General features: G+C 36.6%; 2 protein-coding genes across 8 annotated transcripts in view; both read right to left on the bottom strand.

Annotated features, from left to right (window-relative positions):
- LOC145672860 (uncharacterized) overlaps positions 1–392 on the bottom strand; it is a 21,338-nt gene extending 20,946 nt beyond the window's left edge. Inside the window, exon 1 of the mRNA XM_081742023.1 lies at positions 251–392. The gene's annotated coding sequence lies outside the window, so the exon portion shown is untranslated. The remainder of the gene's footprint in view (positions 1–250) is intronic.
- Positions 393–24,869: 24,477 nt separating this feature from the next.
- LOC145672858 (uncharacterized) lies at positions 24,870–48,687 on the bottom strand. Of its 7 annotated transcripts, none has more exons than XM_081742015.1 (4): positions 48,666–48,687; positions 39,690–39,809; positions 37,604–38,042; positions 24,870–28,333 (listed from the first exon to the last, which is right to left on the bottom strand). In XM_081742015.1, the coding sequence occupies exons 1-4, from the start codon at positions 48,670–48,672 to the stop codon at positions 27,763–27,765; spliced, it is 1,137 nt and encodes a 378-aa protein (XP_081598141.1). In that variant the 5' UTR covers positions 48,673–48,687; the 3' UTR covers positions 24,870–27,762. The 7 variants fall into 7 exon arrangements, with proteins under 7 accessions (XP_081598141.1, XP_081598142.1, XP_081598144.1 ...); XM_081742018.1 differs by lacking the exon at positions 48,666–48,687 and adding an exon at positions 47,763–48,476 and having other exon boundaries at positions 24,872–28,333; XM_081742021.1 differs by lacking the exons at positions 39,690–39,809; positions 48,666–48,687 and adding exons at positions 43,052–43,268; positions 47,798–48,476 and having other exon boundaries at positions 24,872–28,333.
- Between the last annotated feature and the right edge of the window lie 23,402 nt (positions 48,688–72,089).

Genomic DNA, 72,089 nt, shown 5'->3' with positions numbered 1-72,089 from the left:
ACACTTTTACAATATGCCAGCACCGGGATGACCGCAGCGAAGCGGGGCGGGTTAACATAAATGACAGGCGATATAATGTTAAGATTTACTGCAATCTTCTATGGTTTTTATCATATCACTTGAAAGCGAAAAAGTAAAAATTATCTAAGTAACAAAGTTTATTGCGTTCCGGGGTGACCGCAGCGAAGCGGGGTGAACGCTGCTAGTTTCTAATAATAATAAAATCATTTCTAAATACTTAGGGAGTTACCTCTAATTTCATCGTATATACAGTTCTACAATATTTGATTTTGACTAAAATCGAGACATTATGTTACACAAGAAAATGTGTTTTTTCTCTCGGATTCACATTTACTGTCAATTTTAACTTTACAGAATGTATTAGTTACAAGTCACTCGTTCATTCAGTTCATTGTTTAATTGTTCATTGATTAATAGAAGATTTTAAGCTTTAATCTTGGGACCGCTTTGTTTAAAAGTTTGTGTCAACGAATAACATTGTCTGCGTTTTAGTTTGCGATAGTAGAAATAGCTGTTATTATTATTATTATTATTTTTTTTAGTTTTGTGTTATGATATATTGGGTATGTTTTAAGGAGATTGTTGTGAAATAGTTTCTTTGATAAGATAATAATAATAAAACACGTTCGATATAACAATATTAGCAAAGCACAAAACAATTATAATAGGAAGTAAGAAAAATATATTTATGTTATGTTACATAAATTGAAATATTAAAATAGCGTGAATCATGGACTCTTACATGAGCTTTTCCAACGGGGCAAAACACACACACACACACACACACACACACACACACACACACACACACACACACACACACACACACATACATACATATATATATACACACGAAACACGTCATAATCATTTTAAACTGGCCTATTGGAACTGTTGATTGGAACTGAACCATTGAAATACAGTAAACAAATGAAAGATGCTATACGAGGATCACTACGAAAGTTTTGAGATACGCATTGTTGTGTCACAGAATTTGAATTCCAACAATTGCGTTCGGTAGTGGTGTCCAGAGCGAAAAAGCGAAGCAAGTTTCAACTCGCCTCGCTTATCGGCGTGGCCGTATTGCCTTCACTTGTTTGTTGATGTGATCAGTATTCGGCTGTCAAGAATGGAGCTCGAAAGGGAACATTTTAGGGCAATGATCCTTTACGAATTCAAAAGTGGTTTGAGGGGCCGCGGTGGCTCAGTGGTAGAGCGTTCACCTCTGGTGCTTGGGGTCCCGGGTTCGATCCCAGCCCCGCCAAGTGAACTTTGTGGTGGACAAACACCGTGTGCGTGGGTTTTCTCGGGGTTCTCCCGTTTCCTCCCACTTTCTTCATTCCACCATTTCATTCATTACTCATCATCACCATCTCCTTTAGCCTCACCGGCATAACCGTGGGACGTAAAATTCAAAGATTTCATTTCATTTTTCAAAAGTGGTTTGAACGAGACACAGAGCGTTGATCGTTTGCAGAAGGCATTTGGGGACTTTGCTCCTTCCCGTGCTACAATTTGTCGGTGGTTTGGTTTATTCAGAAGAGACTGGACATCGCTTAAAGATGAAGAGAGAGCTGGCCGTCCGGCAACAGCTGTATGAGATGAAAACTTTGCCGCTGTGGAACAAATGATTCGAGAAAATCCTCGAACAACTTTCAAGGACACTGAATCTACAGTGAACATTGGATCGCCAGCAGTAACAAAAATTCTTCATGATCATCTTCGGCTCAGGAAGGTTTCATCTCGTTGAGTGCCTCACACTTTGACTGAACAGCAGAAGCGCATGCGTGTGGAATTGTGTGAAGAAATGCTTGCAAGATTTGATGGAGGCAATTCTCGACGCGTCTCTGACATTGATACTGGTGATGAGACTTGGATATCTAAATTTGACCCTGAAAATAAACGCCAGTCTACAATTTGGATCTTTCCAGACGAAAATCCACCCACGAAAGTGAAGCGAGCGCGAAGTGTGGGGAAGAAGATGGTAGCAACTTTCTTCTCCAAATCTGGCCATGTTGCAACTGCTCCACTTGAAGAACAAAGAACTGTTACTACTGAGTGGTACACCACTGTTTGCCTAACAAAAGTGTTCGAGAAGCTTCGGGAACGGCGTCCAAGAACTGGATTGCATGGGATCCTGCTTCATCATTACAACGCGTCCGCACACACACCCAACATCACAATTCAGTTTTTAGAATCTGCGGACGTCAAGCTGGGCGGCGGTAATTTCGTCACCGGAAAGTTCGTCACGGTAATTTCGTCACCGGTAATTTCGTCACCAAAATATTGCCATATAGGTAATTTCGTCACCGAAGCTTTTGTCACGATAATACAAGTAAAAAGAATGAACTCGAAAAAGTTTTTGAAGTTGTTTTCTTTAATCTTCAACTGAAGCAAAACTATGCAGCATAATCAAAATAGATTATTATTATTAAATAAAGAGTTACATATTTTAGATATCGTATTTGAGACAAGAGATAAAAGTTTCCAGTAATTCTATCACAGAAATATTATCATATAGGAAATTTTGTAACGGTTATTTTTTCACCTTTCTTGAAGTAAATAGAGGCAAACAAATGATCAAAACAGTTTACGTTATCTTAATCAAACTTGGAAAACAATTCAGTTCGTGTTGAACTCTACAAAATTGAAGTTTCGGGTACTCGACGCAGGAGCAAGCACCAGTAGAAGAAAATAATGCCAGCTTCAGCAAATGTTGAAAGCACAGGCAACATGGGAACTAATGGGTTTATATATCACTATTTACAAATATTAAGTTTCACCAATATCAAAATTTTAGAACAGAAAATAGCAAACAAATATAGAAAGATATGTCAATCCGTTCATTTTCCCGCAAACTGGACGAAAATTTGCATCGTACTTGTACCATTCTCTGAGACCAAACTCTTGGACTTTCCTCCACGTGAACTATCATGTGAAACGAGTGATCGTTTTTAGGAGCTATTGAAAGAAGAATACTATATTTCAACTCTGAGTAAACATTGGCAAATTGTTATTGCATATATGTGGAGAAAACAAATTTATTTAAAGGAAGAAAAACGTAAGAATATGTCTGGAAGTTTCCTTTAAATACCTTATGGAGCTATTGAGAAGTGAAACATGGATGGTGGACTGAAACTTTGCAATGGCTCCTAAAAAAAGGCCTATATGTTACGGTATTTGAGCAGTACGGTACGCCCTAATGCAGAGTTAGACACAAAATTCATATGAAGAACTGTTTCGTGCGGTGATATATCAATGTAGTGAATTTAGTGAATATGCGGACCCTGTAACTGTGGTTATGGATTTCGAGAAAGCGGAAATGCAGGCTGTAAAAGCAACTTTTGAAAACAACTCGTGTCCACCATCCATGTTTCATTTCTCAATAGTTGAAATATTTCACTCAGAGTTAAAATATAATATTCTTCTTTCAATAGTTCCTTGAGTAAACATTGGCAAATTGTTATTGGATATATATGTAAAGAAAACACATTTATATAAAGGAAGAAAAACGTATATATTTCTGGAAGTTTCCTTTAAATATAGCCTTATGGAGCTATTGAGAAGTAAAACATAGATGATGGAAGGGAACTTTTCAATGGCTCCTTAAAAAAAAACAAAAAAAAGTATATATTATTTGAGGTGAGACTTCCTTTACTAGGTGTACGTCCTAATACAGAGCAAGACATAAAATTCATATAAAGAACTGTTTCGTGAGGTGGTACATCAGTGAAGTGAATTTAGTGAATATCCGGACCCTGTAACTGTGATTATTGGATTTCGAGATAGCGGAAATGCAGGCTGTAAAAGCAACTTTTGGAAATTCAACTCGTGTACACCGTTGCTTTTTTTCACCTGACTCAGTCAACATGAAGGAAGGTCGAAAAGCTTGGGTTCACAGAACGGTAGAAGAGCAATGAAAATTTTCGTCTATTTTGCGAGAAAATGAACTGATTGGCATTTCTTCCCATAGCACATGTGCATCGATTAATACAAGAGTCTTTGGAGGAAGAGCGGGAACTTCTGGACTGTTCTTATAGTACTTACGTGTCCGGCACATATCGCCGTGTTAAAGCTCGATCTGGAAATATTCGTTTACACAATGTGCCCCTCTATATCCTCCAGACACCTGGAATGTTCACTAAGCCACCCTGAACAACAATCCTAGGACAAATAATATTTGTGAATCGTGGAACCAGAAGTTTCATCAACTGGTAGGAATATCCCACCCAACTATTTTGAGGTTTATTCGTGGAATTCAACAAGATGAAGCAACGGTTTCAACTGTGCTTCATCAAGATGCTGTGGGCCAACCACCAAAAAAAAAAAAAAAAAAAAAAGTTTCAGACTTTGCAGAAACGGCTCCAGTCTTTGTGTTTAGCGTACAATGCTGGAACTAAAAGTTTGACAGATTTTTTGCTTGGTGTTTCATTTAATGTGATGCACAGTAGAAAATGAACATGTAAAACGCTTATGGTATTATAACGACTTACATTTTCTTTACTATTTTCTGTTTGGAAATTTTGATATTGGCAAAACATAAAATGTGTAAATAGTAATATACAAACTCATTAGGGGCCATTTTGCCTGTGCTTTTAACATTTACTGAAGCTGGCATTATGATCTTCTACTGGTGTTTGTTCTTGCGTCGAGTATCCGAAACTTCGATTTTGCAGAGTACAATACCAACTGAATTGCTTTCCAAGTTTGATTAAGATCAGGTAAGCTTTTTGGTCACTTAGTTTGTCTCTACTTAGTTTAAGAAATATGAAAAGATAACCGTGACAAACTTTCCATGCTAATTAATATTTCTGTGATAGAATTATTGAAAATTTTCTCTCTTATCTCAGACATAATATTTAAAATAATATATAACTATTGTAACTATTTATTTAATAATCTATGCAATTTCAAAAACTTTTTCGAGTTTATTCATTGTGTCATGTTCTATAAGACACTGGGCATTTTCGATTACAAAATTACCGGTGGCGAAATTACTACGTCAAAATTTTCGGTGACGAAATTACCTACATGCTAATATTTTGGTGACGAAATTACCGGTGACGAAAATTCCGGTGGCGAAATTTCCGGTGACGAAATTACCTAAGTTCCGTCAAGCTTATGACTCATCCGCCGTATAGCCCTGACCTGGCCCCGTGTGACTTTTATCTGTTCCCCAGGATGAAAGATCGCATGCGTGGGAAGATATTTTGCAGCCCTGAAGAAGCTGTAATGGCTTGCGAGAATGAACTTTTAACACTTGAAGAAAAAGACTGGCAACACTGCTTCCAAAAGTGGGTTTCGAGGATGCAAAAGTGTGTACAGTGTAATGGTGAATACTTTGAGAAAATGTAATTGTTAAAATTGATTTTAAGTATGTAAGTTATTTCACATCTCAAAACTTTCGTAGTAACCCTCGTATATACACTGCCAGTCTGGGGTGCCCATCCCCCCAAAGCTGATGGCGCACTCCCCCCAAAAACTAATAATCTCTTCCCTCCTCAAAACTCAAGTTCTCTAAAAACAATTGCCCAGTGTAGCAGTAGTTTTTATAGTACTAGTAATTGTTATTTTTGTTGTTGTTTTTATTTCCTGTAGTAGTATTATAGAATGCTTATAGTAGTAGTAGGGGCAGTAGTAATTATAAAAATGGCATTACTTTTATTAGTAGTCTTGGTAGTGTACTATGTGTGTGAATGTGTGATTACATTTTCCAGGATCTGCGAAAAACGAACAACTGTCTAGCTGGCTTCACTCTGTACAATACATGGAGCTGAATATATAGAGTTGAGTTGATTTTGAGTTTAAAGTTCCGTTCAGCAGCGAGGCTATATGAGACGTGGACCTACTGATTAACGTGAAATCCGAAACACATGAGCTCCCACCGGGAATCGATCCCGGGCCTCCCACGCCAAACGTGCGTACGCTGACCGCTTAGCCACGAAGGAGCTCGCTGAATATATAGAATACTACTGGAGCGACCTCTCACGGAAAGTCTCTATTGTACACAGTGATGCAGGCACGTAGCCAAGGGGTGGGTCCGGGGGGTCCGGAACCCCCCCTTCGAGACCAGAAAGTAAAAAATAAGGAAGGAAAAAATAATTTGAATGCAATTTGTCTTAAAATCCTCATATATGCCTTCTGCATCTGAATGGATCCCTCCAAATTTACAGAGAAATCGGCGCCCTTGCTAACATGTTCTAATTTTAAAGTCTTGACAAACCAATATATATTGCTAGTAAAATAGTTTAAATTGATCAAGTCCGTGGTGTGATAACCACAATATTTCATATCAAACTCCCCCCCCCCCCATTACGAAATCCAGACTGAACAAACCAATATATGTTACCAGTAAAATAGTTTAGAATAATCGAACTCTGGTGCGATAACCACAGTATTTCATGTCTCCGACCCCCCCTATTACGAAATCCCGGCTACGTGCCTGAGTGATGCTACTTTTGAGCTGGTTTTCAGTTTACCGCAGGCCCTGGAAAATGTAATCGCACAAACAGAAAACTATATAAAATTTTATCATTAATTCATTTATTATACATCATGTAGCAATTGAACAGCATTACTTATTAAGTGTCGTACATGGTATAAATAAGAAATAAATAAATGCTCCCAGCAGAAAATGGGTAAATTACCTACACAAAGCGATAAACCTACCAGCCCATTCTTTCATATAGCAACTTGCGCGGTACTTCATTCATAGAGTTTCTAAGTAGGGGTAGAGGGATTCATTCTCGAGATTAAAAAAAAAAAAAAATCGCATCGTGTTCCAATGTTATTCTGACGACAGCAAAATTACTTATTCGACATTAGAGTAAAATTCTTCCCCAATTTTTTTATTGCCCCCAATTTTTTTCTCGATGGCACAACTTGCGCCATTCATCCCTCCTGTGGGCGGCCCTTCTCTCTTAAAACGAACCAACATTTCCTTTCATACGGCTACTTGCGAGCTACTTCATACATCGAATATCGAATCAGGGGGTACGGGGGTTCACCCCGGAAAATTTTTGAAAATTAGCTTCTCAAAATCGAGTTTTAACGCTATTCCGACAGTAAAATTGCTAGTTCGAAAGTAGAGTAAAATCTCCCCCAAAATGTTTGTCAATGGCGCAGCTTGCGCCATACATCCCCCCTGTGGGCGGCCCTGCTGCCAGTCAAAAGTTTCCGGACAGACCAAAAACGGAAATATTAAGTTTCACTTGTAATACGGTGCAATTTCGGACAAGATACTTTGTAGTTTAGGAACACAGTGATCGTTTCAACATCAGAAAACATAATAACGTTATCGAACAAAGGAAATTGGCAAATTCTTTAGATGTTCTTCTCGTCAAAGAAATCGCCCTTAGCCAGTATCACTCGTTTCACCAGTTGGGACATGTCGCTTACAAGTTTTTGAAGATTTTCATCGGAATTATTATTCAAGTCGTTCTGTAGAATATCAAACACTTCCTCAGCAGATGTTGGTTAGTCCTTTCGTATACTTCTGCCACGGTCTTACCAGAGAAGTTCGACGGGGAAGGATCTGGAGACTGAGAAGGCCATTCCATGATACAAATATATCCTTTGGCTTGTTTCTTCTTAAAATAATTAGAAAAAGTTTGGACGTGTCCTTCGGATCAGTATCTTGCAGAAAAGTGATTCTGCGACCAATCAAATCAATTCTGAGCGAATAGCATGGCTCATTAAAATGGAACGATAACCATTTTTGTCCAGATTTCCTTCTATTTTGTGAATCCAACCAATGGCAGAACTTGCGAAACACCTCGAAAGTATCACAGAACCTCCTTCATGTTTAATAATCGGGGCTACACAGTTAGGACGCATTTTTTCTGCAACAGATCTTTGAACATAAACTCGATGTCGTTGTCCAAAAACTTGAAATTTTGACTCATCAGTCCATAATACGCGTTTCTATTGTTTTGTTGTCCAATTTTTGTTCTTCAGGGTCCATTGGAGACTCTGTTATTTGTTTCCGCTGAGCCTGCAATGGGTTCTGCATAGCAACTTTTACCCAGAGTGCAGCTACTCTCAAGTGTTGATTCACAATAATAACTGAAATGTTTGAAGGGTGACTAGATTAAATTCTGATTGGAGGTCGGCAGCAGCAGCACGTAGCCAAGGGGATATCCGTGGAGTGCGGACCCCCACCTTCGAGACCAGAAATAAAAAAGTTAAGGAAGGATAAAACGAAATAAAATGAGAAATAGAAGAATCAGTATTAAAAATTAAAAAAAAAAAAAAACTACAGAAAGCTTTCGGTTACTCATTCTTATGAGGAGATTTGTATTACTGCAATACATGGTAGCGAGGTGAGTGGGATATCCTGCAAGAGTCAGAGAATTTGAAATTTCCGGAAGTTACGCAATTCTTAGAATTTCTGCTACTAGTCGGAGATTTCAAGCTTCTGAAAGCATAATGCCAGTTGTGTAACAGCGTGGACATTTTTGATCATAATTTTCGTCATCGCATTGTTGCAGTATCAAACATGTTATTTCAAAAACAATTTTCTATTGCTCCTTTAACCTGTCATTTGGAACAGACAGTAGTTGAAGGAATAATAAAAACAAAAATTTATTTGAAAAGAAAGTTCTATAAACATTTGATTCAACATAGAAAGGAACGCTGATATTGTGAAATACTTTAAAAGACATTATTGAGTTTGTACACTCATGTCCAAAATTATTGTCGTATATCTATAGATATGTTATTGTAGGAGTATTATTTGATAACGAATTCGCCCGGTATTTCTTATGTTAGTATGTGTATAATCGGCAAAGACATGTAAGTGGCAAATTTTGTCAAAAGAGGAGCAAATAAGAACAATTATACAAAAATAAAACTTTCTTGTCCATTTAGCAACATTTCGTTTTACTCACTCTAATTTTCGTATTTATAATTCTTTTCCTATGAAATTTACCACAAATAGGGTCTATACAATCCCCGATTATACACATGGTATCAGTATTAAAAGTACCCTGCAAAATCATTATCCAATTATATTCTTATAAGAAAACAGTCATAGATATGCGACAATCATTTTGGAGATGAGTGTACTTTTTATAATAGTGAATATGTACTTTTTATAATTGTTGAGGTCGTGATGAAAGGAAAATTGTTATATTTGAATGAACAGAGGAAGAACGTAAATATTGCAAAATCATTTTCAATACTTTTTTTTTTTATTATTTTACTCGAGATTTCTTCGTAGTTTATTATTAAAATACTTACCAACATATCCTCATTTTATTGTCATAACAAACCAATATATGTTGATAGTAAAGTAGTTTAGATTGATTGGGCCTTCAGTGTTTCATGTCACGTCCCCCCCCCCGTTACGAAATCCTGGCTAAACAAACCAGTATATGTTAGAATAAAATAGTTTAGAATGATCGAGCCCCTGGTGTGATGACCACAGTATTTCATGTCACGGACTCCCCTTTCACGAAATCCTGGCTACGTGCCTGGCTGCAGTTTCAAATTTCTTTTGCTAAACAATACAATAATACGACGTTTCCTTCCAGTTCGATTTTTGTCCACGTTCTTTCGTTTTCGCTGAAAACGCTTGAACGAATCATCAAAAGTAGATGGAGTCTATTTAGGACTAGCTCAGGAGAGTAATGCTCCCGGAAGTAAGAACGGAAAACACAGTTCTGATTGGTTCGCGTTATCTATGTCTTGCCACGTTGTATTCAAATAGTAGAATTCAGACGATTATTATTGGCGGTCCTCGTGGCCGAGTGGGCTAGTACTATATGCTAGTAACGAAAACCTCTTTTGGCGTGAGTTCAAACCCGGCCCGAGGAAAGTTTTTTAACATTTTTTTTACATTTTTATAACACTTTCTAAATTAAAATAATACGAAAATAATACTCAAAAATGTGATTTACTTACTTTTGTGCAGATAAGTAGTAGTAGTAGTAGGAACGTGTTAGAAGCCCCGCAGGGCTCGTTTTGTTGCCCTTGTACTCCATGATATAAGGCTCGTTTTGTTCCCCTTGTACTAAACGATATAGATTTTGTGACCAACTTAAAACAACTGACTAGGATAGCGAGTAAAACAGCTGGCTAGAGTAGCGCGCGAAAAAAACGTACTTCCGGGAGTATTACTCTCCCGAGCGGGTCGTGTCTATTTCCGTTTCAAAGGTATTTGACGAATAGAAAAGCCCACATTATGACGCGCAATGATTCTAACGTGTGCCTCTTAACTAAATATCTTATCTCCGTGCATGATTTCTAACAATAACGGCAACAAACCCGCAGAAGAGGCAAAATCATCCACACGAACACGGTTCAAAACATCATTGTACTGTATCTTATAATATTGTTCACTAATCAGTGTTGCCACACTTGGTACAATTGTACCAAATTCAGCCCTTTTTGTCATTCATCGGCCCGTTGGTACCACGCTGACATTTTCAGCCCCTCTTGTGAAAAAGTTGGTACAATTCTACCCAATTCAGCACCATTTAACCCTTTGGGGATCTTATGGTACAATTTGTACCATACGGGGTGTTTCATGGTACGTTGCGTTATAACTCTCCTATTTGAGCTTTTTCGTCCGTTTTTTTTGTTTTTCAAGTCCAGAGGCATTGTAGAAGACATTACGTATGGTTTCACACCTTCCTGCGTCGAGACATAGGAGGTGATGACGTCATAAGAATAAAATTTATATTTTCGTGTAATACCTTTTGGGGGGTTTATGTAAAGTATTATTGGCCGGCTTATTTTTGCACGTAGACGATTGAAATTTTGCACAAACATGCAGTCCACCGAGTAGTATTTACCTGATTTTTCTTTTTGATTTCTGCGTTAAAACAGGGGGGATCCAGAGGGTCAAAAAGTTGAAAAAAGGGTTTTTTTTAACCAAAAAATCCTGTTTTTCCTCATTTTCCCGCCTTAGATACATGATGGAGACAAGTGAATGGTACCGCCTGAAAGGCAGTTCTATTCTGAAGAGAATGATGTGCGACACATGGTCCTAGGGTAATTAGGGAAGTGTCAGGGAATTTTTTTTATCAAAATATACTTCTGTATAGGGGAATTTTGGACATTTTCGGTATTATTTTTTGCAGGCTTATTTTTGCACCTAGAAGATTGAAATTGTGCACAAACATTCAGTCCACCGAGTAGTATTTACCAGATTTTTTTTTCATATTTCTGCGGTACAGAGGGGCTAAACGTTGAAAAAGGGAAATTTTACGAAAAATCCCTTTTACGGGATTTTCCCGCCTTAGATACATGATGGGAGCAAGGGAATGATACCGCCTGAAAGAGGACTAGCTCGGGAGAGTAATGCTCCCGGAAGTAGAAACGAGAAACACATTTCTGATTGGTTGGCGTTATCCACTTCTTGCCACGTTGCATTCAAATAGCAGACAACAAACGCTTGCTGTTGTCGGCCTCAGTGGCCGAGTGGACTAGCGCTATATGCTAGTAATAAAATCGTCTTTTGGCGCGAGTTGTAACCCCGCCCGAGGAGAGTTTTTTTTTTACATTTTTATAACACTTATTAAATTAAAATAATATGAAAATAATACTTAAAAAAGTGATTTATTTATTTTTGTGCAGATAAGTAGTTGTAGTACTTATGCCCTTGTACTCCATGATGTAGGGCTCGCTTTGTTCCCCTTGTACTTCATGACATAAATTTTGTGACCAACTTAAAATAACTGGCTAAGATAGCGCGTAAAACAGCTGGCTAGAGTAGCGCGCGGAAGAACGTACTTCCGGGAGTATTACTCTCCCGAGCGGGTCGTCCTGAAAGGCAGTTCTATTCTGAAGAGAATTATGGGCAAAACATGACCCTAGGGTAATTAGGGATGTCTCATGGAATGTTTAAAATTTCCCTCTGTATACGGGAATATGGGACATTGTCGGTATATTTTTTTTTGGCGGGCTTACTTTTGCACCTGGAAAATTGAAATTGTGCATAAACATTCAGCCCACCGAGTAGTATTTACCAGATTTTTTTCAGATCTCTGCGTTAAAACAGGGGGGTCCAGGGGGGCTAAAAGTTGAAAAAAGGATATTTAGACCCAAAAAATCCCGTTTTTCCTCATTTTCCCGCCTTAGATACATGATGGAGATACGTGAGTCATACCGCCTGAAAGGCAGTTCTATTCTGAGAATGATGGGCGAAACATGACCCTAGGGTAATTAGGGATGTCTCAGGAAATTTTTTACCTGAGATCATGGTGTTTTACGGTAATTTGGGGCATGGTGGGAATTCCTGATAAAATTTCTCCCGCCCTTGGTATTCAAGATAGAAACTTGAAATTTGGCACACACATTCAGTATACCAAGTACTATTTATCAGATTTTTTTTAGATGGCTAAGTTCACACAGAGCCGCTCCAGAGGGACCCAAAGTGCGAGAAAAAAATTTTCCCTCCGAAATTTTCCATTTGACAAAACTTTTTCCTGCTCCTGGTATATGGTATGAGCATGCAAGTGGTATCATTTGAAAGCCAGCTCCATTGTGAAGAGAATGAGGTATGAACCATGATCCTAGGGTAAATAGTGACGATGCAGTAGCTGCTTGACTGAAAGTCTAAAAAATAGCCCCAAAACCACGGATCTCTTAAGGGTTAACAAATACTTGTTACATTTTCAAAAATGCCATTAGGGCTTTTCCTACATCTCGTCTTATTTATACTGTGGGTTGAACTTTAAAAATACGGTTGAACATTCATTTTGTGACGTTGCACCGCATAACACCACGAACTTTTATGTCTATTATCCTCCTTCGCTCGTGAAATAAACGAGAATAAGGTGTAATAATTTATATTTTAATATGTTATTATAACGTACTGTTTACACACGAACTCAGAGATGATTGATTTGTTCCTCGTTTTATATATTTTTTCATATATGGTCATAATACTGTTTCGGTTTATTGGTCACTTTGAAATAGAGGTGCGCTTGGTTTCCTTACAATGCATACCGAATATAACTGTTTTCTCTTTTAATTTGCATCTTCTGTTATGCTTTCTATGTGCGAGAAAAGTTTCATCTACTTCCATAGTTGTTCAGGGTCCTCATATTTGGATGTTTTTAAAAAGTAATTTTTAAGAAGAGCACATTTTTGTTTTGAACTCTTGGAAGAGGGAGGCGAGAGTGTTCCAGAACTTTACCTCTTTTAGTTTCGTGTTATGAAACCATGTATTATATTGGTATAAACATAAACATGCTGGATCAGGTTTCAAAATTAGGTTCTTCCTCAAGTACTGTATACGAGTTTGTTATTTCTTCAGTCAGAGTACAGAGCTTGTGACACTAAACACAATATGCTTTGTTTAATGTGAATATAGAGACACGTAAAAGAACATGAAGACTCCTCTATAGATATAGTACAGCTTACTACAGTATATATAACTTCCATTATAGTATATGTCTAGAAGTCATTATTATACAGGGCGGCGGTGGCTCAGTGGTAGAGCGTTCACCTCTGGGGCTTGGGGTCGCGGGTTCGATCCCAGCCCCCGCCAAGTGTACTTTGTGGTGGACAAACACTGTGCGCGTGGGTTTTCTCGGAGTTCTCCCGTTTCCTCCCACTTTCTTCATTCCACCATTTCATTCATTACTCATCATCACCGTCTCCTTTAGCCTAACCGGCATAACCGTGAAACCGGGACGTAAAACTCAAAGATTTCATTTCATTTTCAGTATTATACAGGATGGACACTTTGTCTTGATCATCCGCTATAACGGAGAAAGCAAAAGAAAGAAAAAAGCGAAACTTTGTACGAAGTAACTGTAAGAAGGAGGACATCTTTGCATGTATTTAACAGAAATACACAATAAACAATGTTGACAAGCCAATATAAAGTTATATTTTTTCAAATGGCACTACGTCAGATTATTACATATTTCAAATCAACACACTGGCGTCTCTGGTACGTAAAATTTGGGGGGACATCAAAGAAAGTTATTTAAATGGTACTACCTAGCCCAACCTGTTTCTTATCTTCCATTCCATTTGTTACATTTCTGCTTACTTTCACGGACTCCCTAAGGCAGATAGTCTCGACCTATCACGACCCTTATTTTAGCACATCCTTTTGCCAGCGACCCCCTTATAATTTCTAGTTTGTAATAAGCTGGTGTGGATGTTTAATATACCTATTGCGGAAATCTCATGATATCCATCTATTTCTGTAATAGTAGAATCCATTTCTTGTATGTAGTGGATACAGTACTTCCCTAAAAGCGAATGGATTAAAACCAAATTTGGTCATTTCATTCATATTACAAATATCTAATCCGATCCTTTATACTGTTTCAAAATGGAGACCAATTGAAAATTTTAAAACTTCATAATTACCTAACTTTGGGTCATATGATTAAAACATAAAGTGATTTCTAATTTTCGTTAAAAAAACTTGGACAGTTGTTGAAAAAGTTACTGAGTATTTTGGTTTTCGAGAGGTCGCGACTTTGAGTTACCTCATATTGTTGTGAATTTGGTACATTGTAATGTGTGTGTGTTTAGTATCACAAAACTGTTAAAAACAACTTGTTTACATTTAAAATTTAGGAAACAAATAAAACTCCACAGCAAAAATATACTTTCATTATGAGCAGCTTGCTGGAAAAAGACTACTCGCTCACACACATATGTGTACAATTCTGCAAAGAATAACAAAGGATCCTTAAAAGCAATCCCTTTTATTGACGACAGACTAATTTGTCCATTGTTGGTTTACCAACAAAGGCAACACAGCTGTTGCGGATTAGAGTTTTCAATTTTAATTGTATTTCAATATTCAAGTTTTGTTGCATTTGTTATTTTTCTGGTATTTCAATATGCAGTTCTCATTAGTTTCATGTCGTACCTCTTCCATTTAATTTGATTTTTAAACAACTCTGCACCTGTTGAAAATGTTTAGTAGATCTATTTTTGTTGTTCTTAACAATATGTATATAAATAAAAATATGCGCACCAGAACAAAATTCAAAATGATATTTAAAAGTATTTTCGTGTATTAGATTCTAGTTATATTTTTCTCTTCCATTTATATTCGCGATCTTCAGGTTGACAAACCGTGCCCTTCTCTTATAATCATTTCACGGGCTGAATATTATATTCCAAATAAATATAATAATTGTTATTTATATGTTATTGTGTCGTTAGAAAATACATTAAATTAGAATAAAATATTGAATATTTTGTACTTCAAAATATTGGGGGTACGCATCCCCCTTGTCCTCCTGCCAGAGACGCCCGTGAATCAATATATCAAATGAAAGCTTAAAATAATACGTTTGTTAATCAGTGTTTTAAGTAAGTATGTTATACTATCACAAACATTGTGATACCATTGTATCCAACGCCAAAATACTTTCGATGTGCATTATCCTGTGCATCTCTTTTGTGCTGTGTCTGCGTTAGAGGCTTCCAAACTTTGGATGTTTCTGATACTATTATATTCTTAATTTGCAACACTAAATAATAAACGCGATATTTTAAGCATTTGATATGTTGAATTGAAATATGTGGACCTAATAACCTGAAGTAGTGCCATCTGAAAAATATAACTTTATTGGGTTGGTAACACTGTTTTTCGCGTATTTCTGTTAAATAATGCAAAGATAGCCCCTTCCTTATAGTTGCTTCGTGCAATGCCGCTTTTCCCTCCCTTTTGGTTTCTCCGTTACAGCGGATGATCAAGACAAATTGTCGTATTTCTCAGTTAATTTTAACACTCTTCATTTGGTAAGTTTCAGGGGCGGACCAAGGCAAGATTTTCACCTGGGCAAAGTGAGTTTTTGGCACCCTCCAGTCAACCCATACAATGATTTATTATAAACTCATTTCTCAAAAAGAAAAAAAAAATGATACTCAAGTACATGACATTGGTATATTTAGTAATTAAAAATATACATATGGTATCAATTATATTATTATTATTATTATTATTATTATTATTATTATTATTATTATTATTATTATTAATGTATAAACAAAAACAAATCGAAGATCATTTATTGAATACTACTAATGGTGACATGATTATCACTATGTTGTAAATTGTTTTGTTATATCAATAACAGGAGTCATCCTACCACATATCGGACTATGTAACAATCTATTCTAATGGCATGAAATACCAATAAATACATTTCACATACGTTGAACGTGTTTTACGCACAGCAATATAAACAGCCCTTTTTATGTAGGTCCTATTAGTTGAAGTCCGTAGCATTCACTAAACGTGTTTCATGAACTTATACAAAAGCTGAACATTGCTACAAGACTAAAGCTTACTAAGTTTCATCGAATAGTAGCATCGATTACCCGCTTGCAATAAAATTCTAAATGCACAACTCCTTATCTCATGTGTTTGGTACCCGTGAAATATGCTATTTTTGTTTTTAGTGGTATGGATTTAATGACATCGGAAGTATCAATATACATTTAGCGGCCACGAAAACTATGTATTGGACACTAATATCGGTCATTTTCGATTATTTATAAATGTCTTCCCCTCCCCTTAACCCCTGAAATTCTACAGTCAAAGTGAATAGTCAAAAACCATCCCAGGCCTGAACCTCATTTATGTTGAAACTTTAACCAAGATCGGTCGGGTGGTTCAAGAGTTATTAAATTTTATTAATTTCTCAAATCTCCGCCTCCTCCTCCTCTCCTAATGGGGCCGCGGTGGCTCAGTGGTAGAACGTTCACCTTTGGTGGTAGGGGTCTCGGCTTCAAACCCTGCTCCCGCCAAGTGAACTTTGTGGTGGACAAACACCGTGTGCGTGGGTTTTCTCGGGGTTCTCCCGTTTCCTCCCACTTTCTTCATTCCACCATTTCATTCATTACTCATCATCACCGTCTCCTTTAGCCTAACCGACATAACCGTGGGACGTAAAACTAAAAAATTTCATTTCATTTCATTTTCCCCCTCTCCCAAGTTTTATCGTCAAAGTGAATAGATACAAACATTCCCAGGACAAAACGCCATCTCCATTAAAAATTTGATGGAAATCGGTCGGGTGGTTCAAGATATTAAGATTCACAAAGTAATCACTTTGAATTTTATAATATGAATTAGAAATTCTCTGTCATAAATTTGATAAGTAAACCATATCAAAGTCAATTTAGGATACTTCATCAGAAACCGTCCATTCTATTGTTTCCAACGTCCAATCTTATATTTGATTTCACGAACATTGTCGAAATGAATGATTTGGCAAGAACTGTATATAGCGAAACAATACCATCTCCTAGACACTATTTTCAACAAAGGCCGACAGTTTGGAGCGGCGATGTCGTTTATAAGAAATCAAAAGTAAGTGCTATACTGTTCCTCGTCTATTACCACTTTAAAATAGTAACATATATAAAATCCACTCCCTGGGAAAAGTTTACAAAGAACATGGCCCGCTCTGAACAATAACAACATCCCCTCCACTCTTTCTTCTACATGCCATGTCTCCATTTGTCGATACGGTTCCCCTAGTACTATGAAACTTTCTTCTTCCGTGGTAGAATGGAAAAAGGTGATGTAATTGATGCTGCTATGCAAGAATATAAACCAAAAAATTCAGTTCAAAACACGGTATAATATTTACTCTCTGAGGCTCGTTTTGACGCCCTCTGACTGTGGCGCCCCGGGCAGTTGCCGGGATGCTCGGCCGTTGGTCCACTCTTGGTAAGCTTTCTTAACTTTCTTGTGCTTTTCATCTTAATTTTCTCTTTATGATGTAAAACAATAGTCTGTGTCATACTGACACTAATGCCTCCGGAATCATTGCTACATATCTTTCATGCCTCCATGAAACCATTTGTCTTCTTTTTCGTTTAATTCTTCAGGATTTTGTAGTAATTAAGGTATGAGGTACTATGAATGTAAGAAGATATAATTCTAGATTAGTGAACTTAAAAGGTGATGATATGGCTGTTCCTTCGGTATGCAATATGTTGCACTGGTTTTCTAGGAAGGGAAGTTATTGAGAAAAATTTGGAAATTGGTTGTCATCAAATTTCCTTAACCCTTTCAGACCCAGGTCATTTTTGGCGTTTTCCTACACTTTCAAATTAGTGACTTATTGCTCAAAAACTGTTTACCCGATTGATATGGTTAAGACCTTATCTTTTAGAAGAGGAACGTGGCTATTTTTTGGTGTAAATTGCATTGCAGTGTTGCCAACGGGACGGAAATTATTGAGGGAAATGTAGGGATGAAAATTTACAAATAATTCCCTAACCGAATTTCAAGATTTTTTTCTAGCGGCACCACTGTTCCCACATGAGTCCAAATTACCTATAAAATCCTTTGTGTGTTGACAAAGTACAATGAAAACCTGGAGTCGCTTGCTGCCACACAAAGAGAGAAAGAAAAAATCTTTACCATCATACACATAAAATTTTGACACTTTTTACGCCTCAGAAGCAAAAATCAACAGATATGACGGTGCTAGAGCTTCCCTAGTTATCCTATTGAAACTTTTTATGGTGTGTCCTGTAGGGGAAAGGGTCATTTCAACTAAGGCAATGGAATTTATAGGTGTTAACTCAAGAGAAAGTGTAGGCAAGTCTTGAATTCAAGATTCGCCTAATGCGAAATTTTGTTGGTAGTACTGACAAGAAATGACAATAATTTGTAGTTTCTAAATTACTTTATAATTAATAATAAATTAAATAAAAATATATTTAGAAAGTACATATTAAAACAGTATATGCATAATTACAGTATATGACAAGATATTATATTTTTGACATCTAGATATGAAAATGTTACGCGAAGTTAAAAAATGTATTACGGAAAGCATAAAATGAAATAACAAATTCTACGAGAGTTGCATAAATCATAAAATAAAATTAAACAAATCACCAAGAATCAGTAGAAGCAAAATTAAGGTGTCAGTAGATAGTATAACCTTGATACCGAGCATCGACATTAGAAACGTTAATTTTTTATTTAAGTGCAAACTTTTTAGTCGACTATGTAGGGGTCTGAATCTGGAAAAAAATTAGTAACTTAATGAAATTTGCAAGACACCTTTCCATCAAGTATAGACATACCTTAAAAGAATAAAGTTTTCCTTGAGCTCTTACCTTAGGTTCAATTCTACGGTCTTGGAACTTAAAATATTTTGTAAATAAAGTATCTTTTCGTTTTTTATATATAATACATCTCTATATGTTAGGTAAAGTTACAGATGATAGAGTAGGCTTATGTCCCTTAATCTTGTTTCTTTTTCTTTCAAGCGCATTTTCTGATTTTTTAACTTTCGTAAGGAAGGCAAATTTTGTCAACCAGCCAAGTTTAAATACACGAAAATATAGGAGAAAACATGGACGATGTGATGCTGTTTTTACATTAAACTTTGTCTCTGTTACAGAAAGGGAAGAAAGCTTGTTATAAATTACTAGGGAGATATAGTGAGCGGCTATTTGAAGTGTTCGCAACGCGTTATTATTTCTTATGCGTACGCTTGCATACGTGATCATGTATTTAAATATGGATTGCTAATTGCAATGCACTGCAAACGCTCAGAAAATGTCGGTTCGAACGTAATTGGTGCGTTTCGGAACTATAGACTGCCTGCTGTTTAAAAGATGTCTAAAGACGTGTTGCTAGGCAAGGGGGTTTTTAGCATGAAACAGCTACTTGAAAGACGCGTTGTGCAGAGTATTGGAACTCTGGTATTATAGACCTGGACCTGGCGAAAAAGACCTGGAAACCCTGACTGGCTCACAGTATGATTTATAACTCTGGCGGAAGTAAAATTACCGAGTAGCCGCCTAGGTCGCGTTCGCTGCAGGGGTTAACGCATTCTCGAAGAACTAAAGCAATACAGTTAATTGCAACAGGTTGAGTATACTCAACAAATTTACTACGAATCCTGAAGAACTAGTAAAAGTACGATAATATTTCCAATTATACCTTTATGCATCCCATGGTAGTAACGCACTGGCTGTCTGTCGATATTTCGTATACAGAAAAGTTATTTTATACCTATTACTCATTCCTTGAAGGTGTACCATTAGGAGAAAACTTGGCTAGAGCAAAATATTCCAGCAATTGATTGGGGATCGGAGGCGAAAATGAAGAATGTTAACCAATCACTTATTTGGACATATCAGCACCAAACTCTTTTCCGAAGCTGGTGTATCACATTTTTGGAATCAAAAGACGACAGGATGAAAGTTACAAGTTGGGGTTATCTTAGTATTGAACTACCCTCGAATTATACTTTATTTTTATGAATATTTCGAAGTTTTTCTTTTTCTGTTTAGTTTTTCATATTAATAGGTTCCTTTGCTGTTCCAAAAGAAGCACAGTTTATTGTATGAAACCTAAATTACTAAAAAACAAACGCTCTCCTTAAAACTCGTTGTTTCAACGATATTTTTCATCTGAAGCAGAAGTGGATTTGATCCAACCCAATTATATCGCTTATATCTCAACAGTGCACCGTCCCAGGTATGGATTAATTTTTGTCTTTTACATACTATAAAAAAAATACTTCTATCGTTTATAAAAACCTAAATTTTACTTAAATGACGTTTTCTCTATGGACTATTTTGATAAATAAGTTTACATAAATTTTCGTATAATACCTCATTATTCTCAAATCTACCATATTTTGTATACATCAATTCTAATTATGGCAGGTTGAGATATTTTCTTTTTGAAAGAAACACAGGTACAAGATTAAGCGATACAAGCCTACTCTATCACTTGTAACTTTATATTTGCCTGACCTACAGAGATGAATCATATATCAAACGAAGGAAATTTTATTTACAAGTTATTTATAAGTTCCAAGACCGTAGGGTTGAACTTAAGGTTAGAAATCATGGAAAACGGTGGCGGCCAAATTGGATATGGCAACCATATTGGATGAAGTTCAAGAGGGATGCTCGGGGACTTTTAGGATATTACTATACTTAATGCAGTGGTGCCCCCCCCCCGCAATTGTCTATCCATAGGTGTTCTTCCATGAAAAAATCTTTTCGATTAATTTGTATACTTCCTCAAACATTTTCCTACTAGATTTTTAACCCCCCAAATATTTCAATGACGCAGTTTGCGTCATAGCCCCCCTTGTGGACACCCCTGCTTAATGAAAGGAAACTATCCTGAAAATTTCATTAAGCTACTAATTTTTGCTGGCTTAGACAAAATTTTCCCCTACACACTGGACTATTTAATAAAAGCGCGAAAATAGTTTCAAGAGGAAATGTTTATTATTAATAAGGGACAGAGCTAGCAACGTATGAAAGCTAAACCAAGTGTTAAACAAAATTCAACTTTCGACTAATAAGAAAATTAACTGTGTCATCGCTTTGATTGACGTTTGAATAGATAGAAGGTATTAGGCGAACCTTGAATAGGCGAAACTTAAAGCCCCGTGTGAAGGAGAAAGCTTACAGATAGTGGTACGTTTGTTCCAATGTAGTCAGCAAGAGGAAGATAGTAGAGTAAAAAAAAAAAAAAAAAAAAAAATTCCGAAATTTTCAGCTAAAATCGGGAATGTTGCTTGGCTGGAAATACTGAGAACAGACAGACGCAAACTATCTGAAAATAAACCTTGGTACGCCACTAATATATCCTACAAATATCATGGTGATATCTAACAAATGAAGCTTGAAATGAAAAAAAATATTCTACCTAAAAATTTACCATTTTCTTACCACTTATACAACAAGGTCTACTGTAAACCTCACTGTACTTCTAATTATTCAAGTGAAACTTTTTATGGTACATTGCGTAGGTCAACGAGAATGTTTTCAGATAGTGGTGAGTTTGTTCGAATGTAGCCAACAAGAGGGAAATAATATACACAAAACAGGGAATTTTTCCAAAATTTCCCCTTAAAATAGGGAAGTAAAATTTTCTGTAGTTTGCAGCACTGCTACCAGAGAGACGTAAACTATCTTTAAATAAACACCGTTGCACCAATAATATATCCTACAAGTATCATGACGAGATTTAAGAAACGAAGCTTCTAATTACAAAAAATAGATTACGGTAAACAGAAAGATAAGGAAAAACCAGAAAAATCAAGGGTTAGGACTTAATACGAAATTTTGTGCGCTCCCTAATTTTACCATTGTAACGATCTGTAACCGCTTTTGTTCAGTAACGAGCAATGTTCGACTAGGGTAAGCTGAGTTGCGCTCTGACGTATAGGTACGGATTTATAAATTAAAGTTTCTTATTGCTTGCCAAATTTAGGGAAATTTTAATTTTCGTAGTTGGAAGCACTGCGCGCAAGCCGGTCCAATTGATGTCAACGAATGTATGCATCAAAGGTATCTATCTGATAAGTATTAAGGAAATCTCTCTACAACGAAACAGTAGCGTCATTTCAGATTGGGCTTGGGGGGGCAAGACCCCTTGATATATGTAAAATTTCGCGTTTTTCACTGACTTACTACTATTCTATTGGTAAAATCTATATAAATCTCAAACTCAGGGGGGGCAAATGCCCCTCCCTGTCCCCCTAAATGACGCCCCTGCAACGAAAGAAGCTACAGGAAAAAGAAAATTCTTCAATGTTTGACTTCGAGCTGAAACTTCAGAAGGAAATCAGACACCAAGAAGAAAAAGAAACTAATATGATAAACTGCGATCTAACCATATCCTCATAGGAGCGGATTAAAAATGTGCCACATTGGCCATGTGGGTCCGAAAGGGTTAAATAATCTTAACTTTTCCAAGTTTTGCTCAACAACTTCTGTTTTAAATACACCACTGTTAGAAAGATTATTTTATCACCTTTCAAAAGCGCTGTCTTACCTCAGTAGAATAACTGGAGTGAGCAATAATAACATAAAGGCAAAAATTGTTCACAATGTAGCTCTTAATCTGTTGAGAATAGAACCAATGTTCAAATGTATGTCGTTGCTTATAATTACCCATACTTCCATTCCCAAAGTAGTCTCCTCCCGGAAACACTTTGTATACATTTCTAAAATATAATTGTATTGTTTCAATAATAATAAATGCGAAGCTCAAGATCACTTTCAATCTTGACATTAATACCTATATTTGCATTATAGAGCTGAAGGAAAAACATGAAATGGTTTTCATCGAATATTTACATTTATACTTAACGTCCACGATAGATTAATAAATATTTTAGTACAGCCACAGTCGTAGCTAAGGGGGAGGCAAGCGAGGTGGTTGCCACAGGCGCTGATATCAAGGTGGCGCCGAACGAGCAAGAAGAAAGAGAAGGTGTCGGAAAAGAGTAAACGACGTGGCGCTACGTAAAAGAATTCGGGCCTTATTAAATCAATATTGTTGTCAATTTGCAAAGTAATATATTTTTAAAAAACTTTGATGCTCGCTCCGCTCGCTATCCCAAGATTTCAATGAGATTCATAAGTATTTACTTATTACTTGAAGAAAGTTATTGTATACGATTTGTTAATGACGATATGATATACAAGGTGTCGAGTAATGAGTTGTAGTGTATGCAGTAGCGTTTTCAGAATCAGAAACGATGTCTGAAATACATGACATGAAATGAAATTTTTTAGTTTTACGTCCCACGAATATGCCGGCTAGGCGAAAGGAGACGGTGATTATGAGAAATGAATGAAATGAAGAAATTAGGAGGAAACCCACACATACCATGTTTGACTACCACAAAGTTCACTTGGAGCAGGGTTTGAACCTAGGACCCCATGCACCAGAGGTGAACGCTGTACCACTGAGCCACCGCGGCCGTCTGAAATACGTATTCAATGTTTTGATGGTGCTGAGTTTGCTTAGTTAATCACACTTTTCTATCCAATCGAATTAACCACGATGGTCAGAATGAAAGTATGAAAATCAGAGGAGTGAAGTCATACACGCAAGCCGCGGGAATATTAAAAATGAAAGTAAACGAGGGGAATAATAATATATTCGAAATTGTAGAGGGTAAAAGGGTCAGAACTTAACGAATTTCGTCTGTTTGAAATATTAATCACTACCAGTGATTTTTTTTTATTCCATTGACATATGAAATGCTTCCAAATTTATTTGAAGGAATTTATTGGGATCATTTCTCCATCAATTAATTGTATTGCCAGGATATGTTTTCTGTGCATACGTATTAGTTGCGCTCTTTTCTTATCTATATACATACACAAAACATAAATTATCTGAATTTCCCTTATATTTCACAAAATGTTATATTTTACCGTAAAAGAACTAACTCAATGGTCCACAGAACCCGGAGGTTCAATGCCGCGTTCATAAAACCTCTCCAATGATTTCTGTCCCTACTCAACTGAATCTAGTTTCTACTTTGTATTCCTACTTTTGCGAGATTCATCTTAATATTGTCCTCCCATGTGCGCCTGTCTTTTTAATCGTCGTTTCCAGATTGGATTTCCAGTCAAAACTTTATCCGTTAGTAGCAAATAGAAGCTGATATATCGGCCGCCCTGAAGTCCTAGTCAGTAGAGTGTCGGACTGGTAATACGAAGGTAGGGAGTTCGCGTCCCGAGCTAAGTCAACAAGAATTTATTTTCATATATCAGCATCGTCACCAACAACAATAATGATAAATGGGAAATGTCATATACAAGAGAACAAAATACAGGCTATCAGTCAATTCAAATGCTGTGTCAATGTAAAACAGCCCACATTCCCAATAGAACGGAAATGAGGGATAACCTAAGCTTGTAGAAATACGCACTTCTCGGATAGTGTACGTGTAAACGCCACGTATCATAGGAATATCCACTTTGTAATAATGTATTTTCGTATTTTTAAATTTTTTTTCTTCATTGATTAAAGGCATGATATTTTTCCTATTTTTAATTAGAATATGAAATTCATATCTTAAATTGCAATTTTATTAAAAGTAACTGATTTTATTAAAAGTAACTAAAGTAAGGCCATAGTTTATAAGTATCGCACATTAGATTTGCTTGTCAAATCTGTCTCCACGTGTATCAATGATGTAAGTGCATCTGCTGGAATTCAGAGAACAACAAAGGAAAGCGTCTTAGCAATAAAAACAGATCCTCGTAAACTTGTTTTATTCTTACGTGGGCAAAACCACAAAAGAACAGAAAAACGCCATTAGCGCCTCGTGGAGCAAGCCCGGGTCTATAAAAGTAACCCCAGCTGACTGGGCGGGCCAAAATCACGTGGTCATTAACATCATCCAAAGCGAGCCATATCTATAAAGGAAAACCGCGACGGGGCAAAAGAATAATGGCGCCAGCGGTAAGGTCTTACACACGTTATAAGATAAATAAAGAAAATCTCAGCTGATAAAAAACAAAGTGAATCCTAATGGCTAATAAAAAGAAACACTGGTTCCTAATGGCTAATAAAAAATAAACAGGACTCTGTAATGCCTAATAAAAAATGAGTAGGGCTTTTTGAGGGAAATAAAAGCAAGCCTTGATTTCTAAGGGCTGATAAAAAGTAACAGGGCTTTGTACGGGCTGCTAAAAATGAACAGGGCTTTCTGAGGGTAAATAAAACAAATCCATGCTTCTAAAGGATAATAAAAAATGAATTGTGTTTTTTAATGAAAATCCAGGTGGATTATGCGAAAAATCAGGTTACTATCGGTCCAGAAAGAAGTAAACAAGCCCCTCTAAGGACATGGAAATATCGTAATTTCCTATTTAGCTCTATAACTATCCCAAGGGTTATAAATCTTTCCCAGACTGTACTATAATCCTACAATGCTAAGTGACAAATCCTACCACTTTTAATCTTCAATGGGGGAATTATAACCATTACTTGTATGTAAAGAAGAAAACCAAAAGAACAATATACACCTAAAACTAATATCATCAGCAGGAGCATCACTTAGTGAAACATTATATGTGTGAGGTATTTTCAAAAACTAAGTACTAGCAGTGAATGACAAACCTTGAAGTAAATTACAGTTCCTATTCTGAATATGATATTAACTAAAAACAAAGGACACTTTTTCTCATAAGGAACTGAATATTTTTTTCATTACATTCTTATTTGAGAACAAAATTTTCCTCTTATGTAGATATAATTATTAAACAATTGTTTTCTTTCATAATAAAATTGGTGTTTTCCAATAAGAACTATGTTTGTTGTTTAAGTTATTCAATCATTTATCGCTGACATAAAACATTTCTTTTTTATATATACTAAATCCAAATAAGAATATACATAAATTTCTTTTATAATCAATCAATCAATAGTTGAATTCAGTATAATAATCATATCATAAATCACAGACATCCAATAAATAAATACATCTAATAAATAAATAATTTAATAACGATGCACGTAAAGAAATCTGGTTTCTTTAAAAGTAATGAATTCAAATACTTAGTGTAGTATGTAAAAGAAATGTGAGTACTCAATTCTATCAAAATAATTGAAAACATTTTTTTAATTTAAAAAAAAATCCTAATTATTTTAAATAATATTATTATAAAAACTATTTTAATTTTTTTTTTAAAATCCTAAAATATTCAAAAGGATCACGTTTACACAAACAGGGATTTTTTATAAATAAAACATTTCACTTGACTGCACTTCTATTGTTTGCACTAACTTTACACTGTTTGTACTAATATTATTTTTTCTTCATCTTTCAAATGTTATTTTGGGTAGATGTCCATTTTAATACCCCCGAAAGGTTATGTATAATTTTTTGCCACTATAGTTGTGTATCAGCTTTTCGCGATCAAACAATTTATCTTGAATTTAATCAATTAATTTGTGTTTACAAAGCTCTTCTTTTCTTAGACTCTCCATCAATTTGAGCATCATCGCCTTCAGAAACATGCACACTCTGAAAATCTATGCTCATTGAATTAGTTTGTTCATTAATACATGTATGAATACCAATCAATCGTTTGAATGTAAGATTTCGATTGTACACATGTAGAAATAGTAACTACACGTTGTTTAAAATATTCATGCATCACAGTATTTGAACTGTTACAAGTTTTTACCCTATACTCCATATTTAGCATGATCTTAAAAAAAAAAAAAAAAAAAAGCGACTTGCTCCTACTGAAATGCAGTGTTTGGAGGAGCATAATATATTACTTTTTTTTAATTATCACCAAATTCTCTCCCAATAAGTTACAAAGCACAATTCATTATCACGTACAAATGACTGTTCGATTCTTGAATTAAAAGAATCACTAACACTAAAAGAATCAGGAACAAATAATGCCAATTTCACTGGTTATTTTTATTTAAGCCGACAACTTTAACTTTAACCCAAACAAGTGTTTTGCCAGTTGGAAAACTTCATCAAATATCATTATCCAATCGAACATAAATTGACTTGGTCAGGGGCGGATCCAGGGAGGGCAATCGCTCCTCCCAGAAGAGGAAGCTTTCTTATTTGGTTTGGAGCTCTTAAAAGAAACTCTGTAGCAGCATTATAACCCACTGCTCCCCAGTAGTCAGTCCTGCATGCACTCCTGGACTGGGTTATATAATGTATGCTACAAAATTAGAATTTGTGCGTTCAGAATTCTTTCGCAGGTGAAATCCGGCATATTCTTTCATCGGACTCGTGTGAAGTACGAAGCTTTTATTATACCATGCTAATGTACATTCTTTTAAGGAATTTATTTTCAGACTCATTGTAGTAACACTTTTCTACTATAAGTGTTAACATGTGATCTGTTAAATTGATCTAACAGACATCTTACTTCTCATTTCTTGCAATGGTGCCTTTTGCATTCGTGAATAAGATTCATGACTCATGTCTTCTACTGAATGTTTGACGAATGATTTTGGAAATATGAAGATTCTTACCTGTTGTGCACGAGCATGTGTTGTTTTAAATGTGATTTATACCCAAATCTCTTTCCACAGTCGTGACAAGTATGGGGCTTCTCTCCTGTGTGCATTAACATGTGTTTCGGAATATGCGATTTATATCTGAAATTTTTGCCACATTGCGGGCAGGGATAAGGCTTCTCACCGGTATGAATTAACATGTGCGTTTTCAAACTTGATGTTTGATTGAATCTCTTTCCACACTCAATGCAAACATGAGGTTTTTCTCCTGTGTGAATCAACATATGCTTTGCAATACTATTTTTTTGAGTAAATCTCTGACCACACTGGTTACACGAATGAGGTTTCTCGCCTGTATGAACTAACATATGCAATTTAAGATCATATTTTCGTGTAAATCCCTTTCCACATACTTGGCAAGCATGGGGTTTCTCGGCTGTACTTGGTTTTTCGATATACGATGACTCTTCTATTGCCGAGTCTGGTTTTCGAATATATATCTGGCGACGCTCTTGGTAAGTATAAGGTTGGTTAAGTGCTTGAGGAACCACTTCCTTCTGGGAATGAAAGGTATTTCTTTTTCTGAAAAAAAAGTGAAAAGTTTTAGAAATCTAATAGAGACTAACTGGAAATAGACACATTAATTTTCACCTAAAGAATGCAATTTTTGCTGAAAGCGTATCATATAAGAAAAAGAGCCAAGTTTTATATTTCTAACAAACTCTATAGTAAATATGAAACTATGTGTTCTGGAAAAATTTTAATATTCTATCTATTCTCTACTAGATTGTCATAGTTTCATTTATATTAATGCATTTTAATATTTTTTTTGATCTTGTGTAAAAATTAGTCATGAAGCGTGTTATCAATGAAAGCTAATTTCTGGTGCGGAACAACTGTCTATAAATGCATCGGTTCTGAGGTTAGCTCGTAGAAAAAGGAACGATAAAAAATGGCCGGAGACCGATTTGTCAGATGAAAGTTTGTACAGAGGTAATTATTTGTTGTGTGACTTCTAGATTCCACTAATATAAGAATGGATCGAGATAAGCGGCATTGCGAGAGTAGGATTAATATAAATAAGGTATTCGGCACGCGTTTTACAAAAGTACAAGAAATCTTGCACTTTAATCACTATTGTTTTAAGTGTATACAGGGTGTTAATGAAGTACACCGATAAACTGTAAGAGGTGATTCCTCACATCAAAATAAGAGAAAAGGTTGATATAGACCTGCGGGGAAAAGTGCATATTTTCAGAGCTAGTGCTGTCCAAATTCGCGAAAAAGGCAAATTTCAACAGGTCCTATTTCGAATTCGAACAACTGTGGACTGTGATCCTTATCAGCGTAAAGGAAGTCATGCATACGCACTCTAAAAATGCACATTTCATTAATGTTCAATGGGTGTACAGATTATTCCATGCGGAGTGAAATTCCCAGACATGCCATCAACCGAATTTTGAGATATTCTCTGATTTTGTAATTGGTCCAAAGTAGGCAAACGATAAGTCTTGATTGAACTGAACACGGAACTCGTCGGTGCTATGACGGAAGTTTTAAGGTCCATCAGGAGCACGGTCTCTCGTACTCGGGAAAACGTCTGCTGCGATGTTTTGTTTCACGTTTGTAAGTGAAGAAATCGTGAAATATACCGTGACAAAATACATCGCATCACACATTTTTCTGCACACACACACACACACACACACACACACACACATAACAAAAACCATGGAGCAACCGGTTCCTAACACTTCCGACTTCACTCCAAAGCATTGGATGCCCATTGTTGTGAAGGATTATCTCCTGTTTACTTACTTTCCTCCTTGAAATTAAGGTATATCTGAAAACTCTATTGAGAGCATATCTGAGAATTACACCCTATAGGGAATATTCTGTACACTTATTGAAAATTGATGAGATTTGCACTATTGGATTGTATATGCATGGCTTCCTTTACGCTGATAAGGACTACCATCCACCGTTTCTTGAATTCGAAATAGGGTCTGTTGTAGTTTGGCTTTTTTTGCTATTTTGGACAGCCTAGCTGCGAAACTATGCACTGTTTGTCATAGGCCTACATGAATTTTTTTTTCTTACATTGATGAAAGGAATCTCCTCTTAAAGTTTGTTGTTATAGTTCACTAACACTCTGTATATGTACAATATAATAATGAAGTTGGATTGGAGAATATCAAGACGTGGCTCTCGAAGATTAGATGTCATCCTAAGTAGTTTGATTGTTGGAGCAGGAAATACTTGCGGCAAGAAAAGCAACTGAACGAAATAGGAGGGAAGCAAGAGTTAATCCCATGCCAAGACCTAGGGCAACGAACGTTTAAATATTATTGTGCAGATGGCAAAGAAATAACTTTTCGTCGATTTAAGAAAAGAGAGAGACCAATTCAAACAAATGTGAATGTTAATACTTGAAAATGAAACGAAATCTTTAGTTTTACGTCCCGCGGTTATGCCGGTTAGGCTAAAGGAGACGGTGATTATGAGAAATAAATGTAATGGTGGAATGAAGAAAGTGGAAGGAAAGGGGAGAACCCCGAGAAAACCCACGAGCATGTTGTTTGTCCACCACAAAGTCCACACGGCGCGAGCTGGGATAGAACCAGGGACCCCAAGCACCGGGGCTGATTCTCTACCACTGAGCCACCGCGCTTCCAATTTTAATACTTACAGGAAATGCTACACAAAGATGTCCCTTAGCTTCAATGCATGCATAGCATCGTCGTAGCAAGATTTATCACATTCGCTTAAGAACTGATATCGTTTTGATTATGTTACAGGAAGCAATGGAGTCCTGTGCGATTTGTACAGAGATTTGGTAGAAACCTCTTAATAACACCAAATGGGATTACATCTGGACAGCGCGCTAGTCAGGAAATGACCTCTTCGTCTAATCCATCTAGTCGGTGAAGTATCATAAAAGTACTCGGGCCCTACAGAATCGGTAAAGCAATAAAATTGTAGCCACATACGACGAAACAAATAAGTGTGACACATGCTAAGATTTTACAAGGAAATGTTTGTAGACTGATATTGTATGAGTGTGGGTTGCTTTCGTGGAGTAGATGTCTTGGGCAACAGTTAAACGAACACAATAGAATTTGCAAAATTTTCATTTACCACTCGGTCACCATTCGTTGTTCCATGAGGGAGAACGTTCACTGGACACAGAATTATCTAAATATTAATATAAAACGACATGATATAATCAATAATTGTAATTTACAAGAGTAGAAACATTTTACTATCCTGTGATGCTACTCTTATAATGCCATATCTTCTCGCCTATTTTTACAGCAATACAATCCGCAGGTTCGAACAACAAAATTTACTTTAACAGATATTCATCGGAGAATTCTTTATCCAGTTATGGTAATTTCATATTTATACAACAAATTTTCTGACAGTGGCTGCTTATCTCAAAGTAATTTTTCTTGCCATTATCTTTCTTTCCCAAGTCGTATGATGATCAAGGTATTTTCAACTTTTGGATAATTTTCTTCGATAACGATAATGTTCATGTTTCTCCTTCAAACAATCACAGTGATTACATTCTATGATTTCTCCTGTTTTGAGAAAACATATTTTATGAAATCCAAGTAGTTTCGATAGATTCGTGATTCGAGGTTTATGGTGAAAAATTTGTTCAAATTTTCTTATTTAAAAAATATGATATGAAGAGAAACGGAAGAATATACGAGAAATTTCTTTAACAGCATTCGCCAAAATTATTGTGTTTTGATGCAATAATGCATATACGCTATTTTATCTAAGATTTTTTAGTTTAGACATTACTTGGATTGAGGTGCGTTAATAAGAAGAAATTCGCAGCATGTTCATAAAAAGATATCACAATTTAATAAAATGAGTTTTTGCCGAAATTACTGATCTAATTATATTCTTTGGAGTTGCAATTAGTCAGGCGAAGAAGGATAAGATTAATGCATATTATAATGGCATGAACCAACCTGCTAAGAAAACATTCTCGTGTAACATTTTCCGTAAGACTTTCGAATCAGGTTGTTCCTTCATGCTTAGTATCTCAAGTGAAATGGAAAGTTCATACCAGCGATAAGAGGAAAGATCAATAACTAAGGTTAGAAGGCCGTTATTTCTGGAGTTTCGTTTGTTATAGAGGAATGAGGAGTGTGCAGTAATTTTAGTACATGAAGTTGGTAACTGTGCAGAATTTCAGCCATCTGCCACCTACGGTGTTTGTTGTAGGAAACACAAATGGCAAGTCGATTAAAAAGGTGGTCTCGCGAAGAATTCCGCGCAGTTATTCGATTTCACTGGGTGAAAACTTCACCGCCAGCTGGTAGAAGCTAGCAGGAAAAAACGGTCAGAATTTCTCATTGAGGGCATCATCTTTCTCGACGATGTGCGTCGGCGTACAACTGCGAAGACCAGCAGTTTCGTTGGGACTTACTTGACCACGCTCCCAACAACCCTGACCTCAATCCAAGCGAATTGCACTTGTTTCCGCCCTTGAAGGAGCACCTAGGAAGCCGTCGCCTGTCGCTTTTCTTTAGACGAGGTGAAAAACTTCTTGACAATGTGGCTGAACATGCAAGGACAGGATTTTTTATACCAGGAAAGAACCTTCAAACTCTTCGCACGAGGAGATTGTGTCGAAAAACAACGGAATGTATGTATTTTATGTTGGCTGTATTATTTGTATGAAATAATATACACACGTTTCACTTCAAGCTTTGTAACCTTACTTTCTGATCATCCTCGTAAAATCACGTTTAAGAGTATCTCCCAAAAGCTGGCGTCTGGTTTTCATAAAGTAAGTTGATTTCTCTTTTTTCGTTGCATTGGTAAATATGAATTATAATTGCTAATTGGGGCTGAAATTAGTACAGGATAAAGCGATACAAATGTCAAATCAAGAAGAAAGAAGCTTTATGGTACCTCGTCTCAACAATGCATAAGAAGAGTGGTAATACTATTAGTATTACTAGTAATAATTTGACAAGGCATTACGAACTTTTTTTGGTTATGAAGGTTTCTCCTTGTTTCTACGTACAATTAACCACATTTCCAAGTTTTTTTTTAAATAACTGCAAATGATAATGGACTAACATTTTGTGTGTAAAAAATATATATAATCAATAATAATTAGTGTATATATAATCAATAATTCTCCTCATAATAATGATAATCAAATTCATTTAAGAAATAGACATTGAATAAAACATTTTCTACAGTTCTATTGTTTCTGACATCTAAGTACAACTGGTAGATATTGTGCATGACAATTACACAATTTTCAGAGAGAAATTTTTAAGATCTGTGTACGAAACCAATTGTCCAGAGTAATTGTCTAGAAGAAGTAGTGAACACCCGGCATTGTATTAATGATAATGCATTAACATTCTACAAACTGAAATAAAATACTGACACAATGTACTGTTATTAATTTCAGAGCTGAACCAGAACGGAGAATTCTGTGGACTGAGAGACTGATATAAAATCTGCATTAACCCATATATTATAACAATAAATGATAAAATACATTACAAACAAATGTATAAGTGAAAAGAAAAAAGATGAGTTAATTAGCAGTAGACAATAAGAATACCTTCCTGTAGGAACCTTTAAAATATGTCTGAACTTGGAAGTGTCAAAATATCGTGTCCAACACGATGAATAATATATGTGAAATAATAATATTTTCAAAGTGGCAGGTTGGACTGAAATTCTGTGAAAACAAAGAACATTATATATATATATATATGATATATATATATATATATGATATATATATATATATATATATGATATATATATATATATATATGATATTACGGACAATCAATTTTCTTTATCTCATCAACGTTAAAATTATATTCTAAATTCTCATTTCATTCAGTACAATTTGTAGTTCATTTACACTCTCAGATATAAAGGAATTTCTGTATCGTGTTGACTCTTTCAATATATTTTTTGAGTAAACAGAAATTGTATGTTTTTCCGCATTAACAGTGATTGTGTCATTTGATGTCAGTCTCTTTTACCCCTACCATTAGTGTATATTTTTATTTGAAAGTGTCAGTTTCATTTGTTAAGCAACTTAGGCAATGAACCCATCATCATTTGCTCTTAAGATTATAATTTACAAAATCTTGAGATGGGCTTGCAAGTTCTAAATTCTGAAATTCTGAATTCTACTTTTGTTATGCCGAGTTACAAGAATTGGAAATACTATACTGCACATGCTGAAAATCTTCGGTTATTTTTAAACCGAAATGATGTAAATACTGGTTTTCACTTTCCACCCAACCTCTATGCTACTGGATACCGAGGGAGTTATGTTTATTTAAATTAGCTTCACCTAGACAACTTAAATTTTCATCACCACTTTTATAAATTTTGTGAAATTGTCTTACCCTCTCAAATTTTCTCGGTTTGATTAATCTCAGATTTTGTTGCTTTTGAGTTGGCTGAGAAGAAATCTTAATCTTTGCACTGCTAACTACCTTAAGCTGATTGTATATAGTTCATATGATACTAACTGATCACCTTTGTATCTGATGATTTACAGAATAACAATGGAACTAATAACTTCAGTATTTTTATTTTTCTTTAAGAGTATATACTTGCTAGTAAAGGATTACTAAAATGAGGTAAATCGTTTACTATTCTCGTTGTACGAATTGAAAAGATGGAGTGCCAGGGATTTTCCCTTGATAAAGAAAACACAATAACACACTGAGCAAGGCTATGTGATAATATTTAAGAAACACAATCACCGAAGAGTTTCAACACAATAACTGTTCCCAGAACTCTAGTCAGAAAAACCAAGAGAAAAGCAATAGCGGACAAAGATCAAAGGGGAGTAATATAAAGAAAAGGATGAGCGGAGTGTACAAAGTTTACATAGAAGAAACAAAAAGGTAGATGGAAGAGAGGATAAAATAGCACAAGGGTGATGTAGGATTGAAAATGGACAACAATACGATATATAAGCATCAGAAAGACAAACCACAGAATAGGGTTGGAAGGAACAGAGGCCATAGAAGTAGAGAACAGAACTCTGGTAAGAAAATGTATAGAAGCCAGGGAGATTATGAACGCAGGAGACATGGTGATGAACTGGAATGCAGGATTCTCGATAAATAAAGTGGGAGAAGATTCTGCTTAAAGAAGAAGAAATAAACAGGATGAAGAAGGAAAGAGAACAAATTAATAAGGAAAATGATAATTAGATGACAGAATGTATCCGGCGGAAAAAGTAAACTTTTAATTGGACACGAGTTCAGCTAAAACGTGAAAGTGAAACACACAAATGTTACTTTTAATGAAGGGGTGGAGCTCAATTAAAAGTTGATCTCCGGAGAGCATATAAGAGATGACCAACTCCCAAGCAGCGAGGAGTGGAAGTCTGATGAAGACACAGTTATTAGGTTGAAACTAAATGTGATTGTGTTTTTTTTACATATTATCACATAACCTTGCTCGGTATATTATTGTTTTTTTAGTACAATATTGAAAGAAGGCCTGATAGAATAGAAAAAGAAAATTATTACCCAAGGCAGGGATAAGTTTCCGTCCTCCCTACAACTTTTTGAATGTTCATGAGGATAGAAAGAAGGAACTACTTACATTTTCGAGACAAAAGCACTTTAATTAGGAACAAATCTTGTTAAGAAGATTGGTATATAGAAACATTATTTACTTTATCCTTTCTGTCCGAGAGATAAAAAAAATATCAAGAACTACTTGATGCGTTACCACTTAGTCAAGATGGAAGAATCGAGTTCGTTTACTGAGGTGATATTCGAATCGGAAGTGATAGAAATAAATTATTACTGAATTTTCATTGATCACTATAGAGGAAATGTAAGAACAAGAAGTTTTTTGCAATTGATTAAGCGTCCTAAGAATAGGTCGCTCTTTCAATTTCTCTTCTCTCAATTTTTACTTTGTAGCTAACCCGAAAGTGGTAGAACTCTACCACCACTTCCGATTTCAATGTGTAGACAATATTACTACACATACCGAACCCCTTCACGTGGTGCACATGTACCACTGCTGTTTGTTTCATAATATATGATGTACTGACTTCTACTGGCAAGCATATAATTACTTCTTCGATATATACAGTATATCTGGGTACGTATATGAGTGAATTCACCATTTCTGGGAAAATTTTTCAATTTGTATACTGATTCTCTTTCATTTTTATATATTCTCAAATTATGCCAAACAGCTGATCTTCCAATAAATGTTTACCTTTATATATATATATATATATATATATATATATATATATATATATATATATATATATATATATATATATATATATATATATATATATATACAAAGTTGGGATGGCTAGGTACGTATATAAGTGAATAATTCCCTTTCCGTGGAGCGCGGTGTCTCAGTGGTAGAGCGTTCACCTCAGGTGCTTGGCGTCCCTGGTTCAATCGTAGCTCGCGCCGTGTGGACTTTGTGGTGGACAAACACCGCGCTCGTGGGTTTTCTCAGTGTTCTCCCGTTCACTCCCGCTTTTTTCATTCCACCGTTTCATTCATTTCTCATCATCACCGTCTCCTTTAGCCTAACTGGCATAACCGTCGGACGTAAAACTTAAAGATTTCATTTCATTTTCGCCCGTTTTCAGTATAATTTTCAATTCATTGACTAATTCGTTTTCATTTTTAGATACGCTGAATTTCCAGTGAGTGCTTAAGTTTTAAAAGTTGTTTCTTTACGTTTCACTTCCATACTCATTGCCGCTTTCCCAGTTTAGTTTTAATTAGTAGTCGTGAACTTCGTGTCGCTCTTCCCAGTTGTTCCATGACAAGTTTCATTAGACAGCGCGAATTATTTAAAGGTATAATTATAAGCTTACAAGTAATATGCTTGTCAGAAACTTGTGGGTTCTCACCAGCGATCATATAGTTTTATTTGTAAAATTTAAACAATAATAAACAAGTAACAAAATTTATTTGTAAGTGCGATGCAACCCATATTCGCTAAGGGAGTGGGATACCCTCATTGAGCGGCTAGACTGCAGTCCTAAGCGTCTGCGAGCTACCTACTGGTGGAAACGACCTAGCTAGGAAGTCAAGTTCGGCCATGCTCTGCCGGCATTGTGCCTGAGCGTTGTAAAGCAAGCTTACCTCTCGCCCATGCTTGCCGTTACCCAGATTCCTGGGATAAGTTCACACAAGTCACCGACTCTCACGGTTTGACCACAGCCCGACAAAGTCCACCCCAATCCAAGAACACCAGGCATGCCCAAGGGGGCTTATTCGTTCCCACACTACCTACCTATATTGTTCAATAGCCACGGCCTTTCACGTGCACATTGGAGTGTCTTCCATATGTCACCCGGATTCAATGGTACGTGTTACCATTTGAGTTTGATGCGAGTCCCTTATTCTATAGAGTTTCCTCCCTTCTACTAGTATCAGAAACCTTTCCACAGTTACCATTCAGTTTCGTTCCCGACACTATACTGACTTTCCACTCCAGGTAGGATCATCCATTTAATACGGGAGTTTCTCTAATTACGGTAGAGGTACATCGTATAAGAGCCAATGACTGATGTAGACTGTCTATCTTTCAAGACATGGCCATTCGGGAGAAGACAAATCCACTGGTAAGCTCATCCAGGCAATATGGTACTTCCACTTTTACGTTTTGATGTACCATGAGCACAACCGAACAAATCGGCTTTTCCAATTTATATATTCAGCTATTTACGATTTCATTAGACAAAGTAAATGAAGAAAGAATTGTTTCGAAAGTATTGCATGTGATGAAAAAATATATGAAATAAAGTTCTAGAGAAATCCTTACATGTAAACATACCTGAATTCCTCAGAAATGCTACCTATTTCTTCACTATCACTTTCATTAACCTTTTCTTCTATCTGATCTTCAATAATACCGGATATTTGATTGGCAGAGTCTACTACGGCATCATCATCTTCCTTTTTAAAAGCGACTGTAAAATCAGGTACCAGGGTTTCCTCTGACATGGACAGTTTAGTAATATTATCGCCTTCCATTCCATTTTTTCCGTCTTCCTTGGATTTCGAAAGGGACACAGAACACATTGAAAGAGGATCCATATTTTCCTCTTTATTCGGATTGCTGTTGTATAGGTCATAGTTGCATTCCTCAATTTGCTCATTTTCTGTTTCCTCTTCAACTTTAATCCAAACGACGTTGAAAGAGTCGGAAGCCATATTAGTTAACCCAGCAGTATATTTGAGATCACTACAACTTAAAGTTTGCGAGAACAATTCTGAAAATATTAAAAGAAAGATTATATAATATTATACCCAACGAAGTAAGAACTAAATATGAGCTAAACTTAAGTACTTTGGTAGAAAATAATTTTGATTATTTAGAATAGTAGATACTTGAGAGCCCTTAAGTTTTGGGGCTAAAAGAGGCGCAAAATTTTTACACCAGGCAACAATATTATTAAAATTTTATAATCGGTTTTACATGAGCATATTGTACAGAATCGGATGTAAAATGTACACACTTTTATGAAGAATATATAGCTTTTATTTATTAAAATCTATAAAAACAAATGAACAATGTAATATAAACACGTAATTACGATATGAATTTTTCATTTTTTTTCGTGTTGCATGTGTAAAAAAGTGAGAGAAAGAAAATTAAAAACAGATAGTTCCTCCCACCAACTCCTGTGCGACAAATCTAGCCAGCTGTTGCTCGGAGCACACTTTACTTCCCGGCCCTTCTAACTAAAAAAACAAACCAATATTAAATTCATCACTACGCATCCAACTGCATTCAGTCAGTGTAATTAAGGGAAATGCCACTGGCTTAGTAAAATTTATTGCAACTTAATAATATAACAAAGTCAGTTACTGTCTAGCGAGAAGAAATAGTTGCATTATAGCAATTTAGAGAGACAAGTCAGCCTCTGGTTGTGTTCAAAATAAGTCTAAATTCGGAAGTCAAAATGTAAGTCCGGAAGTCTCGCCAAATAAAAACCGATGTAAATAAACGTAAGGATGTAAGGATGTATGTAAGGATCGGAGCTGCTGCTAAGTTAAAACAAGAGTGTACTTAATGTTTTTTAGTTTTAACCTTATAAAGTATGAAATATGTAACGTAATGTTAGTTAGCACATGTGTATATTCAAGAGTGAAAAATAGTAAGAAGTAGGAGTAGGAGAGCAACTATATCTTTCAGGACAAAAAGGTTGTGCATACATATGTGGAATGCAATTATGCAAAACGGAATGAATATGGAATATGGCTGACCATATATGGAATTATGTAAAACTAAATACTGTCACCCCCTAAAAAAGACCGCTATGTGTAAAATTTAAAATTTAAAGACTCTTCCTTTCGAAACGCAATGAAAAAGAAAACGAGTTTAGGCTAATAGGTAAATTAGCAAACGCCTAAACAACGAAGAAAATTTATAATTCAAAAGACGCTCCGAAAGCGTCAGTTGTAGTCCTAACATCTTATGCGACTCAACTATTGGACGTAATAAGTATTGGTGTGTACTGTTTTTTCTTTCTCTTCATCTCATTTAAAAAACTAACCTCAAGTTCTTATTTAACTATAAACTTACGACTCATCATTAATTTTAAACTTAAGGTCCTTAGTTCAATACTCCACCAAATACTCTAATTTGCGTACAATTTAGTAAACTAAGTGGTTCCTTCGCTGCAATCGTTAAACTAAACCTTTCAAATTCGAGTGAAAAATCTAAACTTATATTTCACTTTAATTATTCAGAGTGGCCTTCGGTGCGAAAAATAGCATTGTATCAATTATTAAATACTTTTTTTTATCTATAACCTTTAATTTTGTAAGTTTTATTACAAAATATTGCCACAGTTTTTAACAAAAGAAGTCAAAGAAAGATTCGAAGCTTAACAAAACTTGCCATCTTCACATACCGCTCGATCGCACTACAACAAAGTATTTGATGCTAACAATGCTTGATAGTTTCTGATCGCGTAGAGCATCTACCTCAATTTCAGCTTCCCCGCTGGTTAATGTTAAATCATCAGTGTTACCTGAAAATGAAATGAAATTTTTCAGTTTAACGTCTCACGTTTATGCTTTTTAGGTCAAGGAAAACGATGATTACGGCAAGTTAGTGATGGTGAAAGAACTGGTGAATTGAGTATATTCGAGGAAACAGAAGCATTGAAAAAAAAACACACGATGTTTTCCACCACATACTTGACAGGGTCGAATCAGGGACCAACGCACCAGAGGTGAGAGGTACAGTGCCCTCCAGTTTTACATGAAGATAATGTACAAAATCGGATGCAAAAAGGCACACTTCTATGAATATACGAATTTTATGGCTAACAAAATTGAAATAATAAAATATTTTATACTAACAACGCTTGAAGCACTCAATTATAGTTTCAAAAACGAGAAATCTGAGGGATCAGCCTCATCAATTTCGTAAATAAAAAAAAAAGTCCTTGAAGTTGTTTTAGGTCCCAGCCTCGCAAATGATGTTGAGAAGTTAGGCTTGGCACATTAAGGGTTACATAAATTATGAATACTGCTTTAATACATATTTGATATTTCTAATTGTTATTTAGTTCAATAAAGCTCAAAATCAGAACACCATGTATTCAACAGAAACCTGCATTTAAAGAAATATATTACTGTACCACAGTATTCCTTTAAATGTAATAAAATTGTTTGTTTCTAAAAACACAAGAAATGAATCAGTTCTTTAAGGTTGAAATCCTTTTAAAGTAATCAACCAAAAAAAAAAGCGCCACTTTATACGTAGTAACAACTCTATTTTTCGTTATAACAATAACAAACTATATTAAAATTCTTACGAAGATAGTTCTACATATTTTTTGAGAGGATAAAGAGTTTAGAAGATAGAGGAAACTGTTCAGGTAACAGTGAGGAGAATCTCGTACCTATACAGCAATATAAAAAGCGAAAACACAACTGTGTGCACAAATATCTATCCCACGGGCCACTTTCGTATGAGTCCCTTGCATTCTGCATCTTTGTTTACTTCTCCTAACACTACGAGAATTCAGATTGTTCAAATTGTTCAAACTTTCCAAGTTTTAATTATTGAGCTGGAACTGCTTTAGGAATGTCGTTTCCTCTTCCACGTTACTTATAATACAGTTCCTTCTCATGCAGTCTCCCAAGAAAATTCTCCTGCTCTTCTCAATAATGTCTAAGATTCTTCATTACTGTTCCATCATTTCTAACATTCTCTCATTTCTTTTCAAGTCAACTCAGGTAGTTTTAAATTTCTCCGCATCCATATTTCAAAATTTCTAGTCATTTCCATTAATTTTGCATAATGCATATGTTTCTGCCTGATATAGTACAATAATCTACACCATTCGTCGCCAAACTTTTGAAGATTCTGAGCTACCGTACCGTTTTTGAATCCTAATTATAAGCTACCAACCAAAAGAATTACCGATTTTTTTTAAAAAAAAAATCTTACATTTGTTTCTTTACCTATAAATTAGTATATCTAGCAAATATGAAATCAAACTATCCAAATTAGCAAATGTCTAACAGCCACACAAGGAACACCGTGTAAAACCCCACGGGTATACAATCAACTGTGAGAAGAGTTTGACAATGGCAGTTGCACGGGAGAAACAAGCAGTTGTTGTCAGTGCACCCTGTCGTTAGCGTCAGCTCGGTGGAGGAATCATGGTTAGCTAACCAAAGCGTTAACGAGATCTATCGAAAATGTCCCCGCGAGCAACTGTATCTCGCGATTTACGGTTTGGCTATCACTACTTACAGGAAACATTATTTTTCTTTTTATCAACTCTTTATATACGGTACTACAAAATATACTTTTCTTGCTATTGGCTTCTTTCACCATTCTTACCATTCACCATTTATTTCATGTTCTCATCTCATATCATCACTAAAAACACTACCCAGGTATCGACAATTATTTATGGGCTTTATCTTCTAACATATTTTTATTCCATATCATTCTTAACCCTTTCCTCAAGTTTTCTAACATTTCATTGCTTATCTTTTTACAGAAGCGTCATATCATCTCCATACCGCATACACATCATTCTACCTTCATTGAAACTCTTTTCCTTATATAAGCTCTTCTATACAGGGTAACTGGTAATTCGATATATTCCTTGCAAGGGGATATTCTACAAGTACTTTGGAACATTTTTACCTATATAAACTGGAGGTCACAAATCAATAGTTTCTGAGTAATTTGAACATGTGTGATTTCTTTGAAATTTGCCATCTATCGAGAGGAGCGCTAGAAAGTTTTACCCTAACCCACTTCCACACGTCATATAGTAATGAAGTTTTACATGTGTAATCCTGCATACCTATGTAGGTAATGTACAGCTCGTAACTCTGTACTGTTGCTGTGTTTTAGGTCCGACGTGAAGTAAGGTATAGTGGTCGAAAATCCATTACTACACCTCAGAAAGCAGCGTGGCAACATCGCAGAAGCACTTGCCCCTACGAAATTAACTGCGTGGTTGGGAAGAGGTGGAATGAAGATGGTGTGCGGTCAGGTGAAAAAACGAACTATGACGGAATTCAGAGCCAAGGTCGTGCATCTGCTTGGCCAACATTCAAGCAGTGAATGGATGCGTTGTTATCCAGGAGGCGGACACTTTTTGTCGGCATGTCACGCTCTGGGGTTCCACAGAATCCTGCAACGCACGCAGCAGTAAGACATAGTATATCCTGATAATAGTGGTATCCTTTGTCTGGAAAGCAAGTAATAATATCACATGCTGATCCTAAACTAAAGATCATCACTTTTGTAGCTCAGAGTTGAAGATGGACTTCTTTGGTGGTAGTACGTCAACACGATGTCATTGATTTAACTAGGCTCTCTCTAATTTTCGTCATTCCCACTAGGCGAAAGTAGGGATGGTACCTTCTAGAAGGCCAGGGCCAGTTCCTTTACAAATCCTAAACTCACCTAGAAGACCGATGTGACCCGGAAGATGCAGGTCCGAACCCTTCCTTGAGTAATTTCCTTCCATAAATGCATACATAAATAAATGAATATAGAAATATGAAACGAATACTTTGCTTTCATAACTCAAAACAAAACCATGAGCATTGGCGTACCAATTGCTAGAATGACAACCTAATGTTTTAAGCTTTCTACAAAAGTGAAAATGTAAACCTTGGGAAGTCATAACAAAATGACACATTTAGAAGTGTAGCACTAACAAAAGCTTGTGAAAAGTAGAAACACAGAGTGGCATGCTGACAAAAGGTGTCCGCTACCTGGAAGACAACGCACCCGTTCACTCCTCGAATGTTGGCCAGACAGATGCGCGACCCTGGATATGAAATCAGTCATACTTCGCGTTTTCTCTTGACTGCAAATCATCTTTATTCCACCACTTTCCAACCGTGCAGCAATTTCCTTGATGCAAGTGCTTCTACGATTTTGCCACGCTGCTTTCTGAAGTGCAGTAGTGGATTTTGGACTTCTACACCTTACTTCACGTTCTGACCTATAACACAGCAACAGTACAGAGTTACGAGATATACATTACCACATGACCTACGTAGGTGCGCAGGATTACACATGTAAACTTTCATAGCTCTACGACATGTGGAAGTGAGTTAGGGTAAAACTTTCTCGCACACCTCTAGTTAGTTGGCGAATTTCAAAGAAATCACACATGTTCAAATTACTCAGAAACTATTGATTTCGACCCCTGGTTCATGTCGGTGAAAATGTTTCAAAGTACTTGTAGAATATCCACTTGCAAGAAATACATCGAATTACCAGTCACCCTGTATATTAAATAACGTCCACAAGACTGCATCCATTTTGAACTTCCCTTTCCATTGCACTCTCCTCTGTTATTTCTTCCTATACCACTTACTTGTAGGTTCATATACGTTTCTCATGACTCGTCGAGTTATCCATTGTAAGCCAATCTTCTTCAGAAGTTCCAATAATGATTCTCAATTTACACCGTCACGGGATTTTTCTAGATCAATAAATATTTTTCTATATTCTTTTATTTTTCTATAAACCTTTTACTGTTAACTCTTAATAATCTAGTTGCATCTCTTGTGCCCTTATTTCTTGCAAATCTGAGCTGTTCCTCCACATCTTTTTCAGTTGTTCTTCCACAGAACTTTCCGTTTAGTACTTGAAGCACAAATTTTGCAGCGTGCGATATGAGATTTATTGTTTTATAATCCTCACATCTCTGTGTATTCAATCTCTTAGCCATTGGTGTTATGATTGTCTTCGGGAAAGCTTAAGGTCACTCTCCGTTTCCTATGTTTCATTGGAAAGTCGGAACATTTTTTTCTTGCAGTTCTTTCCCATATTATTAATGAATTCGATTAGTACAACTATCAATCAAGGTTGTCTTTCCATTTCGAAGCTTGAATTTTACTTTTAATACTCATCCCAAAGAATACTAAACTCTGTAACATAGTCGCGTACTTAATTTTCTACTTCAAAATCTACGATCATGGTCTATCCCTACTCTCACACAAATCTTCAACATATTCTTTCCACCTTCCTAAGACTTTACTTTTTTCGCAGGCCAATTTCACATTTGTATTTTCTACTGCCATCGCAATACCTCCTTGTTTCCTCCAGTTTTATAGATTTCACCTCGTTTGTACATTTTCTCAAGGCGGACGACTAATGAAAATAGATGGTGGTGAAGTTATGTATTTGTGCTCTCTCACCTCGAATTAAACCTAGGATCTAGTGCACACAGAATAGGCGCTAGACCAGTGAGGACGGCCTGATCTTACTTACATTATGCAGATGGAGGTTACATGCTTAAACGTTTCAGGTTACTTTTAAAAAGTATTACAAATACATTTGTTCATACTGAGTTAAATGACAATAACACAATTGATTCCTGGCATGAATACAGAAATAATAACTGTTATAGACATAGGTCTCACATATGTAAGATAACGTATGAACTAGAGTCAACGTCCGCAATTAGCATCTACGTTGCAAGTACAGAAGTGCGTTAATTTTATTACATAAACGAAGCAGACAGAAACAAAATCAGGAAGTAATGATACTAGAAAAGTAACTGAGGTGCAAATTTAAGATCCGCAAATAAATATCTCGAAAATAATTAAGGAAAAATTATAAATCCATAGTGGAACTGTAATATTCAAGGAAGGCATTTATAGGAGCTGAACACATAGGTAAAGTATTAACGCAGAACAAGTACTAAATAGTTTACATAATTAAAATGGAAGCACACACCATTTATACGTATTTAGCAAGCAGCATCGCTGGAACAATAACATCCTCATCATCATTAACTTCTATTTAGTTTTGTTTAGTTTATCATTTCTCTTTTCGTACGTAATGGTTACATAATATAACAAATAAATAATTCATAAGAAAAATGCAGTTCATGCAGTTTTTTCTCTGATTCGCCCTGAGCCGAAACCTTTTATTTAGTTCACGAGAATGTATTAGAGTGAAGCATATTATGGAGATACCACAATATGCAGAATGGGATTGAAAAACTGCACTCACATGTTGTGCAGCATGACATTTCGTGTCTACAGTAACATGTCATTCACTGTGATGTGTAATTAATTACAATGGATAAAAAGTAAAAATATTGTAAAAAATAGCCTCATTACAAATGGTATTCATTTAGTGTAATGTGTCATAAAACAACAATTTAATGAAAGAGGACTGTATTAGATATTAATCTTCGTCGGCGGAGTATTTCTGCATTTTATGTATACGAGTGTAGGGTTATTTGTCTCAGACCAGTTCAAGTCCTACAGCAGCGTTAAAATGATTGAGGATTTAAATTTCTGAGCTTCAAGCATCTATGGCCATTTTAGCCTGTCAGGTTTGAGGGATGACGTCCCTCGGGAAGCACATTATCCAAAGAAAGGGAAGGAAGAAAGGATTGGAGAAGGAAGGAAGCAGTCTGGGACTATATGTTAGGTACCACCCAGGCATATGCCTGGTCTGAATGAGGAAAACCTCTTTCAGCATGGCTGGCCTGAAAAAGTTATTAGTTTTTCGACCGGATCGCTCGCACTTAAAATGATTGAGTGCATATAAAAGGCGACTATGTTAGATTTTACTATCCGGCTGTATACTATTTTTGAACAGTGTAGGAAAGCTGTATTTTATGGTTACAACTGTAGTGTTACTAATGTGGAACCATTAGAAGCGCTATAGAAACTCATATAGCTACGAAATCCATATGTAGGTGCATGTAAATAAAATATACAAGCACTAACTTAAATTAACCAAAATTTATCTACTACTAGCATAGCCTATTTACCCAACGTAAGCTATTCTGCGAACCTTATCTAACTTAGTCTACTATCCTAAACTTAGATACGCTACTAGCACAAGGTGACCTACCTGTGCACTACTGTTCTAACCTACTCTACTGTACGATAAGATGGTGGTGCATGTTTTTTTTTCATCAATAATAATTTTATTGTCACACCGTATTATCAATCTCTACGTGATTATTATACAATGCACCAAGAGGTAACAGGTTAAGTTCACAGACGCCTTTCCCTTCTTTTATAAAAAAATAGAAAATTTACAGGAGGAATGAAGTAAGAAATGATGATTTGGAGTTCTTATCTGATGTTTAGGTGTGTGTTAGACTGTAAAGTTATGTTGGGTACTATTTGCAAAGGCGGAAGGTTTCGATGATTCAGCAGCATGGTAGTAGTATAGGATGGCGAATCGCGGCGTTGAATATTATATTTTTGCGTCGAGTTTTACATAATTATGTATTAATGAAGAGAATGCATTAAATTCTTATGAGAACCACGGATTACAGAATGTGAGAATTCAGGCTTCTATGTGAACCGGGTCTAGTCACTTTTCTAGTCTAACTAAAGTTTACCGGGTAATATAACTTAACCTGAAGTAACGTAGCCCTATAAATTTTTAATGTTTTAACTGCTTTTGTTGTAGGTCTGAAACTGGAGGGACACGTCTAAACTTAACCTGGAATAAGAGTAAGGAATGACTGAGACAATGATTTAAAACTATAAATTACGTTTTAGTTTGATGACCTATTTTTAATTTGCAGTTACTCGTATCCTAAGAAACCATCTCTAACGCACTACAAGAGAATTTTATAATGAAATAATTGCGTATATATTAGGATAGCAGGAAGTAGGAAAACACGTAATCATTTTCAGGGTGCTTGGCATTAATAATTTTCTTCGCACCTCAGTTAGAATACACATTATGAATCTATGGGCAATTAATTCAGCATGCGCTGAAGAAAACAAAAGAAAAAAAGTAAATAATGACCTAGACAATCATTGAAGGCAATAAAAGTATAAGAGAAATTACGTTTTAATTTGAAAACCGATTCTTAATCAGGATAGTTGTTCCTACCCTAAAAAAATTTCTAAGGGACTACAATTGAATTTTATGGTGAAACAATTGCATACAATAGAACACCATTAGGAAAGAATGGAATCATTTCCACGGTACATCAGTTTGCACTGAAATTTAACATATTACAGAGTCCTGTTACATACACATACACCCATTCGAACCATAAAAATACCATTTTTATGACGAACTATTCTTAATAAGTACCAATGTTTGTAACATTATTTTAATAGACCAGTATGTAAATAATCGAAAAGTGATGTGTTTATAACTGTAATATGGGTATATAAACACTTTAATGTAATTCTTATCATTTAGGCACGGATTCCTTTGTAAAGTTAGCTATTAGCCACAGTATACAGTGTAATTAGAGATGAAATTTAGGATTTGAAAGCAGTGTGCTAACCCAAGATGCACAACCATACATGTGTCATAGAGCTAAGGAATCCACATATTTGTGACATTTATGAAATTGAAGAGAGTAATGTTATTTTAGGACGCAATAGAATAGCGAGATATGATCTCTAACATGTATAATAACGTAAAATACATAATGAAAAGATGTCTTTATACCACAAATCGTTTTGTGCTATCCTCGTTTAAGTATACTCACCGTCGCTGACGTGCCTTCTCCCTACCAAAACTTACCGTATTGTACCTCTTCATTGATTTGGTTACGAAGTGTTTGTGCTTTTGTGTTGCAATCTAGCCCATCTTAGCGTTCGTTTGTAGAATATGTTTTACTGCATACGTATCACACAGTGAAACCCTCATAAAGTCAATCTGTAGAAAGGGAAGGAAGCCCACGCCTCAAAAATAACTGTTTGAGATACAGAGAGTTAATTTATTGAAAAAGACATATGTGCAATGAATTATATATGGATCCGTATAATATATATGCTCCCAAAATAATAGCAGGATTTCTTTCTTTCTTTTTTTAATGTACACGAGCAATTTGCGACGTGCTTCTATATATATTCAAGAACACTATGATTACACTTTTGGGACTATGGTAAAATATTCCTTTGATAAATATCATTGTATAAAAGATTACAACTCTAAACTTTGGCAAACGAATTTGTGTAGTGTAAAGTCTTTTTCATTTACACAAATGCAAGACGAAGCCTTGCCAAAGCGCTTTTATAAGACTTTATAGGCCTTATGCAGATTCGTCTTGACGTGTGATTAGTTGTCATATTACAGAATTCAATTAGATTTATTAATCATTCTTTGAACAATATTAGATGTGCATGTTTACAAAATGGTATAGAACTCGTCAGTGTATAAAATAGGTACAAAATATCACTTAAAATTGTGTCATGTAGTCAGGCTCACTGTTTCTTTCAGACACGATTTTCGAGAGGCACTGCTCTCCTGAAACTTTGATAGTCTCCTTTGGAGGAGACTAAAATAATACGTCTACAATATAATAATAAATAGAATAATACCAGCAGTGCCTACCGTAACATTTTTTCTGAAAGAACGACTGGTCAGGCTAATAATACGTTAAAATTACCTCGCATACGGCCCTATAAGGCTTCTACAGTACAAAATATGATACATGCAATAATTTTGTGTGAACGCAATGTAAAAGTTAGAGTAATCTACATAGCAATATCAATGAGTTTTATCGATGCTTTCCTGTAATCAGCAGTGTTACCGAAAAGATGACACAAAATATCGTTATATTGGTCTGGCGACTCCTGCGTTCGTGTACGTAGTTCGCAGGATTCAAGATCCGGCCCTGGTCCAGTGTGTAATTTAAAAGATCTTAGGTCTTATGCAGAGTCGTTTTGAAGTAAGATTTGAGTCATACTAAAAACTTGACTACTGGAGGAAACATGTTAGTCAAACTCTTTAGTATGGCACTAATCTCTCGCACTTAGCGCGCTGGACATTCTTAGTTTTTTTAAATAGAGGCGTGTAAGCATTGATCCAGATTAGTTAGAAGTGGCTGTAGCGCATGCGTGGAGCCGCGGTGGCTCTGGTGCATGGGGTCCTGGTTTCAAGCCCTTCTCCCGCCAAGTGAACTTTGCGGCGGAGAAACACCGTGTGTGTGGGTTTTCTCGGTGTTCTCAAGGTTCCTCCCACTTTTTTCATTGCGCTATTTCACTAATTTCTCATAATCACTGTTTCCTTTAGCCTAACCGGCATAAACGTCGGACGTAAAACTCAAAGATTTCATTTTTGTAGCGCATGCGTACCATAAGTAAAGGTATTTTGTGACATTCTGTTAATAAGCAATCAAGAACATACGTCTTGGGAGTTTTACTTTTTTCCATATGCAATGTTTGTTATTTCAAACCGCCAAGCACTAAATATGATAAGTGATCTTATTTTTTTAAGGGCAGTATTTTATTGAATTTCCTCGATTTTGGGCAAAAACCCAAAGCTCTCAGAGCGCAACATAAAAGCTTAATTTTGGTAGAGTTATGAGATATAACGCCAGTTTAAAGAAAAGCGAAGTCATGAAAAGTATCCATAATCCTGTGCAACCCAGATCTTAATATTTTCTACCTAGTTATCTGCATATTAAATTTTATTAACTACTGAGATAAAAGGCTTACCTGTAACATAAATGAATTGATATTTTTCTTGAGTGGGGGCACCAATCTGGGAATATTAGATATATTTGACTTACACACACACACACACACACACACACACACACACACACACACACACACACACACACACACACACACACACACACACACACACAGAACTATATATATGGATAAGGTGAGGTGAAAGTACCACCCGCTCCTATATTTTTGATGCGGCTTAAGGAAAGATACTGAAACGTTGGACGGGGATAATTTTGGCGTGGGTACACCAGATGGCGCCATTTGCAATTGTGACGGCCATCTGGAAATCCGCCAATGTGAATACATGTCCAATTCTTCAACTGAGAAAAGAGCATGGAATGCATAACTTAAAGGTAGAATTTCAGCAGAAACACAAATCGGGTTATTTTTCTCCTTACTTTAATCAGTATTGAAATTTTGTGCAGTAAAAATTGCACACTGCATTCTGTAACGTGTTTTAAATTGTCTTTCCAGGTGATGTAACATGCCTCTCACCCACCAAGAAAATATTGCAATAGTTTTATCATTTGGGAACTCGGTGCCAGAACCATCGCTGATGACTACAATCCCAGCATCCAGAAAGGAACAACATTGTACATATCACGGTGTCACGTATTTTGCAGTTTCTGGGTCCGTACACGACAATACAGTGGATGTCCGAGGACTGAAACCGATGAAGCAACAGGAATGGCAGTTGTAGCATCATTGATGAAAAACCCGAAACACAGTACCAGTTGTTTAGCTGCAGTTTCAGGTGCAAGTCAGAGATCGATATTCCGCATATTGCACACAAACAAGAGACATCCATGCAAACTCCAACTGTTTCAGTACCTAACGGAGGATAACCCAGATATTAGCATGTAATTTGCAGAATGGGCTGTGACGAAGTGTAACAAAGATCCATCGTTTCCTGTTAGTGTTTTGTTTAGTGATGAGGTTCTGTTCAATGTAAACGGTGACGTCAATAATCAGAGTCACCATGATTGGTTAGAGACAAATGTAGAATGGGTATATGCCTGAGAGTAATTGGTGCCGTAAAGGTGATGATATCGTGTGGGATATGAAACAGTCGTATCATCGGCGTGATCTTAAACCATAGGAACTTAAATTGGAACAGATATCTTGAGATGCTGCAGAAACATATGTCCCCATCACTACTGAACCCAGAAGGTGTTCTCCTTGCCTCTTTCCAACAAGATGGTGCTCTTCCCCACTATTCGTTGTGTCAAGAAGTGTTTGAATGTACAAATTCCGGGCCACTGGATTGATCATCGAGGGAAAGTTGAGTAGCCACTAGTAGCGTAGCGTGGTATTCCGAAATAGGGATGCCAAAGTTAGTCACTTGTCTGATATAATACAATACAATGCAATGCATGTTCAATGTGTACTTTCCTTAACAAGTGAAAAGATTCACAATGCAGCAAATGTTGTTTCGATGACTCATGTTTTAGAGCTTTCTTCATGAAATTACCCAAATCAGAAATACCGTTTGAACACCACTCCGACTCCCTTGCCCCAAACATAATGCAGACGAAACATAACATTTTATTCCCTACAGAACACCCAGAAAGCCAAGAAAACCTATCATCATACCACGAAGACTGAAATATTTGCGACTGATTGCTAGTTGTCGTTTTTATGGAAAGCTTTGGGGTAGGTCGTATCTCTTTCAGAGAGCAGCGCTGCTCGTAAGTCAACCGAGATATGGTAGTTGTTAACAAAAAAATCAATTAAATTTATGTCTGGTACTGTTATCGTAGTCATCATTTGCTAAAAGTTAGTAAGGTACTATACCTTGTAGCAGCCGAACACTTTCCACAGCTTTGTCTCTTAGTTATAAATGTAATTTTCTTCATACTACAGTAAAAAAAAAATAAATAAAAAATAAAACAAATATTCATTTCAAATCACAACGAAAAAAAATATATACCGCCAATTTTTCTTGACCACCAACGATCAATGTTGCTAATCAAAAGCATAAATCTACAGAACGCAAGGGCATAGCCAGGGAGAGGTGAGCCAATAATTTATCACAAGAAAGGAGTGTAAAGCCATGTTCATTAAACAACTTGCAGAAGTTTTATATTTAGCAACGCATAATTTGCAACCATCCCATACGATTACACAACACAAATAGAAGATTAACAGGTTGAGTCTGCTCATTAAGGCCCGCAACCAGCCATTAAATTTTAGAAGAGAGGCACAAATATGTTAGGGGGTCCAATCGTCACAATTCTGGATCTCTTTTATCAGTAACTACTCTTAATAATTAGGAGGCAAAAACATTTAGGGGCCCAGGCTCCCGTAATTGTACGCCTGGTGGGGCATACAGTAGCAAATGCGTAGATTACGTTAGCCGCCAATAAGCAATTGTCTCAGCTCCTTTTCTGCCACTAGCATTGTGACGAGAAAAACCGGCTCCACTTTTGTATAAATATTGTTTTCAGTATAATTCCCTTTATTTATTTCTCGTGGGCAGCTTCTTTCTCCGCATACCATACTTCAATCTTTTTTTTTTTTTTTTTTGTCACCCCTAGAAATTTGTCATCTTGGGTCCGGACCTCAGGTGCCCGTTCGTGAATATGGGCTTGAGTGTTTATATCATTTGAAGATACAAATAGAAAGCACTTAAAGCAACTCTGGGGCCCTATTTCTGTGTATCTACTTCATTGTCAGATATCCAGATACGGAAGAGCACAGGTAAACTTTGTGAAGGGCAGAGGGTGGCCTACCGGATCGGTGACCGTGATTCTACAGAATGCATTATAGTTATGCTTGTGTATGTGAGTCCTCTCAAAGAATATCTGGCTACATTCTGGGACATGATATGTATTTATGATGTAGATTATTAGTTTGCCTTTAATTACTATTACAATTACGATGCATTTAATTATGATTAAAGCATAACTATTTTTATACTATCACTTACATAAGCGACATGCTTCATAATGGCGTTGAACTAACTATTTATGTTTTGTTCTATTTCCTTGACAGCGCTCTACGTTCTATACAGAAACCATAGCTTAGTTCAAAATATATAGAGTTGGCACTACTTGAGCATACGCCAGCTTACATCTAAAGCAAATGGATGCAAAGGGATGTCGGGGAGTAGTTGGGCATGCGCATTCGACAGAAAGCAGACGAAAACCCTGATGCTTGCAGTAGGCCTGGATGCCCGAGGAACATAGCATACAACGAGAGGAAAGACAGAAAATGTGCCTTTGAGTGATGCGCATGCGTAGGTTCGGCTTGCCAAAGTAAAGGCGGATTTTCATGTGTCCTTTACCTCCGTGAGTTGCGAGCGATTGTGCTAAACAGCCAATGAAATCACGCATCGGAGATGGCGCGCTACACTCGCGTCAGAGTAGAAATTTGTTCAATTCTGACGGAAGTAGCGCGCGTACACTATTGTATTCACTGACTAACATGGCGGAAGTCGCAAACTTTCTATTTTACGCATGCGCATTAGCTAGGGAGTAGTAATTTGGCGCAATACACGCACGGATGTATGAAAACGAAAATAATTTACGGTGAATACGCTACATGTGATGCTTCCGTTCAAACGCGGGCATGAAAATCCGCCTTAAAGCGAGAGAGCGCATCCACAAGATTGCAGTGGAAATAATTGTGATAATTATAAGCAAACAATTTATAAATATAATGAAATACGTACTTTTTTCTTATTAACAGGGGATGCCAGGCATACAGGCGTTCCCTTACGCTACGCCGCTGGTAGCCACCCTGTTCGCCCGACCTGACAGTCTTAGAATTTTATATGTTGGTCCAGCTTAATGAACTTGTTTATGGAGAAAATATCACTGAACTAGAACTAGGAATCAGGTAAGCTTGATACCGCTAGTGCTATTAGATGTACATCAGAACTGGGAAAAGCGTCTTGCATGATGTGTAGCAAATAACTGGTAACAAATAAAGCACATCTTTTAGGATCTCTCATGTAATGTTTACTTCACAAAATTATATTATTGATTAAAGTTGGGTGAAAAATAACTTGAGATGCAGGTTCCTCGTGAGATTCTGGCCTAAAATCATACATCGTATACCCCCTTCTTATTTAAAATATTGAACCTCAATTGAAAATGTCGGAGTTTAAGATGGACACCATAATCCAAAACGGCATTGTGATGCACGTTTTGTCAATTTCACTGAAGCCGTTTTAAAAATGCAAGGTTAGTGCTGGACTTCACCACCAAAGGTATCTCTTATATATATAAAAGATCTGAAGAAAATACAAGGTAAGAGAATTTTTCAAAATGAATTTTAAGAAATTTTAAAGTTTACAATTCTGTTTCGACTTATCCATTTAAACAGCACAAAAATGGGGGTATGTCTAATGAGAAAAGGAAGTATAAATACATCAAATTATATATAAAACTTCAATAGACTCAATATTTGGGACACTCCTTCCCATTCTACTCAGTTAAGTAATTTCTGCAATAGAATAATTTCTGCAATCTGAATATTTTTCACCGTTGTATAAGTAACTTTTATGAAATGAAATGTTAAAGTTTTGCGCCCGATTGTTGTACTGTATAGGCTAAAGGAAACGATGGGGATGAAAATGAATGAAATGGTTCGAGAGAAAATGGGAGAAAGTAGGGGAACCCCAAGAAAACCCAACCACACAATGTTTATCCACTACAAAGAAATTCTGACTTCAGCTTTGATTGAATTAGAGGCCCAAAGTATTCTATAATTTAGGAAATTATTTGTGACAGTGAAAGAATGATACTGAGGATTTTAATAGGAATTAATCCTATTATGTATGGAAGTCTATATATTCTTTTTATGCTTAATCTGTGCCAGGGGTGGACGCAGAAGAAGAAACTTCCTTTTTTTATATTTATATGAATAAAACCGATCCCAGAGTTCGGAGCTCTTAAAAATAGCTGTAAGTAGCAGAATTACAACGTACCGCCCCCCCAGAAGTTCGTCCTGGATCAGCTCCTGATCTGTGCCTAGATTTTGATTTTACCAAATTCTTCGATTTAAAACATCGTTGCAGTTAAGACCTGAAATGAGGAAGACTTAATAGGCAAACGTACTTGTAAGATAGTGGAGACAATGAATAATAAGCGAAATTAACATAAAAAGTGATAATAGCTGATACATCTATTGCTTGCAATCGCGGCACGTTCTTCTTTGCCAGCATGAAATATACTTCTACGGCTCATAAAGAAGAAATATCAATATTCAGAATATTTTGGACATCACATTCAGTAGTCTTCCAATTCATGATAATTACCATTGACTGACAAGCAACAGGTCATTCCAAATATTAATATTTATTAAATGGTGTCTCGATGAAAAAAAGCCCTGTTGCAGTTCTAGTGGCTGGTGTGGTTTATTCGACCAAATGAATATCAAAGATAAGTTTGATACAACATTTGATGGACAACTATAAACATGTATAATTATAATTGTCTTTAGGAAAAAAGCGTTTCTATTCAGACTTGGTGGGCTTCACTTCAGGTCTCAATCATAAGGTAATGTAAAAATTTGCAAATCGATAAGAACTAAAAATGGGCTTCCTTTTTAAATTAGGAAAATCGAATGTTAATTCAAATAATTTTGTTTAACTTGTTGCGTGGGTATATGCATTTTTTGTTCTTTTTCTGCAAAACCTTCATTCATGACTTAGAAGACATGTTGTATGTTCATTTATCTCTTGTTCAATGACACCAGTATAGAAATTTTATATACAAATAACGTATAAACATGTATTGACAGGATTGTTCATTTTGTTTGAAGAGAAGGGGAAATAAACCTAAATATAAAATAAATATTAGCGAGTGCACTTGAATCAATAAATATAAATATATAACTTGAAGGGACATTTCTCTTCATATTTCCTGAATATTATTTAGATAATGTTGAAGAACGTCCGAAGAGGAAATCTTTTGCACTGCGCACATCTTTGATATTCTAGACCACGCACCGTTAGCATATTTATTCACGCTTGACTCTAGGCATAGGAACTAAATAGACGTTTTTGATTATTTGCAGTTTGCGATTGTCCAAACCTTTTGGTGCATGCATTGTGTTTTATAGTAATAGAAGAAAATTGTCACTTTGTTGAAATTGAAGAAGGAGCTGAGGTTAAATTTATATCATGGGGTCAAGGTGGAACAAAACGAGCCCTGCGGAGCTTCTAACAATGTTAAATATAACCGTGAAGCATAAGTACTTTAATTAAACATTTATCCTAGCAAATATTATATGTGGGGAGGTTTAAAACATGTAGCACGAACATGTTTAAAACTTGTAGATATTTAAAAGTTATTTCAAGAATTATGAACTAGAAATAGTACGTGTTTCCACTGAAACATAATGTCACAGACGCTATATGTCCGTAATTATATTTCTAGTTCATAATTCTTGAAATAACTTTTAAATATCAGTAAAAAATGTTAAATATTTTAAACTCAATTGTAATTAACTAACTAACTAACTAACTAACTAACTCTATGGCCTATGGAACCCGGAGGTTCAGTACCGCGTTCACAAAAGCTCTCCACTGACTTCTATCCTTAGCTAATTGGATCCAGTTTCTAAAATACTTTGTATTCCTATCTCTGCGAGATCCATCTTAATATTATCCTCCCATCTGCGCCTAGGTCTTCCTAATGGTCGTTTTCCTATGGGTCTACCAGTCAAGACTTTGAAAGCGTTTCTACTTTCTTCCATTATAGCTACATGACCTGCCCACCTAAGCCTCCTAGACTTGATGACCCTAACAATGTTGGGTAAACCGTATAAACTATGTAGTTCCTCGTTATGAAGCTTCCGCCATTCCCCATTCTCGTTCCTCTTGGGTCCGAATATTCTTCTCAGGATCCTGTTCTCAAATACTTTCAGTCTATGTTCTTCCCTCAGAGTAAGCGACCATGTTTCGCAACCATACAGAACAACAGGCATGATTATCGTTTTATATATTTTAAGCTTCAAATTCCTCGACAGAATTCGCGACGACAAGAGATTTTGAACCGAATAGTAACACGAATTCCCTGCTTTTAGTCGACATTTAATTTCTTCGTGAATATGATTTTCGTCTGTTAATATTGATCCTAAATATTTGAAAGTATCCACTTTATCAAAAGTATTATTTAATATTTTAACGCCTCCACAATTTGCCGTATTACGGTCCCGACGCACTTCCATGTATTTAGTTTTCTCTGCATTTACTTCTAAACCCATGTCCCTGCAAGCGTTTAATAATATCTCTGCATTTATTTCTACTGTTCTCCTATCATCCCCTATTAAATTTACATCATCAGCATATGCCATAACCTGGTGAATGCCGTTCAACTCTAGGCCCTGGTTGCTATCTTTGATTTTCCTTATGGCATATTCCAGCACAAAGTTAAATAATAATGGCGACAACGCATCTCCTTGTTTCAGGCCATTTTCGACGTGGAAGCTCGTGGACAAATATTTTCCTACCCGGACTTTACTTTGGGATTCACTTAAACATATCTTAATTAATCTAATTAGCTTTCTCGGTATTCCAAGCTCTGTAAGAACGTTGTATAATGTTTCTCTCCTAACCGAGTCGTAAGCCTTTCTAAAATCAATAAATAGTTGATGTACCGGGGTATTGTATTCCCACTTCTTTTCGAGTATTTGGCGAATGGTAAATATTTGGTCGATAGTTGATCGATTTCGTCTAAATCCGCACTGATAATCTCCAATAATTTCATCTGCGTATGGGGTCAATCTTGCTAAGAGAATATTTGAAAGGATTTTATAGGATGTTGACAGAAGAGAAATGCCTCGATAATTATTACAGTCAGTTTTGTCGCATTTCTTGTGAATTGGAACAATGACTGACTCTTTCCACTCTTGTGGCAATTCTTCCTTGTTCCAGATAAGGAGAATGAGTTTGTGTATCTTGTTCCACAATTTTTCGCCTCCAACTAGAATTAACTCAGCCGGAATTTCATCTACACCCGGAGATTTGTGTTTCTTTAATTTCTTTATAGAGGCTTCCACTTCTATTCGATTGGGTTCTGGAATATACGTTTCTGCGGTGTGTATCTCCTTTTCTCCACGCACATTAGTTTTTGGCTGCGTGTTCAGCAAATCGTCAAAGAAATCTTTCCATCTATTTAAGAGGCTATCCGTATCAGTGAGAACTGTTCCGTCAGATTTCTTTAATATATAAGCACGAGGTTGATAGCCTGTCTTAAATTCGCTGATCCCCTTATACATGTTCCGAATATTTTTATTTTTACTATTATCTTCAAGTTCCTTAATTTTAGCTTTCAAAAAAACCCGTTTCTTTGTTCTAAAAGTTTTGGAAGTTTCCCGCCTGATATCTGCGAAATTTTGTGTAGTTCTTTGATTCGGATTTTGTAGTCACCGTAATTTTGCCTGTTTTCTCTTCTCTGCTAGTTTAATGCATTCTTGGTCGAACCATGGTTTGTTCCTACGTATTTCCGCGTGTCCCAATTTTTCTATTGCTGAACTTTTAATGCTATCTCTAATTTCAATCCAAGTATACTCAACACTAGTGCACTCCGAGTTTTCTAAAACCGAGAATCTATTCGAAACTTCAATCTGGTATTCCTCTCTTACCTGGCTCTCTTCTAATTTCTTTAAATTAAATCTCTCCGTTTTCGGACATTGAGTATTACCTTTATTCAACGATAATCTCTCCCGTATTATCGCTGCTACCAGGTAGTGATCAGTGTCACAATCAGCCCCTCTAAACGACCGTACGTCAATTATGCTAGATTGTCTTCTTCTATCTACTAAAACGTGATCAATTTGATTATGTGTTTTTCCGTCTGGTGATGTCCAAGTGTATTTATGAACGTCGCGATGTGGGAATTTTGTACTCTTCACGATTAGGTTTTTGGATGTTGCAAAGTTCACGAGTCTAACGCCTTTGTCATTACTTTCCTTATGCAAACTTTCGTTCCCTATAATCGGTTTGAAAATATCCTCTCGTCCTACCTTCGCATTGAAATCCCCTAATAGAATCTTCATATGGTATCGAGGGAGTTGGTCAAATATCCGTTCCACTTCTTCGTAAAAACTGTCTTTTATATCGTCACCCTTATCTTCAGTTGGAGCATGTATACACGACTCCAAAAGTGCATTACCACCTGCAATTCTCGTTTTCCTGCAGTAGCAGGCAACCCAAAAAGCTCGGGAGTTGGGTTGGTTCCGAAGTCGAAAGGCGTTGGACCAAATCTCAATTTTGTAACAAATATATCAGTGTGGCAAACTGCAAATAAGGAAATAAAACAAATTGTTAAGAATGACAATTTTATTATCGTGACGGAGTTATATGACATCAAAAGTTACAAAACGATCTTACTTAAGCAGTTCAAAAAGGATGAATGGGAAGAGACAGATATCAGAAAAAATCATTTCTCTCCTTGCCCCCAAAAAAAGAATTTCATAAAAAAGAAAAAAGTTACATAAAGTAAATGTTTAATATAAAAGACCCACCCAAAATTTTGAAAGTTGACACCCGAAAGACAAGAACAACTGAACCGAAGTGGATAAAATTTTGCACAGATATTTCAAACATAAAATGAGGCAATAAAGGCTTCGAATTTTCCTAGAAAAAACGGTAGGGTGGGGCACGGACCACTCCACTCCTTTGATCACGAGATAACAAAAGTGCTAGTAACACTTTGTCAGAACTGTGTAAAGGACATGAAGAATTGTAACGAAACTTTTTCTATGGACAACACGAAAAAATTAAAGGAATACGGGTTTTTATTTTCTGCGGAAAAACAGTTTTAGGGGTCAAAAGTCCCCTCGAAAAATTTTGACATTTGATGCCCGGAAGGTAAGAAGAAGTGAACCGAAGTGAATGAAATTTCGCACAGATATTATAGACATAAACTGAGGGAATACAGGTTTCCTATTTTCCTTTAAAAATACGGTTGGGTGGGGCACAGACCCCTCCAAACATTGATCACAAAATATCAAAAGTACTAGTAAAAATGTCTGATGAGTGTAAAGGACATGAAGAATTGCAACGAAACTTTTTGTATGGACAATACGCAAAAAATAAAGGAATACGGGTTTTTATTTGCTGCGGAAAGACAGTTTTGTGGGGCAAAAGAACCCACACCAATATATTAAATTTGACTCAAGAAAGGTAAGAAGAAGTAAACCGAAGTGAATGAAATATTGCACAGTTGTTGTAGGCTTAAAATGATGGAATACGGGTTTCGTATTTTCCATGGAGAAAACGGTTGGGTGGGGCACGGACCCCTCCAAATATTTGATCGCGAAATATCAAAAATGCTAATAACAGTATGTCAGATGTATGTAAAGGCCACGAAGAATTCCAAAGAAACTGTTTGTATGGACAGTACGCAAAAAATAAAGGAATACGTTTTTAATCTTCTGCGGAAAGACAGCTTTAGGGGCAAAAGTGGTCACCCCAAACTTTTGAAAGTTGATGCCCGAAAGGCAAGAAGTGAGCCGAAGTGAACTAATTGTGCACAGATATTGTACAGATAAAATGATGGAATACGGGTTTCGTATTTTCCTGGGGAAGACGGTTGCGTGGGGCGCCGACCTCTTCAAACTTTTGATCACAAAATATCAAAAGTGCTAGTAACAGTATGTAAGATGTCTGTAAAGGACATGAAGAATTGCAACATAACTTTGTGTATGGACAATACGCAAAAAATAAAGGAATAAGTGTTTTTTATGTTCTGCGGGAAATGGTTTAAGGGGTAAGAGTCCCACCCAAAATTTTGAAAGTTGACGTCCGAAAGACGAGAAGAAGTGAACTGAAGTGAATGAAATTCTGCACAGATATTGTAGACATAAAATGAGAATACGGGTTTCGTATTTTAATGAAGAAAACGGTTGGGTGGGGAACGGACCACTCTCAAACTTTGATCATGAAATATCAAATATGCTAGTAACAGTAAGTCAGATGTATGTAAAGGACATGAAGAATTGCTACGAAACTTTTGGTATGGACAATACGCAAAAAATAAGGGAATACGAGTTTTTTATGTTCTGCGGGAGAACGGTTTTAGGTGCAAAAGTACCCACCCAAAATTTTGAAAGTTGACGCCCGAAAGGTAAGAACTGAATCGAAGTCAATGAAATTTTGCACAGATATTATAGACATAGAGGGAATACGGGTTTCGTATTTGCCTGAAAATAACGGTTTGATGGGGCACGCACCCCTCTAAACCTTTAATCACGAAATATCAAACATGCTAGTAACAGTAAGTCAGATGTATGTAAAGGACATGAACAATTGCTACGAAACTTTTTATATGGAAAATACGCAAAAAAATAAAGGAATACGTGTTTTTTATGTTCTGCGGGAAAACATTTTAGGGGTCCAGAGCCCCACCCAAAATTTTGAAACTTGACGGCCGAAAGACGAGAAAGAATGCACCGAAGTGAATTAAATTGTGCGCAGATATTGCAGACGTAAAATCAGGATATGGGTTTCGTATTTTAATGGAGGAGACGATTAGGTGGGGCAGGGAGCCCTCCAAACATTTGATGACGAAAAATCAAAAGTGCTAATAACAGTATGTCAGATGTGTGTAAAGGCCATGAAGACTTGGAACGAACATTTTGTATGGACAATACGCAAAAAATAAAGGAATACGTGTTTTTTATTTTCTGCGGAAAGATTGTTTTAGGGGGGCAAAATGACCCACCCCAAAAGTTTGAAAGTTGACTCCCGAAAGGTACATCTTGTCTCAAAGGTCGAAGGCGTTCTTTATTGTTGTTTTGAGGCAAAAATTTTCTAAGTCCAACTTCGGGTATGTTTGGGAAAAAGTAAACCAGGTTCGAACCTCGAAGCCAACCTTTGCAATCGGGAATAACTTTGCAGATGTGTTTTCCTTCTTTTAAATATAATAAGACTTGTTACTAATTGTATGAAAAAAGCAACATTGATTGAAATACTTAATGATACAATATTTCGAAACTGTATTAATGCAGCACATGTTTTTTTTATTTAGCTTTCCATACGTAATAAAACTTTAGATACGTAAACAAATCTTTCCATATGTGAAAGAATGCTGAAAATTAAGACATAGAACATAATTCTCGCCTGAGTACTAAATTAAAGTCAAAATAGAACAAAAACAGCGTTTGCAGTGGATATGAACCAAAGCTCTGCACGGACCGGGCGTGCCCGGTTCAGCCCAGAATGTGCCCGGGCCGACCCAACCCGGCCCTGCCCGTTTCAAGTAATATCAAACTGGACCGGGCCCTAACCGGACCGGCACTTTCCGGGCCGCACCGGGCAGGACACAAATGCTATAGGCCCGAACCGGGCGCATGTATTTCCGGGCTGAGCCCCGCCGGCCTGGCTCGGCCCGGGCACTGAAAGGCGGATTGGAAATTAATGTCATTTTTTTCTTAAATGTCCTCCACTACCCCTGCCTTGGCCGTGATTGTACGGTCTTACTGCCAGTTTATGTTAATCGTAATGTGGTTGGGAAGCTGACTCTTTATTCAAGACCGCAAAGTACTGTAATATTACTAATATTACTACTTCTACTACTACTACTTCTTCTTCTATTATTAGTACTACGACCACAGCTAGATACTACTATAACTGCTACGATTTCGCGTCATGGTTGACATGTCTGATGGTACAGAATTTACCTTCTAAGTAGAGAGAAAAAACAGAGAAACGCTAGTTATTATGGCCAGTCTGCATAGAATGTCAAGCGATCATTGATCTACGAGGGACAACGGTAAAGCACTCACATCTGGTGCTAGAGGTCGTCGGATCAATCCCTGCTCATGCTATGTGAGTTTTGTGGTGGACAAACACCGTGTACGTGGGAGTTTTCGGGGTGGTCCCGTTTCCTCCCACTGTTTTCATTCCACCAATTCATCCCGTCATCATCCATACGGCCTGAGACGTAGTTACCTAAAGAACGTATGATAAAGTCAAGTACTTGACCTACTAAATAAATTTGGTACGCTACCATTAGCCTACGGAGGCCGAAACCGTGAACTGACGTGTTCATAAGATCAGTGCAATTTCTAGTAATGTTCAATTAGCAAGGCAAATAGCAAATGGTGTTACATGTTCCTGTATTGTTTATAGTTTGATACTACAAATATAACAAAATATAATGATAAATCATCAAGACGCCAGGGTCTATTAGGTGTTCCTAAAACGGTGGATCAGTGGTTGAGCGTTCACTCTGGTGCATGGGGTCCCTGGTTCGATCCCATCTCGCGCCAAGTGAACTTTGTGGTGGATAAACACCGTGTGTAGGGGTTTTCTCGACGTTCTCCCGTTTCCTCCTACTTTATTAATCCCATCATTTCATTTATTTCTCATCATCACCGTCTCCTTTAGCCTAGCCGGCATAAGTGTAGGATGTAAAACTCGAAGATTTCATTTTCACTGTTTTGTTTTCGTATTACTAGTAATAGCTGTAGTGGTATTCGCTGTCGTATTGGTATAGTAATGAGTAGTAGTAGTAGTAGTATTGGTAGTAGTAATATTTGTGGGAGTGACAGCCATAGTGGAATTAGCACTATCATTCGTAATCGTAATAGTAATAGTAGTATTAGCCGTAGCAGTTGTGGTATTAGTATTATATACAGTGTAGCAGTCGTAACCCACTAATGAGTGTAGTACAAGACTTTTACGTCCATGAGCTGTATTATTGTATAATAAACATGGCTGGACAGAGCAAGTACAGATAACAAATAGACAGATAGAATAGAAATATAGAAAGTAAACCTTGGTTAACATTTCAAACGATTTTCCCATTCAAGAAGGACAAAAGGACATCAATATTATGACGACACACATCTCATTTTCCATTGGGCCAGGCCGGGTCGAGCCTGGCACAAAATACAGGTCCATCCGGGGTGGGCGGGCTGGGCCTTCTTTGGGCCTGGGTTTGCAGGACTCTGATATGAATGTCATAATTATCTAGAGAGCCGAATACATCGCTAGAAGCACGTTTCAAAGATTGCGTGCGTTGGCTCAGTGGATGCCGGTGGCTGTTGCCGAGCGGTCTGAGCCGTTAGGCTGACAATCGTTAGGTGAAACCCATTGGGGGTTCGTATCCGTTTGAAGATCAAGGGTGGAATTGTAACTGTCCTCGCTGTATCTGTGTTCGTGTCCCTGTCGAGTCTACTAGTCCTGAAAAGTGGTGAAAGTAGAAAATAGCTCAGGAAGTTTCTTTTTAAAAAAAGTGGCAAGCCGTTGGATTCCAAATTGTAAGGTTATGAGTTCGATTCTCATCTGGGTTTTGCTTTTTTTGAAATTCTAGTTTCTGCAATGCATGAAAAATTATATAAAATAATTACATTAAAATACATCAGTTGTATATATATAACATACTCATTGCAGAACATAGTGATTATTATGGTAAATATATAACATCTGATATAAGTGTTCACAGTAGGTCGGTATTATATATGAGAATGTAAAATACAAATTAAGAAAATAATACCATAGCAAGAAATAGGTTATAGTGTATTTGTTTGCAGCTATTTGTCATATATAGGTTACTTCTCAACATTCATATTACAGCATGACATTTATGTTCTTGAAAAATTATCCGAAGCATAAAAAGATGGCAAAAACAGAGAATCCAAAGTCGGAACGTTCGCAAGAAATTCATGAGCACCAAAGGTCACGTGAGCAGACAGGAAATGTCCTTATGAAGCATGCCACAGCAGAGACTCTTTACACAGATTTTCAATTCAATACCTGATATATGCTTTTGCAATGTCTAAGTGGTGATGCCCTGGGTCGCCCCCCCTCTCTCTCACTCTTTCTCTCTCTCGCTCGCTCACTCGGTATATATATGTATGCATATAAATGTGGATGTATGTGTGTGTGCGTCAACATAATTCTGATATGTCTAGAGCAATTTATCCATACTTCTTACAATATGGAAAAGAGTACTGTCGGGATACATATCAAAAATGTTAGAAAAGAATCGATATTAGTATCGAATCCATAGTTCGTGGTCACTTAGGTAAATAGTTCTACTTTCAATCCAAGTCCAATTAAGCTCCCATAAGCACCCAGAGTGGTTATGTAGCGACATAAAAATATCGAAATCAAACGATATTACATTCGAATCCTAATTTTTCAGTGCCGCTAACTGTGCCGCATTTCCCATTAGTCCAACTAGGCTCGCGCCTAGACAGCAACATCTTTGAAGAGCGAAATGTTTAAAAAATAAATAATATTTTCAATTTTTCGTATGAAAAAGTTAAAAAATCAAGAGGAAATATACTATTTCATAAAGCGTAAGAAATCTAAAAATAATTCAGAACATATTTCCCACTTATTTTTTGTTACGTAGTTGTAGCTGTGGAATTTAGTGAGTGGTATTTAACTGTAATGAATTCACTAATTAAGCACTAATTGTTTTATTTTGTAGTTAGGGATCAAGGGTCGGAGAAATATGTAGTAATTGGGGGCGGTAAGAGCAAAAGTAGGGACGCAGAGGTTCTAAATGCAGCACTGGTAGCTAAATTAATTGGTAGAAATTTTAATGCCATTTAAGTCCAAATTTAGTCCTAGTGGTGGCAGCATCCGTTTGCTCTCCTAGGAGGAATGAAAGGGGCAGACAACAAAATTATAAAAAAGACCGATATTAGTGTCATATCCATAATTTTGGGGGTCGCTTAGATAAAGAATTGCAATCCAGATGTCATGTAAGTTATGCTCCCATTAGCACCCTGAAGGAGTGCTCCCATTAGTGTCGAATCCATATCTTTCGGGGTCCCTAAGTTCATTGGGAACAATTCTGATTACCTTTAAGTTCATCTTCCAGTAGATGTAAGGTTCCCTAGCACATTTAATAATGAGAGTCGAAGAGAGTAACATATCGAATGATTCAAAACGACTGTTATTAGTGTAGAGTCCAAGGTTTCGTTATAACAGAGATCAATAGCAAAACTTCTGAACGAACATGTCAGCTGGATTTTGAATTTACAGGGGCAGCGTAGAATCCATTGCTCGCACAGCTCTAAGTATTTTAATCTTTCTGTATAAATGAATATTCCAGCCTAATTGCGGAATGTCTGGGACAACCTTTGCCAAATTTTGGGACATATTATTTTCAATCTAAGAAGAAAATATTGTAGTAGTATGGAATTTTGGAAGTGGGAGGTGTGACATGTAAAATTAATGTAAAACGACTGATCTTAGTGTTTCATCCATTATTTTCTCGATCGTTGAAGTGGATAGTGATGCTCACAATGGAGTTTACATCCAAATTCGTCCCATCTTCACAGGATGATGGCCTGGGAGAGCTAAAAGTAAAATCTAAAAAGATACTGACATATTTGTGGAATTCATAGTTTCGGGGTTGAGAAAGCGATTCTAATAACTTTGGAAGGTAGTTTGTACCCACTTCAAGATTTTTTTTAATCCTATCAATTTCTCACCGTGAGAAGAAATGACCATTTCAACTATTATATTAAGCCAACCTTCGCAATCGATGAAGAAATTGTGTGGATGTATGTTTCATCTTTTAAATGAAATAAGACATGTTAAAATCAAAGACGGACTGGGTCAATGAGTCGGTTGGTAAGTGGGTGAAATGGGTCAAGATTTGTGAGTGGGTCAGTGGATCGTGGGTCAAAAGGACGTGACCTACTGCAAAACGCCACTGACTGTGACCCACCGACCCATTCTGTTCAGTAGATTGCAGACAGCGTCTTCTGAACATTGGTGAGCTTGTCTACGTTTTACTTTCAAGACCTCCATTTTTCTTGTTTCTAATGAAAATGTTCAGGTACTCTTGGATTTTGATATTTGCAATTGTAAGAGTGGCAATAGGAATAGGTGGTCGATTTTGGGGTGCATCCGGTGAGCTTTTAGAGGAGCTAACTACTGGAAAAACATATTTTTGAATCACCTGTAATATATGAATTATTATATAAAAAATTGAAAGTAACTATGTCTGCGTGATCATCACGGTCAAATTGCACAGTCAAATGAAGTGACGTTTGGTATGTAATCAGGCCCCAGTCCCAACTGGGAAGTTATCATACGCGTATCACTTTCATTATAATATATATCCTTAGGGGGGAGTAGGGGTCCGAATTTTTGCGAAAAATTGAGTATCTCACAAGCCGTTCATGTTAGCTGAAATTCAGTATAACTCTTTATTAAAAATAAACATAACGTGTCCTGGCATTTTTAAAAAAATCTTTTATTAGCGGGGGCCATTTTCTATATATGGAAAATTGGTAGTGGGTTGGTTTTGTAAAAATAATCGAAAACGATTGATATTAGTTGAGAAACAAATTAAGAAATGAAAACTACAGTTCTTCGCATTTTATACCCACTGCTTTCTATTATAATAATTGCTGAAGCTGGTTTTTAATATATGGAACGTTCAGAGCATAAGGCAATCAAGCCATAAAGTTATGAGAAAAATGTCCATAAAATTTGCATTCCAAGCTTAATTACAAGATTTTTTTAAAATTAATACGGCATGCTTAGTATATGGAAAACTAGTTTCATATTTTATGTTGATCTACTTGATCTTGATTGGAGACTTTCAAATTTCATCCTTTTTTCTACCGAAATGTATCTGTAAGCCAACAAAGAAAAAATTATATATGATAAATTTAAATTCATCTTAATTCGGAAGATGAGAAATATTTTACCAATGTGTATCGTAAACGTCAGATCCACCGGTGTTGTAACAGAGCGATGCTTGAGCGATTGACGGTAGGTATTCAAACTCCGATAAGTGATAATTTCACAGTCTTGTTTCATTACAAGTGTAACCTCTTTAGTGAAAGGAGAGGAGGACATGGATCATGGTTCAGAGTTAATGACGATGGGTTTTGGTGGGTCAGAGTTGGTCACAATGGTTCAGAGTGGTTCATCGTTGGTGGTGGGTCAGAGTGAGTCAATGGGTTAGTTGGGTGATGAATGATGGTGCATCATTGCAAGTCGTGGACCAAATTTTCATTGACCAACACCATCTCTCGTTAAAATTATACTCAAGAAAAGAGTCACCGAATTGTGCTCAAATTTTGCACATAGATAGTACCCCACCAGAAAGCAGTACATCTGAAACAGTTCACGGTACCACTTCCTAGAACTCGAGATATAGGGGTTTGTCTGTTTGGCTAATAAGACCGCAATGATTTATCCTACCGCAAGCAAGCTTTTTATCATTGTTTCCCTGAGGAAGTCAGAATTACACGTGGCTAGTAATCGTAACGTTGATTGTTCGCGCCCATCCCGGGGTATTTGTTTTAGTGTTTTTTTCTGATTCACCTAAATATAAGAGATGGAATATAGAATAAATATAAATATAAGAGCACGCATATAGGAGATTTAACGTATTTTGGGGATGTAGATTTGTCGTTCGTTGGCGTTCCGTCGTGTCTCTGCCGCTGGTGTTATAATTTTCAAAACTGAAGTGGAGCAATCGCAGATTGTCGCTGCGGGGCCGCCAATTTTTGACGAGAGATCATTAGTTGTCCATCGGTGATCCACCGACGCTTACGGCATGGTCCATTGGCACCCCTAAAAATCTCATACGGTGAAACAGATATGAAAATCGGAAAACACGTATTTAGTATTTTCAAAGGTACCCCGTGTCGAAGTAAAAACATATGCCAAAGGGCCCCCTGGATGTTCCCAGGATGGGTCCAACTTAAAATTTGAACATGGCAAGGGGAATTTAGTAAATCATTTGAAAGGTTTGCTAGAAGAAGGAATATTTTAAGAGTCTCGAGTCGTTATGCTAAACTTGAGCAAAATAGCGAGTCTTCAATATGGTAATAAATTCATTGAAAATTCCGTGACCATCTCTAGAAATGTGAAACTTTTAAACCGATATCAGAAGATGTAAACACTTGTCTTATCATTGCAAAGTATAATGCACCAACGTAGAACAAAAAGTATAATGTACCAACGTTCCTTCCATTTCTGTATTCTACCATTAATTTCATAATTCACAATCACCTTGTCCTTTAGACTAAAAACACAACTATGGAACGTAGAATTTAATATTAATGATGTAATAAACCCACAATGGGGCACTTCTTGTTTTACCTTGGTGCATTATACTTTTGAAATGGTAAGACAAGTGTTTACCTCTTCTAATATCAGTTTCACAGTTTCACATTTCTAGAGGTGGTCACGGAGTTTTTAATGAAGGATTTATTACCATCTTGAACGCTCGCTATTTTGCACAAGTTTAGCATAAAGACTCGAGTCTATTACTATCTCTTTTAATTTTGGCAATACTTTTAAATTATATACTACTTGATTCCCCTTGCCATCTTCAAATTTTGAGTTGCACCCCTCCTGGAGACCTTGGCGCAATCCTTTTACCTCGATACGGGGTACCTTTGAAATTATAAAATAAGTGTTTTCCAGTTTTGACATCTGTTTCATCGTTTCAGACTTTTAGGAGTGCTAACGGGCTTCATGGATACCATGCTTCTTTATTCTCTTAGTTTTCAGATACAAGCCCCCATGCCGTAAGCGTCAGTGGACCACCGATACGCAACTGACGACCTTCCGCCAAAAGTTGGTGATGCCGCAGCTACGATCCGTGGTGCTCCACTTTTGTTTTGGAAATTATACCACTAGCGTCAGAGACTCGACGAAACGCCAACGAACCACAAAATTACTACCCCAAAATATGTTAAATCGTATATATACCTAATTCGTTTATATTCAGGTGAGTGTAAAAAATAGGGATAGCCAGAACCGGTTCCGAGTCTAACCGGTTTTCGGGTCTGAACGGATCCGGTTCTAGAAGACCCGGTTCTGGAACCGGGTTTTCGGATCCAGGTCTGGAATCGGTTCTGAAAACCGGATCTCCGAGAAGCGGTTCCTCGCGGAATCGGTTCCGCCGGAACCGGAACTTTGTGACCATCCCAAGTAAGAACACTAGAAAATAAAGCAAGTACCCCCAGTTGGGCGCGAACCTTGAACCTTAAGTTTACTAGCCGCGTATTTTTCTGACTTCGCCACGGAAAGGATGAAGAAAATCTCGCTTGTAGAAGAATAAATTTTTGAGGTCTTCATTTAGTCAATCAAACAAATCCCTCTATGTTGAGTTCTGTGAGATGGTACTGTGAACCGTTTCGAGATTTATTTCTTTCTGGTGGGGTACTATCTATGTGCAAAATTTGAGAAAATCGCCGACGAACATAATCGGAGCCTCTTCTCTTTAGTGCAATGTTAACCAAAGATGGCGTGGGTCAATGAAACCTTGATCTACAACATACTGGCCACCACATATCGTGACCCACGACCCACTGTCACCCACAATGACTCACCACCCAACGTAACCCATTTACCCAATATAACCCACTCTGACCCACCACAAACTATAAACAACTCTGAACCATTGTGACCAACTCTGACCCACTAAAATACATCGTCATTAACTTTGATTCGTGATCAACGCCATCCTTTCTACTGACTAAAGAAGTTATATTTGTAATAAACCAATTTTGTCAGTAGTTAGCTACTCAAAAATTCACAGCCTGCATCTCAAAAGCCAAGTAGTAAGTGCCAAATCCAACCGTGTTACAATTGCAAATATCAACATCCAACCGTGTTACCTCATTTTATGTCTACCATATCTGTGCACAATTTTATTCACTTCGGTTTACTTCCTCTGGCCTTTCGGACCTCAACACTCAAAATTTTGGATGGGGGTTTTGGCCCCTATAACCGCTTTTCCGTAGAAAATTAACGAATACGTTTTTCCGTATTTGTTTATTTTTTGCGTATTGTCCCAAAAGAATGTGTCGTTCCAATGTTTCATGTTCTTCAATTTCTTCTGACATACTGTTATTAGCACTTTCCTCGCTTCTCCGAAGCAAAAATCATTCTTTGAACGTCATTGAAGGTGTTCAAGATCTGTTTGTCTCATTCAAATCTCAACCAAAAAAAGTAATTCATTATTTGTTTTCGGAATTTAATAAGCTAACAATGCTTTACCTTACTGTTCCTATGACTTCAGTGACTTCAGAAAGATTATTTTCGATTCTATCAAGAATGAAATCTTATCTTCGGACTACCATGTCCCAACATAGATTAACTACTTGATGATTTTTCATTCCTACAAAGATCTTCTCGAAGAAGTTATGAAATAACCCAGTACCATTGCCAAGTAGCTCATATTAGTTTATGTGATTTTGAGTTTAACGTCCTTTCAGCAGCGAGGCTATATGAGACGGGACTTACTGATTAATCGTGAAATCCGAACCACTTGAGCTCTCGCCGGGGTCTCTCACGCCAAAGGCGCGTATGCTAACCACTTAGTCACGAAGCTCGGAGCACATATTAGTAAAGAAGAAAGCACATTATGGGAATTTCAGTGCAGACAACTACGTACGACGACTGTTAAATGAATATTTGTTATCTTGAATATATTGTGACAATCGTCAATCTTATTTGATGTCATTTATTAAAAATAGCATTATCATTTCTGTAACTCACTACAGTATACAAGTTAAATTTCACACAGTGTGCAAAAGAGGGGAAGGGATTGCAACGTACAGTCACGAAAGAAACAAGTCAGGCGGGCAAGAGGGGAAAATATTCCCAACCCTGTTGACGTGAGTTAACTTCTCCGAGAGACTTGCTGCTTTCACGTGAGGTCTGTAAGCAGCTATCCCAAAACAAATCCAGTATCTGCTGAAAAGCAATGTTCTTTTCGATACCAAGTTTAATGCTTGTAGACAGAGAAGGAAAACAAAACAAATAATTCATTCATAGTAGTTTACAAGTGCCAGATTACCTATTATAATTAATTTATATATCTAAATACTCATGATCTACTCACAGGTAATTGAAATGTGAACAATGAAAAGTGATTTCGGAAATTCAAGATTGCATTGTTGGTCTAATACTTTGAAATGAAATTGGAATTTTAACATCGCACAATTATATCCTGGAGGCTAAAGGAAACAGATGATAAGTGAACTAAATAATTAATGAAAGGAACTGAGGAATGAAGTGGAAGGCAATAAAGAACTCTTAGAAACAAATTGACACAAAGTTGTTCAACATAAACTTACATAGTATAGGCTGGAATCGAGACTATGACCTTGAAACCAAAAGTGAGCGCTCTATCATTGAGCCACCATACAGTAATCTCATTGTGACGGAAAGGCGCTCCCGGTTCCGACGTCGATTGGTTGGGTGGTGGATTGATTTGGAGTTTACTATTCTATTCAGAGCGAGGCAATTGAAGACGTGGACCTATATCTTAACGTGGAATCTGAACCACATAATCTCCCACCAGGAATCGATGCCGGGTCTCCCGTGCCGAAAATAAGCACTCTAACTATTACGAGGAAATTCCCCAGGGTCAAGTGGTGCTATTCAGCCGGAT

This window comes from Thermobia domestica, chromosome 16 (genome assembly GCF_964235325.1).
Source record: "Thermobia domestica chromosome 16, izTheDome1.hap1.1, whole genome shotgun sequence".
Classification (NCBI taxonomy): Eukaryota; Metazoa; Arthropoda; class Insecta; order Zygentoma; family Lepismatidae; genus Thermobia; species Thermobia domestica.
This window is presented reverse-complemented; position numbering and strand designations above follow the sequence as displayed.

What these genes read in the sequence shown, in the direction of transcription:
- LOC145672858 (XM_081742015.1), bottom strand. An exon ending in TGTTGTAGTGCGATCGAGCG is followed by an intron (nt 38,043 to 39,689) that starts GTATGTGAAGAT and finishes TAATATTTTCAG; the next exon opens with AATTGTTCTCGCAAACTTTA. An exon ending in AGCATTTCTGAGGAATTCAG is followed by an intron (nt 28,334 to 37,603) that starts GTATGTTTACAT and finishes CTTTTTTTTCAG; the next exon opens with AAAAAGAAATACCTTTCATT.